The sequence below is a fragment of the Onychostoma macrolepis genome, chromosome 22, assembly GCF_012432095.1.
Source record: "Onychostoma macrolepis isolate SWU-2019 chromosome 22, ASM1243209v1, whole genome shotgun sequence".
Classification (NCBI taxonomy): Eukaryota; Metazoa; Chordata; class Actinopteri; order Cypriniformes; family Cyprinidae; genus Onychostoma; species Onychostoma macrolepis.
In genome coordinates, this window is record NC_081176.1 from 31,215,622 (window position 1) to 31,287,710 (window position 72,089).

Consider the following 72,089-nt stretch of genomic DNA (forward strand, 5'->3'; position numbering starts at 1 on the left):
TTTTATTTTATTTTATTTTTTTATTTAGATTGCCACTGAGATTGTCACAGAGGATTCTGGGATTGTTGTCTGCATAAAATATTATTTATTTATTTAATATTTACTATTTTCACCTGCATGCCATTTGTCATTCATTAAAATCAGAGAACCATAAATATGTCAATTTGGCATTTAAAAAAGCTTTTAAATCCCAGTTGCAAAAAAAACCCTTTGAATTACTGTACGAAATTCTTTAGTAATAGTTAGAATTTCTCAAAAGGAAAGTACTTCCAAAAAAGTGAAATAGCATGTGTGATTGCTTATGATAATAATAGTGAGGCTTGCTTTAGCAAATAAACTATTGAAACGATGCAAATGCAAAGCAATACTGCTCTGTAAGCACATAAATCTGTGCAAACGTTATCTCTGTCAAAAGAAGCTTTCACGTCTGCTGTTGGCAAAACATTTTGCCGTATAGGATGTGCGGTTGCCCCGTCTGGAAACACCTCTGTTTCCCTTTACAATCTGACAACAGCTCTTGTGTGCGCCAGCCACTGTAATGTCACGGCTCTCACCACAGAGACTGACAGCGACTGGTTGCCATTGCAAATCAAGAGATAGCACACAATACAAGCACTGTGTCATCACATTCCTGCCCCATAATATCTGTCAGGGCTTGCTTAACTGAATCTATTATCTGGCACGGCCAAGGAACGGTTGCAGACGGGGTTTGGTGTGGTAACATTTCCTTTGTATTCTCTCTCTCCCGCTCTCCATTCTGTGCAGGCAACAGACAAATAATCCTCCTTTTAAGGACCTCTGAGCGTATCGCTGCAGTCTTGAAGGAAGCATGCAACAGCACACGGATCCTTGACAACAAGAAAAGGAGAGAAAGGCTGGTGCACAGGCCTAGGTATGCAAACAAAAATTGTTTGTATATTTTCCTAATTTTCTTTTTCCCAAGAGCTAGAATCAAACTTGCACTATCATTAGTCTGCATACACCACTTATTTTCATAATTTGTTATTTAATGTCATAATTGTTATAATAATTGTTTTAATAATATTGTAATATTTGTTATCTAAATCAATGGCATTACATTTCTTTTTTTTCTGTCTCAATCAATTAAAAAATAAACCAAAATGCATTTATTTCGGGTATTTTAACTTTTGCTTAATGCTTATCAATAGGGCCTTTCACACCGCAAGAACCTTATACCCGCATAGTACCCGAACTAATTGTGAAACTACCCACTTGTTCGCACCGCAGGAACAAGGAAAGGTTTTAGTTCCATGAACTCCGTTTGGAGGAACTAAATTAGCTCTGACTTCAGAGTAGGGTCTAATGCTGCATTCATGTGCTATCGGAATTATTGTAAATACGAGCTTCCTAGTTGGAAATTGGACATGAGAGGCCTTATATGGCCAATTTCCGAGTAGGAAACTCGTATTTACGATAATTCCGATAGCATGTGAATGCAGCATTAAACAGTTCTACAGGAACTATCAGTGACGTAAGTGTACGCCGATTGGCCAACCGCAAGCGAAACACCAGCTACCCGGCATTTTTAAAAAGCCATGTAAACATATTTACTCCACGAACATGGAAAACAGCGGTAACAGCATTTACCTTTTGTCTGCAGTGTTGTGTTCTTCTCTCAGCTTCGATGATATGTAACACTGCAAGTTGTCATAAAGAATTTAGTCTTTTAGCCCAACTTTTTTTTATGCGTTTACATTCCATCTCCATTATCATGAAATCCACGACACACAACAAATACAGCTCTGATCACAGCGTCCTCCATTCACCAGTTTTTGATGTTTGTTAATGCCACACAAAAAGATTGCTGTTGGCCGCTTCAGAGTTCCTGTTGCCAGTGCGAATGCAACCAGGAAAACGGCCCGAAGGAGAAATTGGTTCTCTAAGAACTACCCTGCTGGCTAGTTCCTAGAACTACGCGGTGCGAAAGCCCCTAATGTTTTACAGTCACATTTGTATCTGTTAAATTGTCTGGTTCAACCAACAGGTAGAAATACAAAAGAAAATAAAACAAAAAAACTGAAAACACACAAAACCAACATGCAGCAATAAAAAAAACACAAAACAAAACAAAAATCACAAAACAATATGCAGAGATATAAATAGATAAAAAAAGAAACAACAACAAAAAAACAACACCAACATGCATAACTATAAACAAAATGAAAAAAATAAAATAAAATAAAATAAAAATAAAATCAACTTGCAAAAATATAAACAAAACATAAAACCAACATGCAGAAATATAAAAACTAAAAATTAAACAAAACAAAAATTACAAGCATCAAATTAAATACATAAATGAAACACAAACAAACAAAAAAACAAAAGAAAAAAATATATAAAAAAAATAAAAATAAAATGCATGCACAAAACATATATAAAACAGAACACAAAAATACAAAACAAGCAATGATATCCTAGAGGACCCCTGGAGACCCCAATAGCCATGCGTTAAAAACCAATTAGTCCATTGAATTATAAAATATCATGTGATGCAACTTCCCAAAAACTTGATTTACAGAAATGATATTTGATGTTTGGGAAAGGAAAAAAAAAAAAAAAAAAAAACTTTGCCAGTGTTATATTTTTACTTGGTGGTTGTATATATATATATATATATATATATATATATATATATATATTTAAAAAAAAATATATATATATATATATATATATATATATATATATATATATATATATATATATATATATTATTACATTAAAACTTTTAAGTGTATGAATACCTGGAGGCCATTATAAATTGTTTATAATATACCCCCCTCTATTTACTAGTGGTACGCATATGAAGATTGTAAAACCACATATTGCATAGATAAACAATGAAAACTTCAGTAATAAAACATCAAGGCCAATATCTCTGCAGTTACGCCTGACCATGAAGATCCTCCATTTTGTAAAGTCCAGATCAGTCTGAACAGCACATGAACTCCACATACTTTCACACAGTCCGTATCTGCAAGGCAGGTGCCCTGACCTGTAAAGATCAAAGCTTTCCCTACTCAAATACAGGCCAGAATGTTTTATAGAGGAGGAGGACGGTCTTAAAAATCCTCAGGCTTTTCAATTAAGCAAGAATTTGTGGCCCCAACATGCCTGAGAATGGACAACAATTGAACATGTCGATACACAATAACTTTCAACAGCGGTTGTAAAAAAATCAGACAGCAAACGCAGGTATTTCTTAAATAATTTAATTGCAAAAGGGTTTTTTAAAAATATTTCTACAAGAATGCATTATTTAATTGCTGTTTTTTTTTTTTTTTTTGTCTTCACCATTAAATACATCTCAATGCTTTCCAAAACAAAACAAAACAAAAAGAACAAGAAGAAAAAAAAGCCTTGAAATGTGTTTTGCTTCTCTCAATATAAGTACAGCACTCTGCAGACATTTCGCTTTTGCACGTCAGTGATTTGTGATGTGATGAGAAGACTGCTTGGAAAGAAAAAAAACAAACAATTTTTGCTTGATTCTTACTATAAAAAGAGTAACTTCAAAACTCAGGAAAACTATCACAGAGAGGAGTGGAGGAAAGAGAAAGAGTCCGAGATGGAGAGCGACCATTGGCACAAGTTATTGAACCAAAATCATGCAGGTTATGTTCCAAAACGGCTTCGATTAAAAAACAATGACAATAGCACCAAATACAGTCATACGTACAAACATACACACACTCAGATCCAATTATGTGAGAATATACCATCAGACAAGTTGAATGTCTCAAAAGCAGCTACGTTTAGTTCCCGAACGGCTCTGTAAGTTAGGAACTTTAAGGAACAGGGTTCATATACATCAAGATCTGTCATATAAGAAAAAGGATAAATCGCTTTAGCGCGTTATATTACATGGAGCTCTTGTAATTGTCAAATTAGGAATGAAACAAAACCACAAACAGAGGAGTACTGTGCAGAATATATGCAGTACCGTTTCCCATAGTGCAGTATATAAGCACTGAAACTAGTCTAGATACAGAGTTTGGTTAACAGAACATCCTGTACTGGCTTCTTAACCCATCAAACATGCTATCGTTTTGCATATTTTACGTCTTTCTTGTTTGGCAAGGGGAAAACTAATCAGAGCAGACCAGAACAGAAGACAAGAGCCATTCAAAACCTGAAGGCAAACAATCATGGGTCGGTCATCTGTTTATGCCAGGCTGTAAACATTTGCCCGCAAGATCAGCCTAGTGTTAATCAGACTGGCAGGCTGTGATGACGGGCCCAAGCACATGGAGTCTGCGGTGCGGTGTTTCATCAAGCCTACGCGCAAGAAAAAGAGGTGAAGGCTAAAAAATGTGGAAGACAACCCGACAGTTTCAGGAAGTACAACATATCCTGCCTACCGCATAGCATTATCGTGAATTACCATTGTGGTTCAAGATCTCATTTGAAAACGCCCCCGAAAATCCTGTAATTCCGAAATATGATTGCGAGAAATGAACAAAACACTTGGTGAGTGAGCTTTACAACTGGTACTAACAGTTTCTCTTTGTGGTGGTGACGGAAAGGCTTAGCTTTAATATTGAAAAGATTAACTAGGGATCTGCCCAACATTGATGAGATGTTCAACACTTCTATTCATTTCTCTTAAACCAATTACAATACACTTCCTCTGCATTTATTTTTTTTCATCATGACGGCATTCCAAACATTTCTTCACCATCTATTTGAATGTCAGCATTCGAATTTATATCAGATCTTTAAATAAATGAATCGTTCCTTTTGGCCTCTAGGGATATGTTAAAATAAAATCATAAAATAAACAATAAATTGTTATCTCTCCGCATTATATTGATTCACATATAACTGGAGCTCCTTGTCACAATTTTTTTCATGCATTGGTGCTCCACTGGGGAACACAACTGAAACGTTCATGTACAGAATGTGGTGCATAATCCTTATACTCTTCCTTTGCTTTATACACATACACACACAGAAGCACACACACTACAACATAGTCATACTGACATTACACACACTCACTCATTAAAGAGATGGCCAGTGATTTTTACACTGGAAAAAAAATATAGTTTTTAAATCAATATTTTGTCAACATTCTCAAAACAAGATGAAGATGTATTAAACACAAATTATTTTTTATGTCTAAAGCATAAAACTTTGTGAATTTAATTAGATTTATGCTTAAGAATTTGACAGAAAAAAATGTTTAAAGATATATTCTCTGAAAACAAGTCTTAATATATTTCGCAATTTTACTTCTCAAATTGATCTTGTTTCAAGAATGTTATGATATTTGTCCTGGTAAAAGACAAATTTACTGATTAAAAAAAAAAAAAAAAGATTTCTTGCAGTGTAGTACAGGTTATCACAGTCCTTCTCTTTTCTAACTGCTAAAGAATCCTGATATAATGACTGATGAACAGCTAAATGTCAACTCATCATGGAACAGAAACTAAACAGGGTGAGGGAAAACAACAGAAGAGAATAAAAGAAAACATCGATTGAAATTGTGAAAACGCAGCTGAGAATCCATTATTTGAAACTATGAAAGCATCCTGAGTTCACCAGGTATATTCTAAGAAGTCCTTTTGTCAGTTTAAACCTGGTGGACAAATGCAACTTCCTCAAATCCGGTCCTGCGACATCCGTGATCTTTCGCCCTCGGCTGTGCCTCTCCCTGCTGTCCGTTTGAGGCATGTGCCCTTAAATAAAACACCTTCAATATGAAGATGGGGAATAAGCACAAAATCACACGCACAATAGAACATCTGCTAGCATTGGAGGGATTTCTGCGCAATCGTGTCCACACGCTTTGTGAATTTATATTCACATCTAGTTTTTTTGTCTTTTTATATTCAAGTTATGGGTACTATTAGAGGAGTATCTCTTCCATAAGCAATGTCCATCTGGGAGAGTCTGTCCCTCAGAGTCAGTTTCAGGGAGAAATGCATTATGGGAGGCTTCCCAGCCAGCCTCACGAAAGAAAATACCACACGCACGCATGCAATCGCCAACCCCACACCGGAGCCTCGTGAGGCATGCATGGGATATAGGCTTTCCTGTCCGTTCTTAAAAATAAGTACAAAATAATCTTATCTAATCCTGTTGGGTGTAAAATAATGCAGTCGTTACAGGAAAACAGGAAAATGGAAAAGAAAAAGTTGTCCGAGGCACTGCGAGCCAGTTTCATCTGATTAGTGGAGATGATCTGGGGTCGTCTGTTAGTTTGCTTTAGAACAGTTCCGCCCCCATCTCAGACCTGGACGGGCAGCGTTTGGTTCATTTGCAGTCTCATGTCTTGAATGCTGCCGAGAATCTTCTTTTGGTGGCCGGCTAATGTTACACCTATCCGTAACAGGTCTCTGTAGAAAACAAGAAGAGGAAAAATCTTATTGCCACTGTTATACAATAAATAAGGCAGTTGTTTCTAAAAGAGAGGACATAATTGATGTTATTAAAGCGATAAAATCCCGTGGGAATGTAGCCAGGTGAGCAAATCCGTCAGCAAATTGTCGCTAGGTTGAGTAAATAGAACAACCCCACCCTTTGGCTACTGAACTGAGACAAGTTTGTGGTGCAAAGCCAGTTCTCAAACTGGAGATAGGTCAAGCGCTGGTCAATGATTTGCAAGGTTTTGCACCTAAGGCTACCAGATGTCAGATTTCACGTGAAGAAAGTGCTATTAGTGTAACCACAGACGTGACTTGGAATAATATTTCACTGCACAACAGACAGTCATTACACTTTAGAATGAGTGTGGTGTAAAGGTTACCATAGGCTTTATGATAAAAATGCTTCCTGTTGTTTCATTGGCTGAGGTAATCTAATCCCTTCATGAGGTTTTAGTTTACACAGCAACACGTGTGGCTAAAAGCTAGCGCAGACTCATGTCGTTTACTCTTTTTTTTTTTTTTTTTCACCTTCCGATAAGCAATAGGACGTTGTCTGGGAGCAAGCGCCCCGTGGCGGCCCCCAGTCTGTCTGCCCTGCTCATCTCTACAATCGCACGACATTAGCAGAGTAATTTCACACAATGTAAAAGTGTTTTCTCTCTTTTTCCTCTGTTGGTCCCATCAAGCCAAAAATGTTGGATAAAATGATAATAAATGGAGACCATTAGGAGAATTACTAGTCATTAAGAGCGCGAGAAAACCACCGACTGGTCCACCTGTCAAGTTGCCAAATTGAAACAAATTACCCCTGCCTCCATCCTTTATTACACTTTAATGGGCGTGATGAATTTATAATTTTTTTCTTTATTAGTTTATTTGATCCCAACCACTCTCTTCACATCTGCCTAGACATTTAACATAGCGACAAATCATGGATTTCTTTTCTGGAATGTGACCTTTGTAAGATACTTTGTTCGTGACATTTTCTGAGGATGAAATGTTGCAATAAATTAAAGCGAGATGAGGGGAATAATCACATGCTTAAAAGCTCTATCACTAACCCTGTTCTTATCACTATAATATTGAATTTCCTTATTGTCTCTTTAATTCCCTATCAAAGTTCTGTTTTAGGTTGCTTGGTCCGAACCAGAGTTCGATTCTACACAGCTGGTCCACACCACAAGCATCATTATGAAACTACCCTTACTTAATATTTTCTTCGGAAAAATTAGAAGTTGCACAAGTGCACAGTGCCTTGAATTCGAACTTAACGAGCAATCCAAAAAAAGAACCGGACACTCACTCTGCAGTCATCTGGGCCACCAAGTCAAAAGAAGCAAAGCCAGCATTAAGGAAGTTGTCTCGGTAGCGACTCATCTTGATGGCATCCAGCCAGTCGCCCACAGTGGTGAAGGTGGTGTAGTCAGGCACACAGCGGTCGAGGAGCGGCTGGGAGGCCCTACAGAGAAAGAGAGGAGTGGAGATAAAAAGAGAGAGAGAGAGAGAGGGTTAGGTCACGCCAGGCCTCCACCACCGAAACCTCACCCCCAAACCCCCCACCACCACCACCTCTCCTGGCCTGTAGGGCCTGAACCTGCCACTGTGGCTTACTGGCTGGAGACGTGCAGGGGCCCGCCAGATGCTGTGGGTGTGGGTCCGCATGAAGCAGCACATGTCTGGACTTAAGATGTATTGATATTTGGCATGCTCCAATTCTGCATTAAGTCTATGAAAATCACTTGCTTATGCATGACTTGATTTATCCAAGTATGACAATAGGTTGACCACCTCCTTTATTGGTCCAAAAGGAACATTTATTTTAGTTAAATCGCGTTTGCCTGCATACACCCAAAAAGATCCTTCTTCCACTATAGCGCAACTAAATTTAAAGTCATGCATAAAAGCAGCCAGTTTAAATTAGATCAGACAAAACCAACAGAGACCAGACTTGATCTATGAGCAGATTGGGGTCTTAATAACTAACAGTGAGGTCTGGGCAGTGGGGATAAGGAGGTAAAGTTTTAGAGCAAAGACACTTCTGTCTGCGAGCTCTCTGCTCTGCTGAACCTAGCTGTCTTTTGATGGCATTAGATTAATTAACAATTAAAAGCATAAGAAAAAAGTTAATAAGAATGGAACAGAGGCTCTATTGAGGACGAGGTCTGTAGATGGATGGGAAGAGTGATTTTTTAATAAGCTCCTGCCTTTAGGGCTGAAGGGTTTGTGGTCATTAACCTGGAAGGCAGCTTTTCTTAATGGGGCATTGTTAGAGCTGGTCTGGCTCTCACATCTTAGGGACGTTGACTTTAAGTGCGAGACAGGGAAACTATATGAGGAAACTAAAAGAACAAATTTAAAACTAAACTACCCTTAACTCAGCATTGAGCAAAACTATTAACTAATTATACTCTCCTCGGTTTAGTTAAGGAATTGATCACTGAAGATAGTACACAGAGCATCAAATGTTGCAACAACAGGAGCCTCATCTCTGAGTCTTTCATTACACTCAGCAGGCAGGCCACCTCTCCATTGGCCCTTTTAAAATCTCGTTACTTGCTAATTAAAACCATTCCCATCTCTGAATTACATTAACTAATGATTCTTCCTTTATCCTCTGATCATTGCAGAGTAGACAAAGTGTCTCCCACTGTTTCCTGGTTGTTAGAGGCCCTCCCCCAGGACCCAGAGCCTAGAGGCAGGCACCCCGAGGTGGGTCAAAATCTTCCTGAAGCTTTTGGCTAACAATCACCGTGTATCTAAGTGAAACAATCAAATCTGTGCAAAAATGCTGATCAATGAGCAAAATTCTGTTATATAGTGACTTCATCTGGAAGGCAGCTGATGTAATTAAATATCTCAAACAGAAAAGGCTGTAGTAAGTGTAGACCAGAACAAGCATCTTAGGCAAAACAATCGATAGCCCTGTGATGGTGCAATTAAACCGAATGTTTTATTGACTGAAGGTCATCTTAATTTCCATAACGTCAGAGTTTCTCAGCTTACAATATTGCTTGTCAATTGAAAATGATCTGGAATCAATAGGCTCTTAATTCAAATGCCTCTGTAACTTTGGCCTAATTCTGAATTTAAAATGAGTGAACAAGTTTGCTTGGTTAGTTGAGGAGATGCAAACATGTTAACTAACACGCTAATATGTCCGGATATGCCCTTACCCAGAATGTGTGCTGGTGACCACCTTAAGGCTGGCGGCATTGCGAATAAGTTTGTCCAAGGTATTGACGATCTGGGAGAACTTGGGTCTCAAATTTCTTTCTTTCACCCAGCAGTCTAGCATGAGTTGATGCAAGGCAGTAGGGCAGTCCATAGGTGGGGGCAGTCGGTAGTCCTGCTCGACTGCATTGATCACCTGTTGATGAAAAAATAATTATTGTTTGGTGTTAGTTTACCCTCAAAATAAGTTGAACAGAGGCAAAGTAGAGAGTAAACTTACATCTTGGTTGCTCATGTCCCAGTATGGGCGCTCGCCATACGACATCACCTCCCACATCACAATGCCGTAGCTCCAGACATCACTGGCTGAGGTGAACTTCCTATAAGCAATAGCCTCTGGTGCTGTCCAGCGAATAGGGATCTTTCCTCCCTACAGATGCAAGAGAATACAATGTTTTTTTATTTTTATTTTATATTTTATCTCAAATGGGAGCTGGATATTGTTCTGTAAATATTAAAGGATCAAGACTTGATTGCTGACCAATGAGCTGGTGTAGGTGGGGTCAGTGGGATCATCCTCCAAGAAACGAGAAAGGCCAAAATCGGACACCTTACACACCAGGTTGCTGTTGACCAGAATATTACGGGCAGCCAAATCACGATGCACGTAGTTCATGTCGGAGAGATATTTCATGCCAGCTGCAATTCCTCTCAACATACCAACGAGCTGGATGACTGTGAACTGTCCATCATTTAGCTGTTGGAGAGAGTGGGAAAAATCACAGACCCATTCATAACAGAAATGTCCAATGTCTAAGTGTTTTTAACTTTCCAGGATGTGACTCATCAGCCAGATGATTCATCTCTCAAAGTCACAGCTAGCAGCTAGGCTATTTGTCATCGCTGTTTAGAAAGTTTAGGATGTTTTTTCAAGGGGACAGGTGAAAACATCTCTTTTTAGAAAGAACATCTATTTTAGAAAACTGATGGGGGCTAAAACTTATGCTAGACTGCAACAATGATGGTATTTGTTTCATGAAGTATATCACTTTAAGTATTACTTGCATTTCCATACATATCCCACAAAAAGAATCCAGGCATCAAACTTAAAAAAAAAAAAAACAACAAAACAAAAAAAAAAACATAAATTTTATAGTGGTAAGCATCTCTAACCCGGAGAAAGGAATCCAGAGCTCCGTTCTCCATGAACTCAGTAACAATCATGACTGGTCGACTCTTTGTCACCACCCCTTCCAGGCGGATAATATTAGGATGATCGAACTGGCCCATGATGCTGGCCTCACTCAGGAAGTCTCTTCTTTGACGCTCTGTGTAGCCTGCCTTCAGAGTCTTGATGGCCACAATGATCTCACGCCGTCCAGGGAGTTTCAGACGGCCACGGCACACCTCTCCAAACTCTCCTACATAGGTAGTGGACAGACGAGAGAGAAAGGGTGGAGTGGAGAGAGGAGAGGGAAGAGTGGAGGAGTGTGGGAGAGAAAGGGGAGAGGGACAGTTACTGGTTAGAATCAAGGAGCAAGGGGGAAGCGGGGGAGACAGCAAGAGAAGCCAGGGCTAAAGGTGATGCTATTGGAGTGTATCCAGGGGGCGAGGGAAGGGGTAGGGTGAGATCAGCAATGCTTCAATGGGAAAAGGTCTTGGAGGATTGTTGGGGGTTGGGGTACCAAAGAGGAAATGGGAAAAGTAAGACAAAAAAGGTAGGGGTAAAGGGTACAATCAGAGAATGCTAGGGTCTGGAGGGAGTGAGGGTAGAAATGTGGGAAGTAGGTGGGGACAGAAGCTTGGGAGGATTGGACGGCTTGCGTCTGCAGTCTAGGCCAATGTGTAAGCAAGTGCAAGAGAAACAAAGGGGTCAGAGGAGGACATGGTAGGGTTTCATCACTTTAGACAAAGCTAGGAAACAACAGGTAGCAGCGTTAGATGTTAAAAGCCTTGTTTTTTTGGAGTCTGAGATGGGGCTCTTCAACTCATTACAACATAGCTACAAGTCATACTAAACTAGAATCCTACTTCTTTTTATTTTAGCTTTTAGAAGTTAAACTGCTAATGTTAAGATTTAGAACATTTGCAAAACAAAGGGGAGTGGTCTCAAGGGCAGGAAGGAGCACCATGTATGGAGAAGTTAACAGGTCACAGGGTCAAGAGGACATTTAATTGTCCGAGAGGTATCATCAGGCTCAGGACAGGCTTGGTAAGTTAGCAGGAATGGTAGCTTTATAGTTAGCTCTGAAGATAACCTCAGAAGCTCCATTTTGTAAGTAAAGCTGTTAGAGACGTTGGTAAGGTGCTAAGGGTTTGGATTTTGGAGCGGGATGAGTTGATTGAAGTACCGCTTGGTGTGAAGTCCTCTAAAGGTATGGCCTGGGTGTGCCTAGCTGTCTTCCCCCTGTTGCTCAGGAGCTTGTGTTGTTGGTTACCTGCGCCAATGACTTCCTCGATTTTCACACAGGAAACGTCAATCTCTTTGGCAAACTCGCGGATGGCCTCATTAGGGTCCTCGTAGGTGAATGGGTCAATGTAGACCTTCATCCCCGGAGTGACTATAGGGGATTCAATAGTGCGAATAGCCATATGAATCACACTGCTATAATAGACAATATTTATAGCACTGTTAGTCATCAGATGACAAAGTAAACTCTGTAGAGACTTACTGTATTGTTGCAGTTTTTCTGTGTACTCTGATTCTGAGCCATTGCGTTGTTTCCTGTGAACGAAAGACAATACAGTCAGTTACAAAAGGTTGATGATTTTCCTATCTTAATGTAGGAAAATATGCATTTTGAAAAGGACCTGTTTTTTCCCTGCCAGCCCCTTTAGGGATATAAATTGAGGTCGATTAAAGAACGAGAATAATATGAAAATTAAGAGAACAACAGAATCAGCCTCAAGAGACCCTTGTCACTTCACGACAGAAGTCAAATCTGCATAAAGACAGCTAAGAACAACAGTAGCAGCATTGGTTGTCTTGCTTCGGTTACATACTAAGGAATCTTTACTGCCACATTGTTTAATTCTCTCCTGTCTCTTAATTCCTTCCTTCACACTTTTTCCACTATCAGTCCATAAAATGCAATGCAATTTCAACAAACCCAACCCCCCCTCTAGTACATGTTAATGCAATCCCTTTGTTGTCTAACTAGTAACCGGGCCAATAATACCCGCTGGTGATTTGTATCTCATTTCCAATTCAAATTCAGATCCGGAATATGCCAAGGCCTACATTTTTTCAATCGTAGACAAGTTAAGATACTAAGACACACTGTGCTGATTAAAACGAAAAAGAGTGCAAATTTTGAATTTTTGCTTGATAAGGCTTTAAATACACAGCTGCCTTGCCCTCGACTGTGGAAATGGGAAGGTGGCCACAAGATGGAAAGTGCCAGTGCCAACGATCATCGGGACACTGTGGAATTCCAATGTAGGGCACATGCACATTTGAGACCACTGGCTACAATTTACCAAGTACAAGATCCAAAATAACTGACAACCCAGAATGAATCTGCTTCTCAAACTGCTTTCATTAATTGTCAGATAGGTTCTAAGGAAGCATTATGAGCAACTAAATTGCATATGCACTCAAAACATTCTGATGTTTCATAGGTATACTTTGACTTCTAATTCTTTATTCTATTCTTTGTGAATGTCGTTAAGGTAAGTGAAAAATTGAACCATTTACCTGAGGCAGACAATGGCAATAACCACAACAACAATGATGAAGACCAGCCCTGCTGTCAGAGAACCCACAATGAGAGGTAACTGCTCCTGTAGAGTCTTGTCTGCATCGGCTGTGTGAGAGGCACAAAGAAAGATATCATGGGATGCATTCAAGAGAATTGTATTTCTCAGATCTATTTATAGCTTTTCTTTTTCTATGAGAGGTATTTATACTCTTAGATTTGCACAATTGCTTGATAGGCTTTGAAAGAAAATTGTTTTTATGTGATAACATAGGTTGTTTTACATACCCTGGTGGTTGGTACTAAAGTCAGTAGGGCTGCTGTAGCGGCCATACCCTGCCACCGTTCGGGCTCGAACCTGCACAACATACGGCGTGCCTGGCTTCAAACCCTCAATGCGTGCCGAGCTACGCTGGGCTGTCATGGTGTGGGCAATAGCTTCTCCCTGGTCCTGTGGGAACAGTGATAAAACAAGCCATATAAAACCAGCCAGCACCCAAAAGCAAGCGTCTGGCAGTTCTGGTTTAATCTGTCAGTACAACACATCAAACACGAAGCAGATATGCCTGGCCCTTTCTTCTCCTCTATGCAAATCCTCCTGCCTCCATCCCTGCCAAGCTCCAACTGCCTTGCGGTATCAGCGTTCAAAAGAAGGGGATGAATCAAGGAAGGAGTTAGGGAGGAGTGTTAGGGTATGAGAGAGAGAGAGAGAGAGAGAGAGAGAGGGAGGAAGGGTTGATGCTGTTGTCAGGATGAACGATTATGTATAGAGCAGAGGATGACAGTGGTGGAATTGTGATTGAATGCCCTTCGCTTCATTGACTTACACTGGCTCTTACCTTCTCATGGTATTTAATCTCGTAATCCAAGATGATGCCATTTGGTTTTTCAGGGGGGAGCCAGGAAAGACTCATGGTGTTGGCTGAGGCCCCCATCAGGTGGACGGTAGGAACTGCAGAGGGAGCTGTGTAGGGAAAATGAGAGAAATCCTATCTTAATGAAAGCTGAATGTGTATTTTTTTTTTTTTTTTTTTTTCACATTTAGAGCATGCTCACATTCAGGATTACCAAAAAGCTGCTTTGATGTGTAAGCATCAGACAGCTCTTAGTCTTGGGCCCTTTCGGGGCCCTAGCCTCTCAAACTGCACAGACAGAATGGATTCTAAAGTCTCTTGTGAAAAGTACCATGACAGACAAACCGGAAGGCTTAGTATCTGGCAAATCCAGTCCACACAACCTATAAACACATGCAAATATATGTATAGCTGCACACACCCTCTGTCCACTCCCTATGCTCTTTATGACCCATGATGACTTCTTACTGTCTGTCTTCCATAATCTCATATTTTTGGACAATTAATGCACTTTCTTTCCAAATTACTGTTATGTGAAAAATATGTATTTAAATTGTAAAGTATTTATACATCATGCTACTTTAAATTGTATTCTCTTTAATGTATGCATATTTTAATATTTGTACTGTAATACTGTAAAAACCACTAATGAGAATCACACCTGAGAAAAGAATGGAAGTTACAAAATTAAAATGACTAATGACATGAAAATTAGAATTTTGGGGTAATTATCATATACTTTAACACTGCCTTCATGCAAGATATAATGCATTGTTTGTTTTTAGGATTAAACGTAACCTGGGCTTTTTTTACCCATATATTCGTGTTAACACAACTTCTTCCATAGCTCCTTACTTATCTTCGCACCTAGCTTTACATAATCTGTACCGTCCCCATTTGTCCTCAGACCTGATGTTGCTGTCTCCGGTTTCTGATGTTATCAAGTTCTGTTCACAGACTACAGTAGCTCTCAACATCCCCTACTTTCTTGCCTCTGTCTTTTTCTCCCTCACTCATTCTTTGTTAAAAGCGTTTTAATCCCCAGGTCCGGTTCTTTGATCCTTTCCCTAGTAGCTCTTTATTATTCTGTCTGTCTCTTTGTCCGCCTCCCCCAAAAGCTCACTCTCCCCTAACCCAACACCATCAACCTCCTAACCCAGGCCTTGCTCAGAAAAGCCTCACCCTGAAGACAATGCTCCCTGGGCAGCCCGCTTGCTTACTCTCACCCCAGGATTAAGGGGCCTCATCTTGAGGAGACAGTGGAAGTAACCATGACGTCCCTTGAGCTGATGGCCCATATTTATTTTTTGTCTTAAAAGGCAGATGAATATTCAAGCACAGTCCTGGGAGATAATCTGATCATAGACCCTCCTGAATTTTTGGAACCATGGGGGTGGGCTGTTGTGTGGGTGTGCATATCACCCCAGGATTGACTCCTGTGCAACAACTGCCCGGGTTGTATGACAATGCCTGTGGTCAATCCCTGATAGCAAACAGAGGCATTCTTGGACCTGGGTGCTAGCATAGAGTGCTAAAGAGAGGGTTATGCATATGAATAACTCTCCTGAGATGTCCAGTGTCAATTCAAAACTTGAAATCACACAATAAGTGGCTTTTTTCACAAGGTTAATGCATCTCCACATCTCACTAACTCAGCACACTCTAGCCTAGAGTAGCTTAGCTTTGCTACCGAGCCTCATAGCACAGCTCTCTGGCATCGATGCATTCTGTGGGCTGAGCTCTTTGGGTAGAGTGCCGTGGGTTGGAAATACCTTAAGAGAGGCCATTACACTTCATTATTTTAAACTAGAGCATGTGAAGAAAAACATTTTGGTCACACTTTATATTAGGTGGCCTTAACTACTATGTACTTACATTTAAATTAATCATTTGGTACAATGCAGTTATTGTGTACATACATGTGTTTACATTGTACTTATATTTTTAAAAATACCTATATGTAATTACATCTGTAATTAATTTATGTTATTACATTTAGAATTACACTGTTGACCCATCCCTTACACCTTAACCAACCCTTAAACCTACCCATATCACCAAACCTGTCCCTAACCTTACCCGTATCCCACCTCAATAGCAGCAAAAGTGTTTTGTAATACAATATGAACACAATAAGTACATTGTACTTACATCAAAAAATAAGTACACAGTAGTTAAGGCCACTTAATATAAAGTGTGAGCAACATTTTTTTTGTAACCTTTAATGACACACATGGAAGAGAATATTTGTAACCTATTGGAACATGGTAGCTGGTCAAGGCTGGTTATTAGAGTCTCTAGAACTAAAACAGTTTAGGTAGTTTTTGGACCATGACGGATGGTAACAGCTTTAAATCAAAAGAAATCACTGAACTCACCAGCCTGGTTGGTGGTGATGTTAACAGAGGCAAACTGGGGTGCGTAAGGACTCTTGTTGGAGACTCCATTGACTGCCTGAATCTCAAAGCTGTATTGGGTGTGAGCCTGAAGGTTTCTGACCGTAACATGTCTCTCAGTAAGCCCAAGGTGGCGGGGAGAGATATCCACATTGTCATCACATCGTGTGCAGGTACCACGTTCAGGCAGACATTTCTTACAGATGACATTGTAGAGAAGGTCCTCCCTTCCACCTTGGTCACGTGGGTCACTCCACTCAAGTATAAGAGACGTCTCATTTACACTGGAGATGACGCTGCGTGGAGCTGAGGGCACGGCTGCAAAAATAAAATATTTTTGTTGTGTTAGCAGGTTTAACCTTGGTTAGTTGCTTTCCCAGCAGGTCCCTTAGCAAAGCTGGTTTGGCTGAATAATTGACAAGTTCCCTAAACCCCAACAAAACTTCCAAACTAAGCAGCGCCTGAGCAGAGGAAACCAACCTGGCAAGCAGCTAAGAACAACAGACCAAATTAGGCTAGTTTAAAATGTTTTTTTTAAGCAGGAAATTTAAATAAAATTGGTCAAATGGGGTTTCACATACACTTAATGCGGATTAAGTGCTTTCATGTAACTAAAATTAAGCAAAACCTTGTTTTTCCCACTTGTGCTGTTCATTTTAACATCAAAAATGGCTAGAAATAGCTATGGTGTTCACTTGGGAAAACATTTTTTATTTTTTTGCATGTATCTGTTCAGAGTACTGACAATGAACACAAGCAGAAAAGAGCTAATATAAAACAGGAGAAAGGAAATGTTTCGAAACAATCCCAGTAGTCTTCTGTGTGCTGGATGAAGGGATTGCTTTACATATGGATGAACATATGAACGTACATATGGTGTTTGGATCAATGTGGCTTTTGAGCGCAGAGTACATGGCAAATACACAACACTCCTTATGTTTAGATAAGTTCATGGTGGGTGAAATGGCAGTTTATTCGAGGGCATTACTCACTGGTGCATCCTGAGTCAGGCGAGTCGTTGTCCGCCCGATAGTAGCCGGTTCTGCAGGAACAGATGCTGGCGGCTCCAGAACTTGTCCGACTGTTGGGCGGACACGGGGAACAGAACCCTTCACCCTGCTTGGACTTGAAGGTGCCTGGACTGCAAGCTAAAGAGAGAAAGACGTGTTTACTTTGTCTGTCAGAGATAGAAACTCGTAGCTATAACAGCATATTTACTTTTTTGCTACTCATTTTTGGTGTATGCTTTCATCTAGGTATCTTTTCATTGCATTCAGCAGCAAAATCAATAGCAATTTCCTTTTTGCAATTTGCATTTTGTGAGCTCTGCTTGCCTTAATTTAGTTTCTTACTTTTGTTTTCCTCGCCCACAGTATGCGGTCTAATCCTTTCCATCTTGGCATTGTAAAATACGAAGGCGCACAGGTTCTTGCTTACGTATTTGTTTGGCACCGTTAATTTGCTGTTGTTTTCCTCCAGGGAAATAACCCCCTCATGACTAGACGAGTTCCAACAACATACCCTGGCCTTGCATAAACCCCGTGTGCATATGCTAACCGTCAACTTCAATTACAAACACATGCCTGTTAGTTCCAAACAAGAGCACTTTTGGAAATGAACTTCTTCAATCAATACTCAAACACAGGGAATGTCAATTTTGTACTGCAGGAAGTGTCCCTCTAAGATAAACAAAGCATATTAAAGACTACAAGGGAAAGTGTGAGCTGTTATCTTATGAATACAAAGATTAGTGTGTCATTCACAGGTCGTTGGCCTTTGTGGAGCTCTGACACCATTTACGGAGGTTGTGTACACATTGTATCGCATCTATGATAAAAGCAGAGGTGCTCTCCTGGCACACAATGCCAGTGTGATATTTCTGCTCAGAATGTCACTCAACTGTCTAAGTGATCAAGTAGTCAGTTTTATGTTTATTACAAACAAAGAAAGGAGTATGATGACAGTTCCCAACCTACCGAGCTGTTTTATCAGTCTCTATGCTTTTTTAGAAAAAAATAAATAAATGAATTGAACATCTTGTTTCTGGACAACACCGATGATGTTCCTGAGGTCACCTTCCAAGTTCCCTATCTCAGAATGTGCAATATTGACACAAGGCTTCATTGGAGCAGGGATACTGTTAACTTGGGAGCTTATTTGTTTAACCATTAATCAGGGGAGGCCAGAGATAGGTAGTGAAGAAGGAACATAGAAAACAGTTCACATAGAGATAAAAATGAAAGAGTGTAGGCCTTGTGAGTTTGGGTTTATCGCACATAACGTATCACTTTGGAGATTAATGAGTCTTCAGTGTTTTGCCTCGCATTTCAGATGTACATAAATCAACCAAAATCTTGAGGAGACAAATGAGACCATCTAGTTCTAGCCCCCATGAAAGACTGCTTGAAATTCCCCTTCAAAAAACTCAGGCTGTTTTCTGAAGGGTTGAAAGTGCTGATTAATCGCTTCCAAGAAGGTAAGAAGTCAGCCCTTTCCTTTCATCCTCATCCTTCCTCTAGCAGCTCTCCTGACAGAGTGAGAGAGAGGAGAGGTGAAAGAAAGCAAAGGAAATGCAAATCCTGTGGCTTTTTTCTCTTACTTGTACACTCTCTCCAGTACAGTCAATTGCTCACACTCTATTGCCCAAACCTTCTTCGCTCTCTCCCTCTCTCATTGAGAGCAGAACATAGGACTTAAGGGAGTGATTAGAATTTGTGGTGAAATTGGAAGCGAGGAGAAAGAACGAATAGGGGAAATATGGAGCGCTAAGGGAAAGAAAAGGGTCTTGTCGATTAATATTCATGTGAATGTCCTAACTGTGCTCTGGCAGGGTATTAATGAGACCAACGGCCTTCAGATGAAGGCGGGCAAGAGAGAGGTGACAGAGAGATTTATCCCTCCTTTAGTTTCCGGTTGGCTTGATTAGAGAACATTTTATCAGGGCACAGCTGCTGGGGCTTTCACCTTGAGCCACCACAAGCAAACAAATGAGTTTTTAACTGTACACCAGGCAGCAGATTTCCAAAGGACTGCCCACTTTCTCCTACAGGTATACGCACATTTGATATCAACATGGCAGTAGTATAAAAAGTTCTTCATTACTTTGACTACATATATTTTCTGAAAAAAATAAAATAAAAAATGATGTAATGCAAAGCTTGCTTTCATTATGCTAAGGTGTTTTAAATGGTTGGTATTGCGTTGCTATGCGATTCCTAACTTTTCAGGGTATCATGAGGTTACTAGGATTTTGTGGTAGATTGCCAAGGAGATGCAATGCTATTTATAAGGCATTCTTTCTTGTTCTTTTTGCATACTATGTGGTTTCCAGCTGGTTTCTTACCATCTCAAGTTAAAATGTGCCTACCCTAAGTCATATTCAAGATATTTTATCATCCCTAACCCTAGCCCATAATTAACCCTAACCTTAACCCTAACAGCTGAAAATTGTAAGTAAATTGCTTAGTGTGTGTGTAATATACTGTGTGTATATATATATATATATATATATTAGTAGTATATAGTTTAAAGCAGCATTTATGTATGTGCTATGCACAAACAATGTAGGGCAAAATACACACTACAGTTTAATACTCAGGGTTAAGTGTTTGTGTAAATCTCCAACCCTCTGTTGGAACAATCATAACAGTTATGATTACCTCATACACCACAAATAATCCTATTTTCTCTATACACAAACGATTTGATGTTCAGTTTAGTTCTTTACCCCAGAGGTTCACTGCTCAGTGGCTCTGTCTTTGTAGTTCTTTTAATGTGCTGGAACCAACTGTCTCTTTGCGACCTTTCACTTCTGGTGCCTTGACTGTCAGGGTTACTTTTCTTTCTCCATCTCGTGCTCTTCATTAATGTTTCACTGCAGCCCTTGCCCTTGGTCCGCAAATCGATTCCGGTCTCCTCTCACTCCCAGCTCTCCATTTGACCCTTGACCTCCTGCTGTCTGCTCTGCTCACTTTCACCGCGGCTATGTTACACGCTGGCTTAATTCACCTCAGCCTGAACCTGATATGTTTTTCATCAAGACCGCTCCTTTCTCTCAGCAAAATGTTCCACTCTGATAGACATACAGACTTATACATTGCTTTGCTCTGCTTAAATTGAGGTCGAATAACCAAATTTGCTGTTAGGCCAAACACCTCAATAAAAAAACAGGATGATTTGTCCATTTGGCTTAATGTGATACCGAGAGATAAGATCAATTGCACAATGAGAAAAACAGCACTCACCTTGACACTGCGTCTCCTTAACTGCAGGCTCGAACCCAGCCATGCAAGTGCAGGAACCTACAGGAACCATCCACTCTCCATCTCCATTGCAGTAGAGTTTAAGAGGGACAGACACCTCCAGAGCGTTCGGCACACAAGTGCCAGGGGCAATGACTAGTGATGTAGCCTCGGCTCCTGTGGCCGTCTCTGGGAAGACGGCAAAATTGGCAATGGTCGTGGAACACTTCTTGTAGAAAACTCGGACGGAGATTAAAGACATGCAGGCGCCCAGGTCCTGAAAGCCAGGTAGAAGCCAGCCTTGGAAAGTGGACCAAAGCTGCGAATCTTGGTGTTGACCCGGCCAGACTCCAACATAGAGAAGCTCTCGTCCGGAGCAATGGTGTCCACCTTAACATAAGGGTTCTCCATCCAAAAAGGACTGGTGGCGGTGGCAGAATCCGAGTCGGACTCGTAGTAGAATAGATTGAAGGTCTCTTTACATGATCCTGGAATGTTGGGAATACTGTTGCAATCTCGTACGGTGAACTTCATCTCCACATATACACGGAGAACGTCCTTTCGAGGGATGAAGTCGCTGCGAAGCCAGTTGTTCTGGTTAAGCTCGCGAACGTTGCACACTTGGTACGTTCGGATGGGGTTCATGGCATCGTCATAACCACTAACTTCCTCCCACTGAGAAAAAAAAAGGGAAAATAGAGAACACTAAGTCACACAAGTTCACCTTCAGAATGAGCTAGCACTTTATATATACTGCATTGGAGGATTCTCTTAGCAATAACAAATGCTTTATCTAAAGTACGGTACAATACGCTTTATTGTCAGTATTACAAATGAAACCATTCTCATTTTGATGTTATCCAGGGCTTTAGAACTCTGAGGTGTTACGCTACAGAGGTACGGCAGGCAATAAATTGCTGCTTCTCAGCTCCAGCCCCACACACCGGAGCTAAGAAACAATATAACGGAGGGAGCAAGCCGAGAAAAGAGTGAATGGGGTGGATGAAAGAGAGGGGAAATTAAATTTTGTGCTTTTTGGTTTGTGCCTTTTCAATTACACATTGTGCGTGGTGTCATTAAGTGGGGATCTGCATGCTGGTCTTTCATCTGCGTTCGCCAGTTCAATGAGGAAAACTGCCTGGCAAATTCATCAAAATTACCGTGGAGTGTCAGAACTCCATCGAATAAAAACGACGAGTGGATGTTTACCGTATACCTCGAGTGTGGAGTACTCTCTGCATCACTTCACAATCAATTACCTTTCAATTAAACCATCATGATTACATTGTACTCATGCAGATCAACATGCTACGTTCAATGCTCTACCAAAATCATTTCTTTTGTTATCTACCAAAATTAAGAGCACACATCTTTTTGGAAAGATAGGTGAGAGGTTGATTGCATTTGAGTTAAAACCATGTGACACGACAACTACGCAGACTGTGGTCGAGTAATAATGCCTACTAGCAATCTTGGCAGCTAATGAAGGTTTTTACATGAACCTAGGCTTGTTTAAACAAACAGCATACTATATCAACAAGGAATGATTCATACTCATTTCAGTAAAGGAACAATTAGATTCATGCTCAACCTTGGGAAACCATCCCACTTTTGATTACAGCGAGTTCAAGAAAAAGCGATCCTAAAGTAGAGAATGAGCTGTAGCCAAAAAGGAAAAAGAAAACTAGCACGGCATCAAGAGATTTGTTGAGAGTGTAGCGTAGTGTTTGTGTAGAGGTGAAGTCTTTAATTAACACAGAGATATGGATGTTGTGCAGACAGGCCATTCATCCCTATGGGCCCCGGGGACTCGAGGCAGACAGGGCTTCCAGAAGTCTCTGCTTTATCACTGCCTTTCTGAGCCAAGGGTGCTGAGATCAATAATAAGCATCAGGTCAATGCGACAGGAGAAAGGATGAGGTGTAAATGGGCATTTAGTTCAGTGGAATAAATTGCTGAGAGAGTGAAGATGGGAACGAAGAAGTGGCCCACACATCGCACTCCTTTAGGGATAGTGGGGCACCAAACATACGTCTTTCCAGGATATAGATGCCCAATCAATTTCTTTTCAACTCAATGTTTTAGGGAAATAAGCCTATGGATGGTTTAAGCTATTTCTGCACATTAAACATTGATATGTGAAAGTACACACTTCAGATTCGATGTGAAAAGTTATGCACATTAATTTTCCCCTGCTGCATCTCTTCGATTTGTTGCAGGAAAAAAAAAAAAGATGAATGCATTTACTTTAGAAGCAGATGCTGCTGTGGAATGATGTGGTTTATTTATAAATATATAAGTGCATTACAGGTTTTTTTTTTTTTTTTTTTTTACTCTGTTTGTTTATCTTGGAAGAATTAGCAGGTCAGGTTTAAGCGACAGCAGGTCGCTATGTTTATTTTTCCTTAATGGTGTTACAGTCTGTATTTATCTGTGTTTATTTCTCGGGTTACAGGTGTCAGGCTAATGACTAATAGAGCTTTTTCTTTTTTCGTGGCAGATTAAATGAAACGAGAAAAAGAACTGCCGAGTCAGACTGGGATTTATTCCAAATTTTTGCCCCTGTTTTTATTATCTGGGCACAGTTCCCATTTCAGTTTTCTGGGTGCGACATACCATTGAACTTAGTGTCACAGAAAATTAGAAACGAGTGTGCCGTAGGAAAGAGAGATATGGAGGGTGCCAATTAAGCCAGTGGCTGAAAACAAACAAAAAAAAAGTGTCAAAATTACATTTCACCCCAACAGAAATAAGAAATTATATTTTTCTAAAAAATAAATTTTTTAGACAATTAATTATGTCAAGCAGGCAACACACTCCCCCATCTCACCCGAATTCTCATAACTGCCATAAATAAATGAAGAAATAAATATTTTTTAAATTCAACAAAATGTATTGATCATGGTAGTTTTTCATGTACAGCCTTTATCTTTTGCAGATTTAAACAAAATCAAAAATACATAGTGTTTTACAGTCATGAGAATCTAATGAGAAAGTAAAATGTCTGAATGCATTTCAACAATGAAAATTTGGAGGGTAAATATTATTAATTTTTATCCAGTGAAAAACATATAGTATTTTCACAATTGGTCAAATTGGCCAGAACACTGGGAAATTTAAGGCAAGGACTGCTACCACATTTCCCTTGTCTGTCCTAAAATACAGTGGGCTGGTGTGGGTAAAATGTATAGCGGTGTGCATGACAGAGAGCAGAAGGGAAAGCATTGGGCAATGTATGTTCTGAAAAGCGGCATCTGTTGGGGTGTAAAGGGGTTGTTCTTGGGCCCATTGTGCTGGTGAGTTTTAGTGCTTTAATGGGGGCGGGAGGGATATTTACAAGAATAATATATGGACAGAGAAGGTGAAATGCCAGTTGATTTGTGTCTTTGGGGCGGCTCTTGTGCCATTGGTGCTAAGTTACTCGGAAGTAAAGGTTTTGGGGAGGGGTGACTGCAACAGCTGAGATGGTGTGGCTGGGGGCAAGAAGGGGGCGATGGACACATGCAGGACCCCGAAGAACAGGATATAAGGAAGAGAGGTGAAGACCCACAGAATTAGACAAATCTCAACAAAAGTAGTAAGAAAAGGCAGCAGTGTCTGGGTATTGTGAAAGATATACCGAGCGAAGGATACTTCTGCTGTGTCTGCCAAAAGCTTGTGGGCACAGATTTCACTTTTGGAGAATGAATGTAACACAGCTAGGGTGAAATCTGATCTGGGCATTGGCTTTATCTGATGAAACTCAGAGCTTCCTGTGTTTAACACACTGTATTTGAACAAGACTGTAACTGGACCTCTTATAATAAGTCTTGATTTAAAGGTTCGGTAACTACGACATTTATGAGAAAATCTCACGAAACTGGTCATGAACATGTGAAAGTCATTTTTAACCCTCAAATGAAATATTCCATGGAAATAATAAGAAATTAAATTTGTCTTAAAGAAAATAAGGCCTATTTTATAAGTTTGTATTTTTTTATTATTTTAATTACAATTAAACCCTTTTATAAGTGTAATTAAGCATATATTTGTTTTCTATTTTTTATATTCATTTTATAATTTATAATATGGTAAGAAATTACAAAACAAAAAGCTAGCAGCTTTATATTTTACTTTTAACTTATATACTGTATGTATATATAGTGAAATGAAGTAAAAACAAAATTAAGCAAAATAAAAAGGGGAAAAAAACATAAGATGATGAAACAAAATAGTGAAAACAAAAAATGTTGCAACAAAAAGTAAAAACTAAATAAAATGATGAAACAAAATAAATTCAAAATAGAACAAAACAACAAATCAAAACAAAAAGGGGGAACAAACAAAGAAACCAAAATAAAAGTCAAAACAAAGAAATTAAAAAAAAAGAGAATTCCATAATAAATATAATAAAATAATAAAATACTGGTCTTTATTTTATGTTGAGGTCAAATGTGACCTGGAGAGAATTTTTTTGCAGATTCACCCCTGTATATTTTATATTTTTGACTGAAGGAGTGGATCATATAAGCACGATGGCCTCAGGTTAACCAAAGTCAAACACACAAAAGTAATAACTCACCCCAGTTTCAGGATGTGAGGTCCATGCGAGTTCAGTGGTGGCCCATTTGGTGTCCATCAGTGTTTCTGCAGAACAAAAAAATAAAGATCCACTCAGTTTGAGAAACAATATTAGCCTAAACAACCGGCAAACAAACAAAAATAAATAAATAAATAAAAAAAGAGAATTAAATGGAAAACCTAGGGAGGAAGTGATTTCACACTGTGCAGGACGAGCTAAGCGACACATAACTGTCACTGTCCATATTGTTAATAGGTATTAATGCATTGCGGTAAATTCATGGGTGCAGGAACGGAGAAACGCTATCATGCTAATCAACAGTGAAAAGACGGCAGAAAGGCGAAACAGCTTTGTGGGTTATCCAGAAGGCATTGTCAAAGATTTATGACAGCCCTCCTCTAATTAGATTTAATTAGCCGTGTATTTGCTGGGTGGGAAAGAAAAGCTAAGTGTTTTTGAAAGACAACCCGCTCCCCTTCCCACACGTACACACACACACACACACACAACACATCCACTCACTCGCACCCTTAAGCTAGCAGCTGTAAAACTCAAGAGGATATATAACAGAGCAAAGGAGTTCTTGAATAGCACCATAAAACTCACAAAAGGAAGATCTTCACAATTTCCTCAATACCCAATATGCTCTGCCTGTCTGTTTTTTTCTGTTTTTATCCCACCAGCCATATGTGCAGCTCTCTGTTTTTATTATAATGAAAGAACACTCACTCAGCCTAGACTACCAACATATTGAGTCAACCATTTTACCTTCCACCACCTGCTTCGGCTGTTTATACGTCGCGGCTGCAGTTACAATGCATGTTGAGACTGTGTTTACTGAATTAGATGAATGGGTGCATTTAAAATAAATATCAGAGGATGTTTCTTTTCCTCTAAAGTGAGCAATAAAAACACTGTTACACCTGGTATTAACATTCATTGAGGGTGTAAAAAGTTGAAATGGTTGTGACCACATGTAGGACTTTCTGGGGAAATGAAATAAATAAAAATAAATAAATGCATTTATTGCCAGAAATGTGATTATTATTATTATTATTATTATTATTATTAAATAATAATACAAAATACAAAAATATAACAGCTCCAAGTTAGCTGATAATAATAGTAATAATAATAATAATAATATTAATAATGCTATAATTTTTATTATGATATTTCATTATCATTCCAAAATCAATCCATATATATATATATATATATTATTTTTTTCTTTTTTTTCTTTCTGCTTTCGGGTTAATTTTAGTTAAAGTTTTAGTAATTTTATTGTGTGTCTTTGTAATTTTTATTACGTTTTGTTGTTGTTGTTTTTAAATATGTAAATATTGTTTTTAATAAATGTTTATTTCAGTTTAAGTTTCAGGTTTTTAGTAGCCTACATCAAGTTAATTAAATAAACGTGGGAAATGTTGCCTTGAAACTAACTGAAATAAAATAATTAATAAATAAAACAAATAAAATCATATTTTGTTTCAATTGACATTCACTGTTTTTCATTTCTATTTTAGTTTTAGTTAACTATAATAACCCTGCCACAGGTTTTTTTTAATATATATATATATATATATTTTTTTTTTTTTTTTTTTTGATTGTTTGTTAAAATGTAAAATGTGTACTTGAGTAATTTTATTCCAATGACTCAACAACATTAATAATAATAATAATAATAATAATGCATATTATTTTTATTATAATTACGATTGTTGCTATAAAAAAAATACTACTTTTATAATAAATAAAAAATAGCATTTAAGAAAAAAAACAAAAAAACAAATTATCACCCAACTGTAAAATTACAACATGAATGTATATGACGGTCTGATTTTCAAACATTAAACAAACAAGCTTTCATTTTGGCGGGAAAATAAAATGAGCACTTAAATTAAACTGCAGTCATTGCGACCACAATATTGCAATTTTTATTTGATTTATTGCGCAGACCAATTTACATTGTTAGCACAATGCCAATGCATCCTGATGCGTCCCAGATGACAGCGAAGGACCTGTCAGTCACCTGTCAATCAAAATCACACATATCACTCAGTCTAATTTGACTGAGATCATAGCTCAAGATGGATGTTAATACCAAGTTTACATTATTTGTATCTTCTCTATTCATCTTGTTTACTCGTGTGGTGTACCACACAAAAAAAAAAAAAATCCCCACCACAGGAAATATCAAGCTGAAGTTGAGAAGTTTCTAACATGTAGGTGTTTGTACGATAAGTAGAAACTGAATCTGAGGCAGCTGTTTATTCTTCAGACAGAATCGGCCATTGATTTCCTGTCGGGATGTTATGCGGTGCGTCCGGACCGTCATATTGTGTCACTGACTGACAGGTCCGCCTATATTCAAACCCCTTTAAAAGAAACCCACAAGTCAGCTGCCAGATGAGAAAACGCTAGCGCAAATAAAACGCAAGACAAACCCAGAGAAAAGCAGTGTAGTGCAAGCAACGTGAACGTTCTGTTTTGTTTGCGTTTTGTAAGCTGTGCTGAAAAACAGCAAAGCCGAGCATTGTGTCAGCTGAGCGCACGTTTAGATGAGGAGGCAAGTCCCGGCTCAATGAGAGAGCGAATGCACCCCATCCCGCCGCAGTCAGGGGGGTGAGAGGCCATGCCCTCAATGCAACGATTCATTCACACTCCAGCAGCGGCACCGAGCCTCCATTACGCCTCGCTACTGTTAAAATGGCTCCACACAGGGAAAGTTTTGTTTGGCCGGCTGGGAGACGACAGTTTATTTCCTGTTCCTCTCGGTTCTGATGAAAAACCTAAGAATATGGGTCTTTTCTGGCAGGACGGCGAACCTGATTGACGAGTACGGAGACAAAAACTCGCCCTTGCAAAACCTGAATGTTTCAGTGTGAAGCTTGGGCAAACTTTAGGCTATAAACTCAATGACATAAAACACACGCCATAAACTTTAGTCAGTGAGGCAGAACATTTATGAAAATTGAGAAAACAGGCCTGACACATAAATTAACTGCCACAAAATGAAACGCAGGTTTGCTTATTCACCTCATGTGTTGACTTAACGGTCATAAAAAATTATTAAATTGTTTTTATTTTAACTATAAAAAAAACTGAAGTATAAGAAAATAGTAACAATGTACTACATAACCTACTACTAAAAAAAAGCTTTATTAAGTGCAATATGTTTAATAATATAAATATATCTATTTATCTATTTATTCAGTACTATTGTGTAAAATGATAAATAGCACTCACTTTATAATAACTTATTTAAATATCATGAAACTTTAATTAAAAAACATGAATCAGTGTTTTTTTCAGATTTCACTTTTATTTTAGTGAAAGCTTTAATTTTGATGTGTTTTATATTTTATACACTAGCTATTAACTATTTTATACACGCATTCAATTGTTATATTCAGTAATGTTTATTTCAGTATTTTTTCACATATTATAACATACATGTAAATATTTGAATGGTTTATGAATAAGGTTAACATTGTCAGTCTCAGAAATCTCAGCAAATATAAATATGTGACGTTACTACAGCCATATCAAAAGATGTTAAAATTAAAAGTCATTGTTATTGGTCCAAACACTACACTTCTTAAAAAAAATAAATAAATAAATAAAATACTAATTCATAAGAAAAAAAATATATAAACTACATTGAAATATATAAACTACTTAAAAACTAACTAAATAAATGATAATATATTTAGTTCATTTAAAATTATGATATATATATGTAATTTGTTTGTTTTTTTGTTTTTGTTTTTTATATGCTTTTTAAATTTTTTTATTTATTTATTTTTTTTTTGCTAATTAAGCGGGTCCCATATAAACTCAAAAATCCCAGGAAATTTACATATTTGAGGTTACTAAAGTCCATATCAAAACACCATCACTGAAAGAACACGAATGTGTAGCCGGATGTTTAGAAGTAAACATGGAAATCTGTGTAAATTATAAAATGATAAGTCAGTGTTTTTGGTTTAAACACTAAACATACATGTTGCATGACATATACACATTCAAAGGCAAATTCACATTCTCAGAGTTGCACATTAAAACACACACACACACACACACACACATATTGATATAAGAAAGGTCAGCTCTTCCATTCTAATCCTCTAATGACAGAGCAGTGCTAATAACAGAGGAAGACAGAAAAATACTTGAATCAACACACACACTCACACACATTCTGTGGGTTTACGAGTGCCTTCAAATATTTCTTTGTTCCAGTAAGCAATGGTTTTGAAGAGGGGTATGTGAACAAAACCACCTCTATTGATACAAAGAATGTTCGGTGGATTTAGAAACTGAGTCAGTGGCGTGTGGGCAGACAGGTGAGAGATTACTGCACAATTTATGCTTCAGCTTCACCCGGTCTTTTTACCCGGTTAGAAGATGTGAAAAGTAAGAAAAACTGGACCAGGAGAGTGCAGACTGAGGGCTAAAAAGAACTAAATTTACATATAATTTTGCATTTCATAAAAATTAAAGGCCAAGTGTATACTTTCTGCACCATTACCATCACCAAATGGAGCTACAAAAATAACCAAAAAAAAAAAAGTTGTTAAACTGGTTTTCTCCTCTGTGCCATTGGTCAGGCGAACAAAAAGCCCTGCCCCCAAACTCATGCTATTGGTTGAGCCAATGCTGTTGTGATAAGCTTGTCGAGATAATGGAAAAAAAAAAATAAATGAAAAAAAAAAAATAATAATATATATATATATATATATATATATATATATATATATATATATATACATATATATACTGTCACATTACTTTTTGTAGTAGTATTTCATTTATTTATTAATTTATTCAATTATTTATTTATTTAGAGAAATAAATAAAAAGTTTGTGAATTTGCAGTAAAACGTGTACTTGAGAAATTTTATTTTAATTTATATATAATATATATATAACATTGTATTCATTGCATTCTCATGTAAACAACTTCTCATTAATTTTAAGGAATAATTAATTAACTCTCTGGGATTCTCAGATCTGTGCATTCCATCTTGCGTCTAAAGGTTCGCCAGTTTTGTCTCCTGCTGCGCCGTTGTGAAATCGTACCGAATGACAGGCCCCACGACCAAAAAAGAATGTCACTCTCTGTCTCCAAACACTTGAGCTCTGTTTTGCCACCCAACACTGAGATGTGTCAACAGCGTGGGGAAAACACTGCATTAAACGTATTAAAGCTATTAGACTGATTGCTTTGTGTGTGCTTTTGTTGCTGCTTTTATTAGCTCTTGGGGGTTTAGGTGAAGCAGCAGAAAGTGGGGGAGAGAGTATGGGAGAGAGGGGGAAAGTCGTTGAAAGAGGATGGAGGGGGAAAGGGGGGATCCTATTTAAATTGAAATGTGGTGAGCGGCCCGGGCTTTTGTGCCATGCTGGAGTGTGGTGATTAGAGGAGAAGGCTGCTTTTGGCGAGCTGGCGTGCAACCTCTAATTGGTCGACGCTTCTTGATGTAGGTGGCTGGATCTCCAACACCCTGAATCCTCCATGGGAAACCCATGAAAGGAGCCTCCTCATCCCCATCCGTCCACTTGCCGTCAGTCACGGCACAATGCTTGTCACTCTCCCAGCCATTTACCTACTAACAAGGCTCACTGTCAATGCTGCAGATGTAGCGTTCATTTCATGATGGATTTACCATCATTTTTAACTAGTAAAATTGCCTGAAAAGTCTTTACTGAATTCGTAATTGTACAGTGGAAACTCTTAATTTTAGGAAATCACAGCTTTCTGCCACTTGACTATCGTTATGTCATGTAAAATAATCAAAAGTTGTGCTAGATTTACATCTTTTACTACTCAAAGTTACTTGGATTCGAGCTATCAATTTCTTCAAGGATTCGAGATAATTTACTTGGGAAAAAGTGTGCTTAATTTTATTGAATGTGCACTTGTAGTGTACTTCAATTCTTAAAAGTATTTTTTTCTTGTTCACTTGTCGATAACAAATATTAATTAAATAAAAGGTCAAATAAGTGTACTTAAAGAGAATACTTAAGTACACTTAAAATTACATTTTAAGTCATTGTTTGAATAATATTTTGCAGTGCTTTAAAGAAGTACATTTATTTTGATGTTGACTAGCATAATATTTTAAGTTTGTGTTATTTGATATTACATTTAAAGTTAAAATAGTTAAGTGTACTAAATTTAAATGCACTACATGATTATAAATGTGTAATTACAAATATATTTAAATACATGACAAATACTTGTTCCAATAGGAATTACATTAAATTATATTTTAGTTTACCAAAAATGCTTAACAGTATATTCAATAGTAAATTTTAACCACATTTTAAAGACGGAAGTACATTTAAAGTCCTACTTAAGTGGGTCAGAAAAGAGAAAGAGAAAAAAAAAAAAACTCTAAAATTCAGTCAATTGCATTTTAAATCAATTTACACTGTAATAATTTTGCAATAAACATGCAATTAAGTGTCCAAAAAATGACATTCCATTTGCACTTAAGTGTATTCTTTTAAAGCATATTATTTCCCATAATAAGTACTATTTTTTTTTTTTAAATACGCTAATGTGTACTTTTTCACAGATAATTAATCTGACCGATTTCATAATTTTGTGGAATACATGTGGTCGTTGCGCAAATCTCAAAGACTCTTTCAACAGTCTTGACATCGATTAAAATGACAGCATTTGACAGGAAGGTGGCAAAGAGCATAAGTGCGTCTGCTACATTTTTGTTTGTTGTGTTAATTAGTTCTTCAGCTGACATTAGAAGACGTCGGGATTGGCGCTAGGTATTAGGGGGTCTGATTTTGAAGTTGACATCAAGGGAATGGGGTTGGGGAAAATGAGCCCATTTGCTTTGATCAAACAGAGTCAGACATGCCGTTCATGCTCACAGACAGCACAAAGACGAGCACGCCGGGTTCATATGGCGAGCAAAAGATGTGCCACGAGCGAGATGAATATTCAAGCCCTGTTCGTGTTTGCATGAACCCCGTAGTGCGTTCCAGTTCCAGCTTCAGCTCTAGAAATGGGCATTGCACCCCTCCTTACGCACATTCGTTCTCGTTTCTTTCCTTTTCCAAGGCCTTTAATTACAGAGCGCAGTCAATCTGATAAACAGGCAGCCCCTGGGGTGACTGTCTGCTAACCAGGTGTGCTCACAACTATGTGTTCCCAGTGTCTAAATGCATGTCCTTATTACTAGCATGTCCAGAGCTCTTGAAGAAGTATTGTGATCGTGTCGTCTGTTAAACCCAGTGAGACCTTCCCAATGTCCCTCTCTCCCTTTGAATAACTCGAGAGATGTAATGCATTTTCACATGGGACTGATATTTATTCATATTAATACCTTAAAAGTAGTATTACGTACCCTTAAGGTGCTACTATGAATGTTTTGGGGGTAGATATGGTATAAAATGTCCCTTTAAGGATACTATGACAAGGGATAAGCTGTGTGTAGGTATTACAATATTATAATAATTGACATATGCAACATTTGATATTCTAATATATTTTGTATTAATATATATATTTGGCATTAAAATATCTAGTGGAAAATGACTATACACTCAGAAAAAAAGCTGCCATGGGGTGCAAATTTTTCAAAATATGTATTTGTGTACCTTATTTATGCATGACATTTGCATATTAGTACTTTAAATGGTACTACTATGAACCTTTTATGGGTAAATAAGGTAAAATAATCACTATACACAAATGCTGTCACCAGGGCAGTGCCTTTTTAAAAGGTAACTTTTGTAATTAGTATCCCCTAAAGATGCATATTAGTACCTTAAATGTATATATTAATAACTAAAGAGTACATATTAGTACATATTATATAAAGAGTACATATTAGTACCTTTGGAAATGCTACAGCCCCAATGACAGCTTTTCTGAAAGTGTATATACACCGTAAGTCATGGTATAGAATGACTCAAACTATTTTGCCCCGACCACCTACGCCCATTGTGGTCAATCGCCATGAATTCGGCATGTGTCCCCTAAAGCACTTAGTGAAAGAGTTACAATACTGCACATCAGTTACTCTGTTGTGGCTAGACAGGACACAAGATGCGTTGAGATGGAGATAAAGCACGATCAGCTATTAATGAGCACTTAAGCTAACACGCTGGCGTATTCTGATACCGAACGTTGATCCGATTACAGATTTCACACTAAACGGGAGCCGTCTGTTAGACTCACATTGCTGCAGGAGTACAACCAATTAATGCGTTCGTGTTTCTTCTTGTAGAGGCGAGTTATTGTATGGCCTCAAGGCAAACAAGAATACGTAGGCCTCATCTGTGTTTATAATTTTAGTTTGTTTTTTGTTTTGTTTTTTGGTTAGAAATGACTCAAATGTGTTCCCCACTAATCAATATCTACCAAGGGTTTCATTCAAAAGCTTGTGTACTTTTTGGTTCTCCAGTTCTTTCTTAAAAATGTTACAGTATGAAGTCTTCGCTACCGCTGAATCTTCAGACATCGTTACACAACTGTAATGACAGTGTTTGCTGATCAGAGAGAACAACAGCTGGACTTTTATGATGTATGATGTGTTTCATGTGGATTCCTCGTCTGAAACACTTGCATAACGTAATTTATGCGTCAGAGCATGTGATTCTCAACACACAGTCATGTTTCGGTATCGTATTAATGGTCACATGTTTATGACATCTAAGTAAGAGTTTCTGTTTGGGGTTTTGTACATAATTATAAAGGAAAACTCTAGAATAAGAGTTTAGACACACAAGGGACGTGGTGATGGAAAAAATAGGAGATGGCGGGACAAAGTATATTTCAATGTTTTTGTATTATGTCGCAAATGTTGTGCGTTTACCCCAGAAACTTAGTTGTCACTTGCAAAATGTTTGTGCTTCAGAGAAACTTTGCGTTTGCCTGCAAAACTTTGCGATTATGTAAAGTCTCTTGTGGGAACGCAAACGTTTTGCAAGTTTCTCAGGGAAACGCTAATTTTTTTTTTCAGGTGAACGCAAAGTTTCTTTATTGAACACAAATATTTTGTGACTACGCAAAATTTCTTGAAAAAAAAAAAAAAACACTTTGTACACCAATGCAAAGTTTCTCTGGGAAACACAAACTTTGCTCAGACAATGCAAAAGCATTGACATATATGTTTCCATATATTTCCAAATTTAAAAAATCCTTTTATTTGAATCCTTTTCGGCATTGTAGAACGTTAGCAAGAACTAGTGCTGTCAAATGATTAATCGCATCCAAAATAAAAGTTTATGTTTACATAATATGTGTGTGTACTGTGTATATTTATTATGCATATATAAATACACACACGTACAGTATATATTTCAAAAATATTTACATGTATATATTTATATTCATATAATTTATATTAATATAACTATATTTAAAATATAAATATAACTTATTTTTCTTAAATATATACATGCATGGGATTATTTATATATACATAATAAACATACACAGTACACACACACACATATATTAAGTAAACAAAATTGTTTATTTTAGATTCGATTAATCGCGATTAATCGTTTGACAGCACTAGTAAGAACATAAAAGACAGATGGAAATGTGGTGAAGGAGTGACATAGCAACCATAAAAATGTTAAACCAGCCTAAAATATCTTACATTTTTAGGTTCTTCAAAGTAGCCATCCTTTGCTGGGGTCTCAACTGCTCTTTCTTTCTGCCTTTTTAATGTTTCATTCACACCTCTTCTATCTCTGTCTTCTTTTCCCTAGCGTCTGAGGGTGTATCAGTCAACAGGAAGTGTTTTGACAGGCCGACGCTGATCACAGCCATCCTTTCCATCCACTTCATTCTCTCTCATTCCCCCATATCTCTGAAACCCCTTCTCTCTTTTACCTCCTGTCCATCATGCTCTCCGGGTCTCCATTACTGTCAGTGGGGAGCAGGGCCAGCTAGAATAAATACAGATGACTCAACTAGCCAGTTGAAAACTGCAAGCTGGTGAGAGCTAACAGGTTTACGGAAGGGTTGGAAGAGGAGGAGGCACACTTTGACTCCTCAAGCATTTTGTAAATGGCACTGAGAAAATAATAAAACATATGTTTAGGTCACAAAAGGTCACAGTGATGCGACCCAAGCAAAGGGTTCAGAAGAAGTGCCAATTTGCTTCATTGTGTTCCACATACAGAAATACTTTCTATTCAGTCCAAAAACACCTCCCGAGCAACATAAAAACTTCGTCTGAATATGCTTTTATGTTTCTGGTGTCACCATGGTGTCATCTCTCTATTATTTAAAATAAATAAATAAATAAACACTGAGTCAGAAATATAAAAAACAAGTAACTTTTAGAGACCTTTGCATTTAATAACATTGCATTTAGACGTTCCAGTTAAATGTAAAATAGAGCTTTCTAAAGAGACACAAATTTTCAATAAATAATTAAATTAAATAATTGTAAATGAATAAATAAAAAGGATTAAACTATTACAATGGCATTGAACACTTCTCATCAGAATTGGAAGAGTTGGAAATAGTTTAAACAGTAATGTAGCTTTAGTTCAGCATAAAAACAAACCCAAAGCCTCCAAGATGTGTAAAAACTTATTTACAAAATGAGTGGAGAAAATTGCAATCCGTCGAGCATGATGAATCCTGCCATTGGCTGAGACTAGCACAAGCACATTTTAACAAACAGTCAAACACCTCTCCCTCTCCTCAAGCGAAAAGTATAAAAGGACTATAATCACGATAACTATGTTTTGATTGATTTTCTCGTTCTGGTTGAAATTCAACTCTGGCTGTAATAAACTGCCAGGAATGCAAGTCTGCCAATACTGCAGGAAATTTTTTTTTTTTTTTTGAAACTCTAAAATATGCCTCCACGCTCAATAGAGAGCTCAATGCATCATTACCCACAACTCATATTATCAGTCAAGCTATGTCCCAAAATCTGGCAGACGGTACTGACGGAAATGTTTTTACATAAATCAAAAACAACCTGAGTGCACTGGCATTATTCATATAGTGCTATTGAAGCATGTTTCCATGAAAAGTCAACACATCTTTGTTTACTGGGCAATAACAGTAAAAAAGACAGAAATGCCCAACTAGAAATTGCAAAAGAAACCAACCCGGAGAAATTTTCACTGGAGAAATGAATGTGACAACTAGCCCCGGTCTCCAGAGAGCCCTGTGCCCTTCCTCAAAATCCTGAATATGTTGGTTTTGGAGATATCTTTGTATTCCCCTCCTGTGTTTTGTAATCCAAGCCAAAGAACGAGGCAGGAGGCATGTCTGACTTCCCCATACCTCCATTCCAGGTTCATTATGGAGGTATTTTGGCACCGCGCTGCCCACTGGCCTTGCCTGTCAGCCGAGGAGAGGAGCTGTCTGTTGTAGCTGATGTCCAGGGACTCATCTGCATCCTCCAATAGCCTGTTTGCCATACTCACCTCCCTTTGACACGTTCATTATGCCACTGCAGAGGCAGCCAACAGACATCTAGGCTAAATATATGGTAATGGCACAATCCCTCAGGACCACCAGAAGGCATTTGCCATGCTATAACACTAAGGAGGTACTTCAGATTTGGGCGGATGTTGAAATGCCCCCAAACCCTCATTTTCTCCAACCACTTTTACCTTGAGACAAGATGTTTGTGAAAGGACGCTGTGGATGACGTCAATGCTGACATCTCGGTTTCTGATCAATAATGGTGTGCACACAATCTGAAAGTGTGAATGGGGATCACAAAATCACAGTGTTTCTATACCAATGACCATTTTTTAAGATGCAAAAAGTTGGAAGCAAATATTTTCCATACTTGAAGATTGGAATTAGACTAGGCTAGACTAGGTGTGTGGAGAGTGTAAAGCTATAAAACATACAAATATAGCCTACATAAAAGACATTTGAAATGGGGTGGACCAATATCTGTTTTTCAGGGTCGAAACTGATTATTACAGATCAAGTAGACAGATAACCGATATTTTGAAATATATATGTCTGGTGTAAAAATGAAAATGAAAAATTTGGCACTGACGGCGAATTGGTTTTGAAAATGAAATAATCAGCCAGGACAATAATCAATTGGTCGACCCCTAATTTAAAACAACAGCAAAAAAAACAAAAAAAAAACATTAAAAATGTAGCAAAAATAGTGACAGTCTAGCAAAAAGATAAGTTATGTGAACATTATGTAATAAAGTTTTATATATATATATATATATATATATATTTCCATATTTTAAGACTGGAAATCTAGGTGTGTGACAAGTGTAAAACTATCAAATATAGGCTTTATAAAATGCATGTGAAACATTAAAGATGTAGCAAACGTAATTTGTGACATTCTAGCAAAAAGATGAATACTGTTTTTTTGGGGGTTTTTTTTTTAATAAAACCATACAATAAATACAAATCTAGCATGCCCATAGTTGAAGAAACCTTAAAAATCTTGGGTTCATCCTTGCAGTCTCTCAGAAGGATCTAAAAATGCAGTTTGTATAAACATAAAGGCTTTGGTTAGAATTTTTTATGGCTCTGCTTCAAATTATGTAATGAGATATATGTCTGGGTAAAATTACTCCTGATATAGTCATCAGCCAAATATACAGTCTCATATTACTATGCAAACATACAAATAACCTCTAATGGCTGTCAGATATGAGATTTCTGTTTTGCATCACGGAACAGCTGTTTGTTAGCAGCTACTGGACTGATGTGGTCCACATTTCCAGCGTTCCAGTGGCTTTTGATCACTTCGTAATGTTTCAAATATACCGTCTGGGGCAGCCAGTGAGGTTGCGATTCCTTTTCATTTCTTGAGAAGAAAACCCAAGCTGTGAGGGCAAGAACCCTGCTAACTTCCCAGTGCCGTCACATATTAGCATTGGCAGCTACTGCTGAAGACATGGGAACAAATCCGTAGCTCAGTTTCGGCTGTCATGCTGCATGCTAATTATCAGGATATGTTGTGGTTTACCTGCTAGAACAAAGAAAACATGTCTAATGGCTTCAACTACACCACAGCGTAATAGGAGTTATTATGTTAAGTTCTTTGGACTTCTTTTTTTTTTTACATTTCTTGCTACATATGACACATTAGCCTGAGGCAGCGCAGGCTTCTTTCGACTAGCTCTTCTCACGTTAGCTCATTAAGCCCAGAGCCACTCGTTAATGTTTACCTGACCACTTATTATCTGATTCAGGTCAGAACTGCAACAACAAAGAAAGGTTAGGCAGTTACCGACAAGAATGTGGATGGGTAGGGCCTTTGTGACTGTTGAGCCGACAAATACTCGCACAAAAACAAATACACACCCACACTGAGTTTCTGAATATGCTCAATGACTAAAGCATGGTTTGGAACTGTCCTGAGTGAAAGGGACACTATCATTCATGCTATATTTGAGAACAGTCTTTTTGGAAATTTCTACCAAGCTCTGGCACTTTGGACATATGTCAATAAAGGAAAGTAGGGCGCAGAGATATGCAAATTTCAGAAGCTCCCACAGCTGAATATACATGTACTGTATATACAAGCACAAGGTGATGTTACCCCATATGCATGTTCCTTGATCAACACTGTACAGCTCAACCCAGGGAACTGTTCATTTGATGGGAATTGTGTTCAGGGACCGGTAAAGTTGGCTGATTCAGGTACGTCCTAACTAGGTGAATCATAATAATGTACCAATAATTGTATAATTTGCTAATTTGGCAACATAAGCTCACTGGAAAAACATGCCTCTAACTACAAAAATGTACTTATACATACAAATCACTGAAGTTTCCAGTTGAAATTAACTCTAATGATAGAAAAACACCAACAATATTTATTCCAACACTGTGTGTATGGCTTTTATGATGTAGTAGAAGTGCTCGGATACGTCCTGTGAAACACAAGTCATAATAAAAGAGCTCAATGACTTGTAGAACCAAACAAAAATGGCACTCTTGCTTTTGTAAACACTATCGGTTAGATTTAGTGTCAGGTTCAGAATAGGTGAGGCGTTATATATCCAAAATGCAATGAAGCATTAACGTTTAAGCACCACTTACCGGATATCACCTGTTTCAGCACAAACTGAACACACTTTTAGCGCTACCAACTGGACATTTCACTTTGAATGTGCCGTGAAACTAACACAAAGAAGCGTAATATAACTTTCAAGAAATGTCACCACAGGCATGTTTTTCCAATGTGACTGGGTTCTAATTGAAGGTTATAGCTTGTTATTTCTGTTTACTCCTTGTACCCTCCCTGTTGGCTAAAGCAAAAAATTAAAATGTTGGTTGCGATTCTCCCCATGCTTATCTGTTAGATCTTTTCAGCCATGTTCTTAATTGCTGCTCAGTTAATTAATCTCACACTTGGCTGCAGTAATAACTTGACTCGTTAGACCTTTCTAAATGGTTGTCGGCTCTTTAACGCACAGATACAGGCTGGCAGAGTGTATGGAAGATGGTCATTGGAGTAATTTATTCATGGACTCCACCCCCGAGACTGTTGATTAAAAAAGAAACAACTGCCTGATTAGGACACATGGGCGTCTAGGTCATTGGCGATCACACAATCATGCACTTAAGTGTTTCACTTACTGCAAATTGACTCACAGATTGTGACAGAAGGTATTAGCAATGGAAGTTCATTTCTGGGCAATTATGCTGGAGAAGGTTGATAGAACGGTTGACATCCAATTCTAGGGTGCCCCATATGGCCAGGGGTTTAGATGTCTCCAAACAATTAAATAAAAGCCTTGATACATGTGAATGTTTTTTTATAAATGTGCGTGCAAGGAAGGGCCACTTGAAAATCTCCAGAAATAAATCAGTACAGAGTGCAACTGTGCTGAGTAGGCTACAGTTCTGGGACCATTTATTCCACAACAATCCGTCTCCAGAGTCTTTGCTGGCCGACCTGGGTCAGTCGCAATACTTCCTACCCGCTTCAAATCATTAACCTAGACTTTATGGGTGTCACTTGCAGCTCCTGGCATCAATGAAAGGAATGGTGCAATTTATTTGCATTTATTACCTTACATACACTGCCATCTGCACTCCATATTCTATAGAGATACAGTTCATCCTAAAAACTATTTGGACTGGATGAACATGACGATGAACAACAGATGACCGAGTTTTTATTTTAGAGAGAACTGTCCCTTTAACCCCCAGAGCGGGTGTTTAAACATCATGATATTTGCATACACAGTAAGTAAATCAGGTGGAAGAGTGATAGGCCAAAGCTAAGAGGTATATCTCCAGAGGCTGATTATGGCACAGATGCGCTGATAAAGGGCCAGGGGAGGCTCCGTCTGCCTGCCCACCTAGAACTGTACTGTCAGGGGCTGACTAATGTATTATTCACCCTTCATTGATGTGTAACTAAAGCCAGCGGCTGGGGAGCCTGGGCCACCAATACCCCCCACAGACGGTAAAGCCCCGACAGGCTACTGAGCTCCATTGATTTATGGGTCTCAGTAGAGGGGCCTGGTGAGAAGGCTGAGGGAGGGAGAGAAAGATGGAGGGAGGTCTGAGTTAGACATAAGATGGGTCTCATTTTTTATTCCAATATATGCTTTCACTATGTGGTTATGTAATATCTAAAACACTTTTAGGCCCATATTGGGTTATGAAACACTTCCCACTCATAATCTGAATAATAATCAAATCTATAAAGTCCAAATGTGGGTGTATCTGGAGCCATCACACTAAAATGGCATAGTGAAGACAATGGCATAGTGAAGGCACTGATGGAAGAAATAAGGCAAGTGGACACATGAGATAACAGACTTGAATAAACAGGAACAGTGTACCAGAGATGAGAAATGCAGGGCTGCTGCTGGGCGTCTGTTTGTAGTGCAGGTGACATGGAAGGTTATCACAATCTAGAGTCAATCATTGACTGATAAATCAAACACAGTGGCTTTAACGGTGTCTACACTGAACCAATAAAGTCTCTATATTGTGGTATAAATGTACAAGGCTGGATTGTTGCGGTAATGTGAAGTACCTGAGAAGCACAGAAGGCAAAGACGATGACTGGGAAAGAGAATTTTATGTGAGAACGCCCTTCAATTTAGGAAGTACAGGTGCTAAGAGATGCAATTGACAGGTAGCGAGATAATGAGAAGTCTGGGAATTTTCTGCTGTTGTTCTCATTCACACACTTGAACACACACACATAGATCCACTAAATCCAGCACACACACAAAGATAGACATGCCGTCACGAAGACTCGGTGGCCTCAACTGTAATTACAGACCCGCTAACCACACCTTGACTGCCTGGAACCTACATGTGAACTTCTGCATTTCAGGTACCTTACATCTCTTGGTGGTCTCAAAGCAGGATGAGTTCGACATGGAAGCGCTCATCAAAAGAACCACAGGGTGTGTACTGAATCTTGGCATAGATTACTCATTGGAACAAGTCAGCTGTACAGGAGCTCCATCACTGGAGGACTGACCATATTTACTGGTGACAACCCTGTACTTACGTGTGGTGCATGAATGGACATGCTTCCCTGAGTCTGAACTTCATAACCTGAGGACAGGCGAGTACAATGATGCAAACGGATGACACAAAGAACAGAGAGATAAGAAAACAGACAGCTCATCCTTTAATGATAAACATGTATATAGTGTGCTGACGGCAAATTTGGTTTTCAGAAATCAAATGTGGTAGGATATGTATTTTCCAACCTTTTCTGCAATTCCGGAACACTCAAACTTTTAAACAAACAAGTTGCTCGCTCTGTGACTGACCATCTGTCCAGGGTGGTGCCCTGCCTTTGGCCCGAGACACTGGGATAGGCTCCAGCATCCCCGCTCCCTACATTGTATAAGCGGTTTGGAGAATGGATGGATGGATGATTGGACATTTCTAGTTGCTGCGGTGACATAGCAGTTAGAAAACATTGTACAACACATTAAATCATGGCTCATTTCCTCTTCTGAATCAATAAAAGTGGCAAAAACGCTTAAGGCTAAAAGAAAAATCTCTAGATATTACCTCCTTGATATACGTAAGTGTCTTCGTGTTTATGACACCACTGCAGTGTCTTGATTAATTAACCAGGCACAAAGCTGTGCCCAGTGTTGAACTCTATAGATTACTCTTAAGTGCTTTCCTACTTAGCTAGCTTCTTCAGACCAAGCTGTCTCAAATTGAAGGAAAGATTTATGAATAAGTAAGAACAGTGACAAACTGCTTGCTTAATTAACCAAGGAAGGGAAATCTAGTCCCTAGACATTTCGATCGCCACCTATTTCGATGGCAAGGCAGCATCAACAACCATCTCCTCTCAGCCTGCCATATTGACCGACGGCTGGCTAAATTGAATCGCTAATCATCACCATCCTTTTAGGTCATTTCCCAGAGGACACAACGGGGCAAAAGTGGCAATGAAGCTGTTTCACTGTGGTGCGTCTCACACCCATGATACAAATATGGCCCCTCAGTTCACCATCCCCATCTGGCCATGGGATATTTTAATTTGTTTCTAGTGCCAGCTCCATTTCACGTCAATATGCTTGCTTTCACACCCCATGAGACTTTGCGTCACGTCAGCATGCTGATTTTACTCCTGTTCTTAGTTAGAGACCTCTGCTTGACTCTCCTCCAAGCCGTGCATGAGATGACGATGGTTTGAGGCTTTCGCACCTTCATTATTTCACATAAGATGTCAAGAGTGAGAACCTGCGCTGAGATTTTCTTAAAAGCCATGGGCAATGAATTATCAAGAGACTGAACTTGTCAAATCTATCCCGCAAGAGCTTGACTTACATTGCTTATAGACATACCACTTAGCTCCCATTGGATACTGTGACAGGATAGAGTTGTAAGAACACACACACATAGTCACAAATCTTATCATTGACTGGATACAACAAAGGTGGGTAAATAGGCCCTGTCCCCAAGCTTCTAGACCTGTTCTGCGATTCTGATATCACTGAAGGGGTGAGATAACAGATAGGGAAAATAATGCCACAATTAGAATTATCTCCCTGATAAGAAATGGCCACATAAGGTGCCCAGGGAGAGCAGGGAAGAGGGAGGGCTGTAAAAAGATGGTGGGAAAGTGTAGAAAAGAAGTGACAGGGATGTGGAACAGGGAACAGTAAACAGAGAGGTGCATTGTCTTTAGCCTCTCTGGCTGGATAAAGCCCACCTGTTGGGGGGAGAGGCCTCTGGACTTCCCACACTTGTCCTGTGGGTTTTCACCAGGTTGTCATCCCTTTTACAGTCGACATGCATCTAGATGGTGTTGCAGCTTTACAAATGAGTATACCAATGAAAAGAGTGACAGTTTCAAGCCCCCAACTGTTGCGACATAAGTGATAACATCTGTCTGTTACACTGGAAAGCTATTTTTCCTGCCTCGAGAGTTTCTTCATTCTGTATGCAGCTTGTAACCTTCTTTTCTACTTTCCCGCTGTCAGGTGGACCCGATCTCATGTGCAGGCTCAAGGCCGTCATTGATTGATGCTCGCCGGCTTTTCAGATTCATTAAAAACCGTTGCATATCCCTTGCCCATCAAGAATTTCTTAGGCTAGCTCAGAAAAAGAGAGTGATAGGTAGAAAGACGGACAGAGAAAAGGCAGAAACAATGATCTGCTCTCAGGCATAGCTAGGCCGAGCAAGTCAAATTTAAGATGCAGAGATAGATCCGTGGCAGCTGTCCAAGACCGAAGATGAAAACTCTCTGCTCTCGCTGTCCTGAGCTCTGCCTCAATTCCCACTGCATTCATAACCCCATCTGACCAGCTCCCGTGTATTTCCATTGTCTCTCCTCTCAGCACCTTTTCAGATGAACTGCTCAACCAATACTGTACCAAGTGCCTTTTGGATACCGGACAATTCTCTCAGTCTTTCTCTGTCCCTTTGTTCGCCTATGTCCTCATCTCTCCCGTTCAGGTTGAGGGCACTTTAATAACAGATAAGCCACTCGTCGTGGCTCGCAAGTGACTTGGGGGGGGGCTCGGCATACCTTATATCAAGGGGTATTCAGTACTCCTCTTGGAGATCTACCTTTAGTGCTGTAACACAACTGTATTTTTTTTTAATCAACACCCAAAACTTTGATTATCTAGTTCAGGTGCTGGGTGTATAGTTAAGGGTTCAATTGAAAAGTTGATCGCCAGAAGCACGACTGCCTGCCTTATATCTAATGCCTCTAATGTTCTCTAGACTTGGGATACAACTGGAAAAGGGCAGTTCTGAGGTCGCTGCAGAAACATGTCATTTCATCTCCAGGGTTGCTCTTGAGACATGACGAGCGCCCTTTTTCCATGGCAGTTCTGGCCTATGCCAGCTACACAGGAAGTTGACGGGAAGATCACTGGACAGATACTATATTCTAACTCATTGGATCTTCTATCCTGTCACTCTTAAAAAGCTGGTAATGAGAGGCTCTAGAAGACTTGGCACATTTCGAAAGGGCAGTTGCCAGAAAGGCTAAGTGAGAAGGAAGTGTGATCGATCAAGCCTGACAACAAGCCATAAATGAATCAGTCACAAAATATTCATTCAGAATCCCTGATTGGATGAGGATGGTGACCCTGCTGAAACTGGATGTGGTGTTAGAGCAACAGAGAGAGAAAAAGCATGTCTGCTTATACGTCCAGAAGCAAATTCATTCATAAATTACATAGAACACTGTGCAGTATCTTAAGTTCATACTCGAACAAAAATGTTATCTGCACAGTGAGATTGCCATCAACGTCTTGAAGGAATTCACCAAATAAAAGTGTGGCACATGCATACGTGGCACTTGCTTTGTATTTACATGAATCGTCTGATCCACTTCCAGCAAGCTGAATTTCAAAACACTCGAAGTACAGCTAAAACAGACAGACTTGCAATGCCTTCAGGGACTTTTACAACACATACTTTTTCACAAGTACCTGCATTTGCACTGTGCCGAAGTGCCATTGGTCTCACCTCGAACACCAAATGGAGAGGTGTCAGATCACATAAGCATTAAAAGAGTTCCTGTCTAACACCAGTTCATTTTGTGTTGTCGGCTAAAACAAATTATGCTTACACAAGCATACCACAGTAAAAAATAGTTGGTAACGCTTTATTTTCCTGTTTCCTTGTTACATTTACATTTACATTTATGCATTTATCAGACGCTTTTATCCAAAGCGACTTACATTGCATTCAAGTTACAGTTTCTACATTTTATCAGCTCTTACATGCACTTACTATAGAAATAACAATAAACCTAAACCAAAACCTCATCCTAATCCTAACCAGATAGTAAGTACGTAGTTAATTAATATTACTTAAATGTGTAATTACACTGTAACAAGGACACCATATAAGAAAGTATAAGCACCAATATAGTTATTGCAGATGTTGTTGTAAAAATAAAACTGAAAAAAATAAAGACTCTAATTAAAGACTGACAAATATCCAAAAAGCTTTTTGTACAATATTTAAAGAATGTACCATTTTAGTTTACAATAATTTTACAGTAAGAACAGTAAGTGTAGTATTTTTACAGATTCATGAAATCTATAAATCACAACACTAAAATAATCCAGCCTTTTCCTCTTCCTCAAATATTCCCAAATGCAAAAATGAAATCAGTCAGAACTCATTTCTGTAGATACATGCATTAACAAAATGAATGGCTGAGAAAGTCTACAGATGTGTAATTGAACAGCATGGCTCAAAAGTGCAAATTTGAGTCTAGATTGAACAGAGAGGGTAAAGGGCCAGCGTGCTTTTGGGCCCCTGCCTGGGGCTCTCGGTGTTTGATGTGGAGATTAGGAGCATGTTTTAACCATCTAGAGGCCTGGTCTGATTGGTAGCGTGGAGTTTAGAAGCCATCATTAGCCCTAACACCCCCACCCTGTTCACACATGTCCATATTGCTAATCAAAGCAGACATTTGCACCTAGCGTTAGCATTAGCCATTTCCTGCAGGGCTTCTAACATCACACATTCCCCCAAACTAGGGTTGAGAACTAGCACAGTAACAGTTTGTCAGTTCACTATCACTTAATACAAGCTTTTGGTTTGTTTTTGGGTTTAAAAGCTGCATTTCTTTCATTATTATCAAAGATCTCTTCTGCTTTATCAGCAGAGCAGGCCAGACTGGTTTAAAGCTCATAAACAGCAAAGGATCAAACACGCTGCAGCAAAAAGTCTGAAAGCTTTTCCAAACTCCTACTTGCTGAACGGCTTCACTATAGAGTAATGGCTATGGCATTCTTGTAAAAATGTGTTAGTCATTTCTCAGGAGTATAGCAGACTACATGTGTGTGTCCGATCATATGTCATCTGCATGGTCAGAGCTCACATTGTGTGCTACTTCTAGGTGCTTTGTATACTACACGCATATAGAAAGATGGAGCTGCTTTTATCTGGTGGTTTGAAACTGAAGCAAATCGTTTTACACAGCCACCATGTCACAAAACGCTGCTAGTTTTATATTTTACATAGGTACGATCCTCAGGTGTCCATAAAACACATCTTATAACAGTCATAGAAGGTGTACGAATGTGACAAATTTCAAAAGCATTAAAAAAGTAGTTTCTGGGCACTGAAAAACTCTCCGCTGTGTTTTTTCTAATCGAATTGGCTCTGACTGTAAATTCACTGAACCAATGCACGCAAGCAGTCCGACTCCAAATTTTAAAACTTTTAAAAATCCCTGTGGCTGAGTTGGAGAGGGAAAATCATTCAGATGGAAAGAAAAATTTATTGTTCCTGTCATCATGTGACTTTGTTTGGGTACTCTGCGCTGCCGCCCCCCTTTTCAATGGGCGTTTTGGTAGCAGATATATTCCCTGCCAGCGCCACCCATCTCGCTCCTGACCAACCGAAGACAGAAACCAAGCTCCGATGTCTCTTTTTCTCTCAATCCCTCTTTCTTTCGGCCTCTCTTTTGCTCTCGATTTCTCTCTCTCATTCCGCTTCAGTAGCTGCAGACAGCACCGGGGGGATTTTGGCAGTGTTCGGGCCCAGACACATTCTCTCCTCACACTGTCGTGAGTGTCAAAGACCTATTTTTCTGTAAAGGCCTTTGCGTCAGCTGCCAGGATGGCCCTTTTGAGTGGACACTCCAAAAGGAGCGAATTCTACATTCCAGTCAGCGTCCAGTCCACTTCTTCAACAATTAACAGAGCACTTGGTTAAATATTGGCCTTCAGCACACGTTATTGTTCCACGCTGGGCTCAGAATGCCGTTGAATTTAACAGCCAAAGCATTCCTGCGTTCAAAAGGTTATCAGCGCTAATGTTTATAGGCTAGCGGTGCGAGCTTACGCGGACCACCACAGTAAGCCACTCGTGATTCTGCCTGGTTTTCATAGCATCTTTAAGCCCGAGTCTGAGACCCCTTTGAGCTCCTTATGAGAGTCTGAAACAAAGCCAGCGGACATCTGTTCACCCTATCCTCTGTTTAACGTATGACCTTTCCATGGCTCTCGCTCAAGACTAATATTTAAAAACAAAAATATTTATTTCATAAAAACAACATTATTAAAATAAATGAATAAGCAATTAAATACACTACACAAAGGAAATGAATACAAGGCCGCACACTCAAGTTCTGTGGCGCATACATTAAATGCAGGCCCACCATCAGAAACAGGGAAACATGTCCCACCCAATAATCAGAAGGGGGTTTTCTTAAACTTATACATTTGGGCGTCTCCAATTTTGTATATTTGGTTACATTTATGGATACAGTAGATAGACCAGGTCAAAAAAAAAAATGTTTTTAAGTATTTTAGATCAACTGATAGATGCATATGAATAAATATTACACAAACTCAAAACTGTACAATTCACGTTTTTATTTTAAATTAGAGGTGAACACAGTTTAGCAAAACAGTTTATGTATTACTTAGTTTGTTTACTTTACTAGACAGACTTACTGTGCTCATGTAAGTTTAAAACGGCTTTTCTGTAATTGAATAAGTTGAGAAAAGAGCCTCTCAGCGGAGTGTAGGCCGTGTGTATGGTGTGAAGAACAGATCAATGCTTTGACCTCTTTTTAAACCTTTTGACCGCAGATTTTACAGATCGATGAAGTCGCATCGATTGCAAAATTCGGGTGTTGCGCTCAACAGCTGTCATAATAGCCTACTAATACTAATAGGCTACTACTATTAATAACAATATTAATTATTATTATTACTTTATGTCATATTTACAGGCTATTAAAACAATAGCAGCGGAAAATGGCTTATAGCGGTACCTAGTCTATAAATTAAAATTGTCGTTGACGCGAAACTTGTCAAAATCAAAAACAATAAGATTTTAGTCTAAATTGTATATGGTTTTTAATTAAAGTAGGCTACAATGCATGCGATGTGACTGTCACTATTTCTTTTACGTTTTTCATAATTTATTATTTGTCATCAGCAGTTCCATTTTAAACGGGCCTGTCCTGCGCTTTGATAAATGGTTCTGAAAAGTGCAAACATTCTCAGTCAATGCAAAATGGCTTAAATAAAATGAACCCATCCTGACCTATAACGTGTCGACTTCCCAAAACCTCACATGTGAGAGTGAATTGAATCTTTTTCTAAAAATACAAATAAATGTTTTGCTTGCACTGCGCGTTCAGGCCTTTCTTCAAGCTCACGTTACGGCTCTTCTGCAGTGAATGTGCCCTGTAATTATTCTCTTTTTTCTCATGTTAATCCTGTCCCCCCCCCAAAATGAATCTGTTATTTCGTCAGTAAGGGCTCTGTCTGAGTTAACTGCGTTTACCTTTGAATTAGGCTACCACTTCAATGGGACATGAAGAGATACGCTCCGAAAAAGCAGAAAATGATCCTACAGGCGCAAGACGCTTGCTTTTAACGACTAAAATATTGTAAATACAGTGTATGTGCAGGAAAAGATAAACAAGAGTAAAGCCAGTATTTTAGCACGCTGATTTATGAGGTCAAATGGTCTACATCGTTCTCGCGTTATACTGCGAAGGCCTGTTTTACCACAGCTCCGATGAGATATGCCTTAAATTACTGTATTTACCTCAGAATAAGTAGACCTATACAGGACAAAATATGTTTCTCACGCACTTATGTGCTAAATAATAAGTATAATACAGTAGGGAAGTGGGAATTAAAACCAGGCCTTTGACTGATTGGACAAGAAGAGAGAGAGACTTGGATAGCCTACTAAAACGCGTGTGATTTCAGAATCAAACAGTGAGTGACGCGTAACTAATTCTATAGGCTACAGGAGAAATCAGAAATGCATTAAAAATCACATTTTAAGGCATGTTGGACAGCTTTGATCCTTTTTTTTTTTTTTTTTTTTTTAATTCAGTGGGCTCTTGCGCTGGGAAAATCTCCAGGGACCAAGAATATGGCATGCATGTTGTCAGCTAGAACATTAGAATATAAATTAAATTCGTACACACTCGTAAAATCTATTAGTATAACCTGCCACATAAGATGAGTCGTACTTTCAACCCTAAACAATGTATTGAGTCATTTGAGTCGCTGATTAAGTCATTTATTGTTATCACGTACAACTTGTTAAATTATGATTTTCATTAAACAATATAATACTTGAAAACAATTAACGGCAGTTCATATTCTGCTTGATTTTCGAACTAAACTAGTAGAACAATATATCAGACAATACAGGCTAGTAATCGAGGCCCGTGTGCCTTTCATATAAACATTCACTCGTTTTGTTCTGATATGTTATCGGACAAAATTATAATTCACATAGCGAAGTTTATTTAAATAACTTTTACAAAGTTAATATAAAAATACTTGGGACAAGGCGGTGGGGGGAAACTAATAAATAAAATTAACTAAACAACCCGTATGAACTCCAAACAACTTCCCGCATTCAACATCCGTCCACTTCAATCATTAAAACATTCAAATAATAATAAGATAAATAAGGAAGCCAATATATCCTCTCATTTAGTTAGTAATAATAGCGTGTAGATAGTACTAATCTGAGTACTAATTTTACACTGAGCAGTAAAATGTAAGGCAAGCCTTTTCATCTTAAAAAAAAAAAAAAAGAAAAAAAAAAGTGATTAACTGTGGCTGAAGGGGTTAGTTATATCTCGACATTAATACTATCAAAATACGAGTTTTATTAAATAATAAGTGTTGTTTAAAAGAATTTCACTAGTAGACTCACAATAGACAAGTCTGAGCAGCAATACAATAAGCAAGTGTCCACGATTTCATGCTTGTCGCCAATTGTATGGTTAAAAATACCAATAAAGAAATAAATAAATCGACACTGTTGTTCTCCCTGAAAATCTATTAAGCGCCCACTCATTTTCATCTTTATTGGTGTCAAAAGGTCCCCCAGTCTAATGGGGGTCCAGACTTCGAAGAATTAATTGAATCAAAAGCCAACTAAACTACCGATCTGAGTCATTATGAAATAAACGAATCATAATTGTGATTAAAAGGAACATGTACGCCAAAAGGGACATAATTGATTCACAACACGGGAGCAACCTCCAGATACAAAGGAACTAATAAAATGCCAATTTTGGTCAATTTATGGGTTGCCCAAACGTCGTTGTATTTGTTCAGAAAAATAAAAAGCTCAAAATTCACCATGTGTCTTTTGAGGAGACCTGGATTTGCATCTTGACTGACAGAGAGACTGTTGAAGTGGGACTCCCTGTAGAGACATTTCCTTTACGAAAGACGGAAACTATTGTCTTGGTGAAAGAAAATAAACAACAATTAGGAGGGAGAAGTTCTGCAGTGTAATTGCATGTGTATTGGTGTCATTCAATGGCCAGATCAATTCCCCAAGAAAGCATCGGTCCTGGCTCGTGTTTCTGCTTTAATTAAAATGCATAAAACTAAAACCTTAAAACCCGGTTATTATTTACGGAGTCCGAAGCGCAACTCCTGTAGACGCGCATCAATAGTATCGACCCGTGACTTGCCTCCCAGGCTCTAGTTTGGGTTGATAAGCATTGCGAGAAAAAAAAAAAAAAGAAAGAAAGAAAAAAAAGAAAAAAAATCTTACCTTCAACAGCCGAGGACAGAGGCAGCAAAAAGCCGCATAAAAACAGCAAATAATCCATTGTCATAAACCAGAGACTTCGGACATGAAAGTGGAGCTCCAGGAGGAGATTGTAAAATCCTTCAGACCCTCAGTCCAGCTTCAGAGACCCTCTTCTCCAACTTCAGCTGTCTTCTTCTCAGCTCTGTTTCCATAAACCGCAATTGCAGCAGTGTTTATGTAATCCAATGTGCAAAAAATATCTAAAGCAGCGCTGAAAGAGCTTTAAAATTCATCCACTGGGTAAAGGCTCCTTCCAGCTTATTTTTCATCAGTGGATAACATGTGTGTCCGTTTATAGATGTTGCACAGTGAAATCCCTACACGGAGAACAGTTGTTTAAATGTCCATTCCTCCTCAAATAGCATTCTGTTGTAGTCCAATAATAAAGCGCGTCCCGTATAAAAATCACCTAGCGGCTTTACGCATAAAATCCCTGAGCTCGTTTCACCTTCCGAGCGCTGACCGTTCCTGCTCCTCTGCCTTTCCATGTGCACTGGAATGAAGATCGGCTGCTCTGAAATCAAGGAAAGAGTGAAAGAGGGAGAGCGAAAGGCGGTGGGGGGAGGAGTTTACGCTCAGAATCAGCTGTCAGTCATTCTGCTGGTCACGCCCCCTGACGATCTGGCGCTGTTGGCAGGGTGAGAGCGCCGCTCTGCGGGTTTGAGAGCTTGCATGTCTTCAGACTCCTGTGGAAACGAACAAACCTAATGTATATGCTGTTTGGGAAACATTTTATGTTACAATGTGCACACGGGTATTATTTTAATAATTATTAGAGTTGTACCTTGTACGTACAGTAAAAATGCGTAGCTAGCTTTATAGCGAGATTTATTACAAAGTAGGCTATTGTACATTATAAGCAAAACTTGCTCATTTGTATTGCTTAATACTTACATGCATAACTATATGACAGTAAATAATCACTGTGATCTTGTTTTATTATTAATAACAGTGCAGTTCCTGAATTTGAATTACGGACGCTGCTTTTTGAGCCCAAAGCAGGAGGGAATTATTAAAGATTTGGCGAAACGCTTCAGATGTGCCACGTTGACCTGTCTGATCTTTTTTTTTTTTTTTTTTTGTCGTGTTATGACATTAAAAATAGTGTTAAAATGTGTTTTACATGAAAATACTATATGCTGTACTTTTGTAAGCGGACCTATACTCATCAAAGTTATTTTCATCTTGCTTTTGCTCTCTTTTACATACTCAAATCCCACCGCTTTTTCTATCTGCCTTTTCTAACTTATGGTAAAAGTAGTAGATAATAATTTCGAGGCCTCCTTTAAATATTGAAACAGTATCCAAACTAAATGGGTTCTTTCTTAAAAGCATTGTTTTCCTTATTTCACTTTATAAAAATGTAGAATGCAATAGTATTTTAAATTATTAGTATTAGTATTATTATTATTATTACTTCTGCTACTACTACTGCTGAATGTGTATTTACTTTCTTTGTTACTGTGGGTTTTAAGTTCTAGGCATTAAATTTGATACATTTTAAAATAATGTATCATTCCATTGAATTTTTTTTTTTGAAATGTTATTCATTTATCTTCAGTGTTAGTTTAGCAACCAATTTTGAATCACATGCCTCAATTTCATAAATGTAAGTTGTACATACAGTAGCTGCTTGTATGTTGTGTAAAAGAAAACACACCTTTTCCAACTTCCAGAAAAATGATTTGGATGAAAAAATAAGTTAAACAAAAAGAAGACAATAAAGGAGACTATAGATTTAGTTTGCATACAGACTTTTGAAGATGTATATATTTATATTTATATAGGGGGAAAGGGATTCTATAATTTCTCTTAAGTCAATGAAGTAATGGTGAAATGATAATGAATGATCTCGTTCATTTGCGCTGCAGCAGTTTGTATAATTCGTAGTCTAGTCTTTTTTTGGGAAGACTGTACGGGGGAGCACTGCCGTTCAGTCTGCTAGTAATGAAGGCATGCTTCGAAATCTGTGTGTTTGTGAGAGGAACTGAGACAATGCACTATGAGAGCGATTTTAAAATAATAAAAAGCTTTTCTGATGTAATTCTCACAATACATTGTTTTTGAAATGAGTGTGGTAAGATGTTTCAGTTTCTCTTTCTGGACTTCTTTTATTCCCCTGTTTTGCTAAATATTTTGTGACATTTATGATTAATACTCTTGATACATTGAAACATATACAGTGTATGCCTAAAATAGAGAATTATCTCGAAATTTGCAGCAGCATGTTTTAAGTGTAACTACAGTATAATATGCACTTCTCATGAGAATATTAGAAGATGATATTGTTTTGAGGTATAAATAAAGGCTAAATATAAAAGGACCCAGTACAGAGCCTTGATTCACACCAAATGTTCAATTTAGTTTTAGCTGAATGTTGATTGCCAATAAAAGCAAAAGTACTTCAGATCAAATTTAGATATTTTAACTGCTTGAGAGGCCAAGTGCTTCAGGAGTTTGGCGCAATGTTGTGTTTATATAGCTGCATCCATATCCATTATCGTTTTGTCTTCAAAGTTATACTGGAATCATAAATTACTTAACCTAGAGCTGCATCATTTTTATTTTATTTGCTAAACCAAATTATTTAAAAATAGAATGTTGCACTAGATTTCAACTTTCTAAAATTAAAACAACATATTTATCTATTTTCAAATTTCCGTTCCTATTTTTACAATAAAGGACCAGTTAATTTCTGCAACAAAGCACAAAATACACAAGTGAGTGAGTCTAAGTGTAATCAAGAGCGTATCACTTGTAATTCCACATTTCTGTCATATATTTATTATTTATAGAGCTGCTTTTGTATAAAGACACAAGTGAGATTTGATTTATTGTGTGGGTAGTCTTGTGTTTTAATGAAATCATGTGTGCGATCTGCAAGAGGGTTGGGTCATGAGAACAGGGATCAGCCACACACTGAGGAAGTCTTCTAATACGAATGTTTGTTAAAGTAAAAAAAGTATGTGTGTGAAGCCATAAATATGAGGTCGAGCTAAAACTCTGACCAAAACTCTGGGGTCTATTTTGCATGAATGGAAAATTCAAGTTAATAGAGCGATTGGCTCATTGCCTTTAGGTTCTGTGTTGTTTTGCAAAACTTTTATTGCTTGGTTATTTGTCATTATATGTGAACTGTTTTTAAAGGTTAAATGTTATTTGAATTCTAGATTCCATTGAGAACTCTTTTTTTCTGTTTTATTGTCCCTATGAATTGTAATAAGCATTCTGTATATTTTATAATAGCTGAAAAGTCTCTTTTTGGTCTAACAGTGAGATTTCTTTAAACATTCTTTTAGTTGCATGTCCATGGAGTGCCTTGAAAAAAACAGACTACACACCTGGCATTCATTACAAACTCAATAAGGAAAGTGGCAGACATTTTATTGCCATGTGGACATATGGAAATTTCTCAAACTTACACCCGATCCCCTTCCACTACTGGCCTGCCTGCCCAACGCCGCCATTAACTTTGATGCTGGACTAACACTAGCGCTAAAGCAATATGGGTATGAGCATATTGTTTTCTTCTGGGTGTATTCAGTGAAAATGTGTAGATGAACTGCAGGCTGTGAGAAATACAGACCTTGTCCACCATCGGGACAATTGTACTGAAGTTAGTGCCTGCTTTTGGCAGAATTTTGCAAGGTTCAAAAGAAGACAAGATGGTTCTGGGCTGGAAAATTTGGCTTTGCATCGGCTCCTTAAACATGTTGGACTTCAACCAGTAATGAGTAATGCCAGTGGCCTGGGATGTAAGATAAAAAAAAATCACCTCAAAAAATTAAAAACTATAATTTTACATTTTAAGTAAAATCAAAGTTGTGCAGAAGTTACAACTTGAAATGTTTTGCAGATTGTTAACACACACACACAAAAAAAGAAGCTGTAAAAATATTATTTAATCTATCATTATTAATAAATTATTATGTAAATAATGCTTTTATACACAAAGTATTTTATTAATATTAAGAAAAAAATGAAATAATTATTGTGAACAAAAAAAACAAACAAACAAAAAAAATGATTTGCTCTATGCATGATGTTCTTATTTCCATTTGCATGAAATTGCTGAAATAAATTGCTTTGGTTGCTAAAATATTTTCTCAGGATAAATGGAAGGATAAAAATATAGCGTAAATAAATAAATAAATAAAACTAGATTTTAAAGTTTAAAGTATACTTAAACTTATTATTTTGTAAACAGATGTCTTAAAATTATTAGATACAAATATTTTATTAATATGACAATGACAGAAATAGATGGTGTTTGTATATTCAATGCACTGTAAAGCAGCTCTGGCCACTTTATTTTCGCCCATTTGCATGAACTCACATAAATGAGTTTGGATGCTGAAATGTCTTCTCAAATCTAGAAGTAGTAGTTTTAAACAAGACTGTGATGTGTGAGGTACTTGTTTGTGGGTAAGACTGTATGCAGAAATGCAATTTATGGTGTCGTAGGAGGGGAACTGTTAATTGATGTCCTGGCACCTCCAGAAAGCCTCCCCCTCTCTTTATCTCTGCCTTCAGTTACTTTTTTCCCCATCGCTCTGCACTTCAAACAACATAATCTTGTACTGTACTGATCCCCCCCCCCCTTTCCACACACACACATGCACACATATATTGGTGTTTTTAGATGGATCTGTCCATAGGCATAATGGTTTTTACTACTGTACAAACTGTATTTTCTATTGCCCTACACCTAAACCTACCCTTTACAGAAAATTTGTGCATTTTAATTTTTTTTTTTTTTTAAACACCATAAAGTATATATTTAAGCCTTTTAAATTATAGGGACATATGCAGTGTCCTCATGAACCACATTCACATTGTAATACCTCTGACATACCCATGTCATTATACAAATTTGTGTCCTTATAAACCATCCAAAACAGTGCGCACACACACACACACACACACACCTGACGTGTATGGGCTCATGTGTGTAAGGGCATGAGCGTGAAATGCTGGCTGACAGGTTTCACCCACTTTAAGTACAGGGTTTTGGAAATGTATTGTCTCACTTAACAAAACATAATTGCTGTGCCACAGAGAGGCGAGTGTGCCAACAGACAACACTGATACAGTTCCCAGAACTGAACGCCTGCATTCGGGTTTCTAATCAGTGCCAAAGGTCTTACAGAAAGTCATGTCTGACTCATAATAGAATTCTAAAAAAAAAAAAGAAGATTATAATATGTATTCATAATAACATACACAGTGGACAAGAATATATATACAACTATAGACAAATAAATGTGCCAGATATATACTTTAAAGTACATTACTTATTTATTTATTTATATAATAATAATAATAATAATAATAATAATATGTACATGGACAAAACACTATTACTATCTATTACTATTACTAATTACTTGTCTTATATATTTGTTTAAAATATATTATGTATAATAAATAAATATATTACAAATATAATGTAACATTTAATATGACAAAAATAATACACTTGAGAACTATATATTTGTAATAACTATAATAATAACAAATGTGTAACAAATTCTTATAATTAAGAAAATATTATATTCTACCTGGTCTCATGGCATTTACGTACCTGGGTGCACTTTTTAGCATGACACGAAATGTGTACCAAAAGAAATGAACACTAGAGGCAGCAAAGCTCCTACACCTTTTATTCCTTTTCACACAAATTTACAGAGTTTCAATTAATAAAGTGTAATTTTTGCACAATTACTTGAAGAATATCATGCTATGACTTCAAAACAATACTAATATGTTGGGAGATTTCAAAACTGATGCTTTTGAACGTTAGTATTGCACACACCCAGCTTCATATCTATGGGTTTTCATAGATGATAAGTTTGTTCGGTAGCTCACGGAGTATGGAGACGGACTTAGGAGGCGAGAAGCACCGGCTCGAATCCTGTGTAACTACGGTTTGACAAAGCAGTTAAAATTCAGTTTTGCACTGCATTAACCTTTAGCGACAGTCCCCGGATATTTGAATTCTGAACCGCCGCAATACGTATCTGAAGCAACGTAATAAAAAAACAGCAATACGTACGAATATCTACGTAATAAAAACGTGCCAGGGTTCACATATTGAACCTGTGTTTTAGCGCCACTCAGTGGATATTTCTATTTGAAACTGCGGCGAAACGTGCAGCAAGGTATGTGAAACGGTGTCGCACAAAAAGTGCGCAGAGGTACGTATTTTTATGAGACCAGGTTGATTATATTATATATTATTTTATAGTAAATCTATAATAAAAAAAATGTAATTATCCACAACATATATGAGTATATACATACACAAACACACACACACACACACGCATAAATAAATGTGCGAGATATGTACGTATAAAGTACATTTACTTATTTATTTTAATAATAACAATCAAGTTTTACTCCCCCAACAATAGAAAAAACACTATGCAAATATATTTATTTATATGTATTTATTTAATTATTTACTTGTATATACTTGTTATAAAATATTAAAGAATAATATAAATGTATATTATATAATATATACTGTATATATTGGCCTTTATCATGTGATGGTAAATGTCTCTCAGCCTATAACCACGCTGACAAATAACCACTCAGACGCCACCAATATTGCATAAAGAGTCTAATCCAAATTTAAATACAAAGTGACGTCCCTTCAATCTCATTCCCCCTCTCCTATTTGACCTCTGACCTCTCGTACACATTCCTCTAAATGAGTCCCGTCTTGCCGTATTACCGCTGCGATACCCGTACAGCGGCAGCGGCTATTAAGAGTCGATCACAATAGGTCAATGTCAACACAGCCTCTAAAGCCTGAGAGGAAGCGGGACGTTCAGGGGCAAGAGGGAATTCACTTTCATTTCCAAATGCACTGCGGATACCATCACTGGGTTATTACGGGATTGAGGTGATCCCAAGGTCAAGGAAGTTGATAAGTTCTTCATCCAGAAAAGTCCATTACGTATATACGGGCATTAAAAGCCCATCTGTCATCTCATTTCATTCGTTTTATGTTTTATAATGTTTTCAGCGTAATGGCGGGCAAAGTCATTCTTGCACCTTTATGGAAAGCTCTCTTTAGTGTTTACTGTAATGCACCTTCCCACAAGTGTGTCTGGTTCAAATTAGAGCCATGCTACTTCTAACATGCTCCCCTATGGCTGTGCGGCGTGTGATCAAACCACCCGTATTTCTCGGTTCAAGAGCTCATGGGTAATGGGAACCAGAGTTGTTGGCGATGTTTTGGCCGAGCAGAAAGGCCCAAATGCCCTGTGTCTGACTGATGTTCGCTGGAATCTGTTGACTGATGCACGCGTTCAGGAAGGAGAAATCCCGACATGACAAAACATCCACACACTTGATCATTGTTCTTTGTCTCCAAGTGTCGGATTGTTTTGGGGCCTCATTAATCTTATTGTAGTTCGCTTCATAGCAAACACCTGGAGATATTGAGCAACGTTTATGAACGCAGCCCAAATGCAGATAAAGTTCATCGCAGATGCAGGAAACTACAAACGGAGAGAAATCCAGCTCAATAAATATGCCACACTCAGGAAGATATATTGAGTTAATCAAATCTCAAGCTAAATACACTAAACCAATGCCTTAAAATGTTTTGGATGCTGGTTGATGTATTTTACTGGTTACCAGTAAAATACATATATGGTTTTCATATTTTCATTTCACTTAGATGTAGGGTAAAAATTTTGATTTAATAGAAGTCAAATAAAATAAAATAAAAATGTGTTTGCATAATATTTTTGTGTGTTCTGTGTATATTTATTATGTTTATATAAATACACACACATACAGTATATATTTTGAAAATATGTACATGTCTTTACATGTCTATATTCATATAATTTATATTATAAATAAATATATATTTAATATATAATTTAAATAAATATAAAATTAAATATTAGCATATTTTTCTGAAATATATACATGCATGTGTGTGTGTTTATATATACATAATAAATATACACAGTACACATACATATATTACGTAAACAAAAACTTTTATTCTGGATATATATATATATATATATATATATATATATCTTAAATATACATCTATGTTGAAGTATAGCCTTCAACAACGCAAGCCCTGAAAATACAATAAAATCCAAGCACAGTTTCCCTTTTTTGTTTCGATTATTGCAGTCCAGCGTTTCTTATTTTATTTAAGATATATGTCATTTCCCATGGCAAACAAAATAATAATTAAATGATTAAATAATGATTAAAGTCTGACAGAATTTTCATTAATTTTAACATCTTAAGTTTTAGTCTTGGGTAAAGTGATGAAATCCTTCGAAACAAGTCATACGTGACAAGAATACGGCAGCAGAAATCACACAGAACAGAATCAAACTGTTTTAATGCCAACTGTTATGTATTTAATACAATAAAACCAACCAATGATTGAACTTAAAATGCTTCATAAACACCCATGTCTCAGACTGATCGTATGTATTTATAGATTGGATGAAGTCTGTGTGTTAATAATGTACATTTTAGTTTGCATTTAAAACATACAAAAATGTATGTGTGCTAGAACCACACTTTATATATCTTGTTGAATTGTAAAAGTTTAAAAAACACCAAACCAGAACATTATCATTAACATATTATCTTAAACACTACAATTTGCCTGAAAAATGATGTGCCACTCCATCCTGGATGTATATTTTGTGAGTTACCTACATATACATGTTAATGGCAGGCTTTTGGCTCTCATATTCAGGGATTAGCATGGAAACTATGGTTCATATCAGTTGTAGAATGTGTGGCCTGTAAATCTCACCGGAGCGTGTTGTGACACACAACTCCAACCCAAGAAAAAGGGTGAGATTCCTGCGAGAGAATGTAATCCACACATACCCCCACCCATATATACTCACACCCGCCCCGACACTGCCAGGATGGCAATCATAGAGCTGTCCTGTTCTGTGCATCTTACAGGTGCTGGAAATGAGACTGACAGATAGCAATCCATCAAACGCTGAAGATTAACTGCTCGCAGCTGATGGAGAACTATGAAATAATAAATCTGATAGAAAACCGCCCTTAAGCAACGTTTGTTGGTGCACAAGTCCGGAATTGCTGCGGAAAACAACTTCAATTAAAGTTTCATGTCACTACAGTTTGTTTCACCTCTGAAGTTCCAGGCACATTTAAGGTTGCTTGGCAAATTTTCATGGGCGAATTGCAGTCATTTCAATAATAATCCTCACAATCGTATGGAAGTTTATGAAAAAAATAAAATAAAATAAAAAAAATAGATTAACTTTATTGTTCATTCTGTTTTGTCACAGAGCTGAAATATATGTTTGGCACTGGTATCATACATATATCCATAAATATCAGAATTTCACAATTCTTCTTTCACAAGACTTTTTTTTCCCTTTTTTTTTTAGAATTCTACGTGTGCATGCGATCAAGTCAAGACACTACAAATTTGTGGGGAAAAGAATTGTGAAACTGAGGATTTGGAGGGAAAATAAGTCAGAATTGCAAGATGTAAACTAGAAATTGCGAGACAAGTCAGAATTACGAAATATAAACTCTCAAATTTGAGAAAAATGTCACAATTGTGAAAGGGAAATTCAGAATTCTGAGGAACAAAGTGAGAATGGCAAGATGTAAACTTGTAATTCTGAGTAAAAAGTTGCAATTCTGGGAAAAAGTTGCAGAAATAAACTCTCAATTGTGAGAAAAAAGTGAGAATTGTGACATGTAAGCTTGAATTTGTGTAAAAAGTCACAATTGCAAAAATAAAGCCAGAATTGCGAGATATAAACTTTGCAAGAAAAATGTCAGAATTGAGAAATATGAATTTTCAGTCATGAGAAAAACTACAGAATTGCAAGATGTAAACTAAATTGCTAGAAAAAGTTCAAATGACAAGATCTAAACTCATATTTGAGGAAAAAGTCGCAAATGCAAGAAGTAAACTCAATTAGTGAGAAAAAAAAGTTAGAATTGTGAGATATAACCTTAATTTGCAAGAAAAAATTCAGAATTGCTAAATATAAACTTTCAGTTATGTGAAAAAAGACAAAATTCTGAGATGTAAACTAAATTTCTTGAAAAAGTCAGAATTACAAGATGTAAACCCATATTTTAGTAGTCGCAATTGCAAAAATAGAATTGTGAGATATAAACTTCATTTGCAATAAAAATGTCAGAATTGATAAATATAAACTTTCAGTTATGTGAAAAAAGATATAATTCTGAGATATAAACTAAATTACAAAAAAGTCGTAATTGCAAGAAAAAAAGTCAGAATTGCGAGACAAACTCAATTTGCGAGAGAAAAGTCAGAATTCCAAGATGTAAACTTACGTATATTTGAGAACAAAGTCGCAATTGCAGAAAAGAGTTCAAACTGCAAGATGTAACCTCAATTTACAAAAAAAAAGTCAGAATTGGGAGATAAAAACTCCATTTCTGAGGGGGAAGTCAGAATTGAAAGATGTAAACTTGCATTTAAATAAAAAGTCGCAATTGCAAGACAAATGCCAGAATTGCAAGATATAAACTCAATTTGCAAGAGAAAAGTCAGAATTGCTGGATATAAACTTTTAGTTATGAGACAATTGCGAGATGCAAACTTGAAATTGCATGCTAACGTCAGAATTATGATATGTAGAAAAAAGGTGAGAATTGCGAGACAGAACTGGGAGAAAAAGGGAGAATTGCAAGATATAAACTCATAATTGCAAGACATAAACTAAAAATGTTAGAATTGTGAGATAATTACCTTTTAATTACCAATTATGAATTACTGAGTCACTTAATTTTTTTTTTTTTTTATGTATTTTTTTTATTCTGTGGCAGTAGCACTCTTACATACATTGGGAATTTTGCATGAGTGTGACATTTTTCCAAATGCAGATTTCTTAACGAGTTCAGTTTTGTCACGCAGGTCAAGTGGTTGAAAATGGGAACGTTTGTGGTCATTGACAGAATGCTGGGAAAGACGTCAGACTAACTTTTTGGCCATCGTGGCCTTTTTGTCTTCAGCCATCTCCGCCGCAGTACCTTAGGGAAGGTGTAGCATTGCTGCAGGTCTCTCAGTCGACAGAACAAGGGTGTCTGGAGTTTCTCTTGGCTCCTATGCTGAAATGTAAACATGCAAGACGCCTGGCGTCACCAAGCGAGCACCTGGTATTTCAAAGTGGACCCTGGCTGTGACAGTCCACAGGCGGGCTGCACCGCTTTATATGTGCTTTTTCCCTTCCCTGGTGTTTTAAACATCACCTGGTACCTTGTTTAGTCTAAATTCTCTGTAATATACACCATTAGATTGCCACAGACTTCCTGGAATCGGACTCAGGACAGATGCTGTCCCTGTCGCCTCAAAGAGGACAGGCTTGTAATCAGAAGTGATATGGTCATTAATAATGAGTATTTCTCTCAGATTTTTTGGAATTAATGAATTTGCTGCATTCGAAATTCACTTCAAAATATGTAAATAATATTTAAATGTTTTATTTAAATTATTGCTATATAAATGTTAAGTACAGCGTATATTGTGTATATGGCACCATTTATTCTGCCAAGGACATGTATGAATCAACTCAAGAAAGCCAGTTAAAAATTAAACTCAACCTGCAATACTTTACAGTGTCAGACGGAAAGAGGAAACCAGACGCCCTCAAATTAAATTTTATTTGTCAAAATTTACATCATCCTCCCTGAAGATTGGGTGTATTTGTTTCCTGAATTAAGCTGGTACACTTTTGGCCCAGTTCAGCCGTATGATGTCACATGACAGATTGAATGGTTCAGTGTATGGCATTCCTCACTGTTGACACGCAGCACGTAAATACTGGGTTTCTTTCAGCGCCACTCCGACACTTTCCACGCCCACCCACAGCTAAATAAGCCCGGGTTGAAGCCAACCTCAAGATACAAGCCCTGCTATCTTTCTAATGCCTAAACGTGCAGAGTTATTCATGAGAGTGTCTGAGTGCTGCCAACATATCATTCCTGATTTCCAATCTATTTTTCTTCACTTGAATACTGCTATTGTGTTCTGTTGTACACCGATTCAGCCAAGCGCTGGCTGCCCAACTGTCTCCACCACGATTTTAAAAAGTAGACAGGAAACAGAAAGTATTGGCACTTACCTATTTTAGATTACAATTAACTTCATTTTGTGCAGCACAAATGCAGAAATAATGGGAGCAAACTGCATACCATTTGTAAATGTAAATTGGCAAATCTACGGCAAAAGGTACTGTTGTATAAAACAACCTTGAAGAGCAGAAAAATGTCACTAATTTGCAAAACCTGGGCCTTATGTTGTGTATGTGCCTCATCTTGGCACAGATGTTTGTTTGAAATATTTGTTTTCCAATAGTCTCTGTCAGGGTGGGTTTTACACTTTAGTGCATTTTGTGTGCAAAAAATAAAATTAAGGCCAGTTGCAGTGTGAACCACATTTTGTGGACAAAAAGGCATTTCACAATCCAGAGAACCCTTTAGTGGATGAAATTTCATTTGAAGATTGATAATTTTGTGATATACTGTGTGCATTTTCAAAAGATATAATCTGTTTTGTGTATTTTTTTTATTTTTTATTTTTTAGACATACACCTTACATGCACAAAATGAAAGGAAACTTGTATTTTGAATTTAGTGCAACTGCCTTTGTATCTCTATGTATGAAACAGTATTGTTCTCTATAAATTAAACTAAAATAATTTGGAAATATTTATGTTATTTTAAATACACATAAACTCAAATTAATCAAATATATAACACTTAAACCTGTTTTATTTAAGATTCTTGCTAATATTTATAATGGTCATTTGAAGTTGTTTTACTACGAATACCAAAACTGAAATAAATATTAATAAAAATAAAATAGACATATTTTAGAAATCATTAAAAAAAATAATAATAATATATATATAGTAAAGCAGTTTTGTAGTAAATTACAAAACTGCTTTACTAAATATTTGTTATTATTTGAAACACTATTATTGTTAATAACTGTTAATTTTGCCCCTCCAAATTAAAGTCATGTGGTGCAACCCTCAAAGTCAAGTGATCCAAACAAAATGCAGAAAACACAATACAAGAAACTATATCACAGTGAGGACCTTTTATGACTAGTCAAAGTTACAAAGATTTTAACTGGAATTAAAATGAAAACACACACACACACACACACACACACACATATATATATATATATATATATATATATATATATATATATATATATATATATATATATATATATATATATATATATATATATATATATATATATATTTTTTTTTTTTTTTTTTTTTTTTATGTGGCTACACTTTATTTTAAGTTACCCTTGTTACACTGTAATTATACATTTAAGTACTTGGTTAATATTAATTATGTACTTACTATATGGTTAGGGTTAGGATTACGGTTTGGTTTACTTGCATATAATTATGCAGAATTCATTGTTATTATAATAGTAAGTACATGTAATATGTGTAACAAGAACACCTTAAAATAAAGTGCTACCCAAAAATATTAATATTATAAAATATTAATAAATACTATAATAGCGGATTAATGATCCTTAAATAACACTGGTATGAAATGGAAAGTGTAATTTCATTTCATGTCATGCAATTCATTCAATTTACAATATTAGCCAGGTTACATAACAGCCACACAGTTACATGGAAATATAAAACAAAACTGTTAAAATGACCATTTATTGAAGAAAGAAAGAAAGAAAGAGAGAGAGAGAGAGAGAGAGAGAAAGAAAGAAATCTGCAGAACTAGTGAAACCAAATGAATTGTGAAAATAAATAATTTCCACACAGGTTCCTGGATCACTCCTGTCTGTCATTGGTCAGCCAAACAGACAGTCCCATCTCAGACTGAGCCAGTGTTGCTATGCTGGACTGATTGGTGTGCTCAAACAAACAAAACGATTTTGACAGTACAGAAACACACGAGAAAACAAGTTTTCTCTCCATATTAAGTTGGGATAGAAGTTACACACACACACACAAAAAAAATGTACCACCCTCCCCCTTAACGACTTTTCTTCTTTGAATTTAAATGTGTACATGTGAGAAAAGTTTAGGAGAAGACAAGCTTGAACAGTTTGGAGTTATCAAGGTCACTGGTCCTCCCTCACGGTGTCTATTTTCATTTGATCAAATTAGAAAAGGACAACCCCGTCCTCTGCGCTGGGGGCAAAGGTGTATCTGTATTAAAACACACAGCAAATTGAATTCACAGTTGATGAAACAAATAGATTTTTTCATATTGAGTGAACCCAAATGAAACGAGATGGCCAGCTCGGGGCAAGAATCTGTCCCATCTTTTAACACTGTGCTCAGCGAGATAATTAATGAATGTTTAGAACACGATCTTTGAAAGAGAAATGCTTTAAAACCTCTCACCCCCGCAGGGCCAGATTCTTACCTATTACACGCCAATAAGAAGCTATTTTACATCAGAATGAATCGCAGCGTTAGGCTGAAATGACCCAGTAAAAATAAATATCTGAGCATTGGCCTGTTAAACTCAGAGATTTATCGCGAATCAAACGGCAGTCTACATTAAAGAGACTTTCAGCCATTTTCTACCCGTTTCCAGGGAGCTAAATATATTGAAATATTTACAGTAGTTTGTAACCCTACAGCTGGTTAACTAAAAAACTGGACAGTAACTGTTCTGTCTTTTTGGAATCAAGATGGAATAATATATATTTTTGGAATCAACGTTTTGGAATCAGGAAGGAATAAGATATATTTTGGAATCAACTTTTTGGAATCAAGATAGATTTTTAAATAAATATAAATATTGTATAATATGTACTTAAATATTCTTAAATATTGAAATAAACAAGTTCCACTAGCCAAATGTTCTATTTTCAGAATTTAAAAAAAATAAATATTACATTTGGATTAAAAGAAATGCCCACATTCTCCACCACTTATTTCCGCCTTTTTATCATATTATAGATTTACCCACTTCTAAACAACAAGTTAAAGCAAAACAAACATTGATTGGCTGCTTTACATGTCAATCAAGCAACCTCTTCTGTGGGCAGATCTTATGCTGATCGAAAGTCTATTACATTAAAGGCTATAACTTCATAAATGCATGCTTTCTATCCTGCAAATGACGGCTGTTTTTCAAGGTCCATTAATGAACCATACTTTCTCATGTTGCTCTAACTGATCTCAGATTTAACGTTCAAATCAACAAGCTGCTCCAAGTCACCCAGAAAGCAGCTTGGCTCTTAACTAAGTGCCCTACGGCCGGGCACTCGTCCTGTTCACGGATGTCATGGTTTTGATTCCATGACAGGATGGGCACCAGATAAACCTTCAGGCTTCACTCGGGGGAGGAACACCCACATGGCGGGTGTGGGCAAATGCACTGACGCGTCTCCCACCATCAGCCAGATGGAAGTCTCTGTCAGAATTTCACACCCTATTGACAGTGTCTTTCTGTCTTTTCTTCTTGTCTGTTTGTACTCCTGTCTTCTCAGTTCTGACTAATTGGAAAAAGAGGTCTATATTCATGGCTAAATCTGATGTTTTGAGTGGATTTCTCTGTGTTTAGGGTTTAGATAAAGATGAGATGGTGAAAACAATAATATACTGGTGTATGGCTGTGGTTATTACAGCAGATTCAAGTACCATCTAAGTCGGCGAGTGAATCTCCAATCAGTTTTTAACTATGGGATTTTTTTGTAAAGCTTGTAGAGATGCTCAGTTTTTGTCCCATCTTTTAATTTATTCAAACAAACATACAGCATTAATTTCATGCATGCATTGACTTAGATACATCTCTTCTGTGATTAGCATTTTTTTTTCTCTTTTTTTTTCTTTTTCTATGTATTAAAGTACAAAATAAAGTCAGACTGATATAACTATCCTGATATCACAAAATAATTACAACAATCACATTTTGGTTGAGAAATGTAGAATAATATTATATATAAAAACTATGATTATTAATACAATTATATATATAATACATGAAATTCAAGTTTGCCTACAAAACCACCACTGGCTCTGCACCCCTTTATTTAAATTCACTACTTCAGACTCATGTAGCCTCTAGAAGCTTGCGTTCTGTGAACGACACATTATTGTGCCATCCCAAAGAGGCACAACATTGCTTTTACATTAAATGTTCACTCCTCATGGAAAGACCTGCCCAACTCAATCCGAGCAGCCATCTTCAAGAATCGGCTAAAACATATCTCTTGCATCTTTATTTGACCCTCTAACTCTAGCACTCTCTATTCAAATTTTATATTATCTATTTGTTGACTTGACCCACTTGCACTCTCTATTTGTTTTCTAACTGCTTGTTTTCTTAAATAAAAGGTGTCTAACACTAGCTTTCTCTTTTATTCTTCTATTCTGTCTACTTGTGTTTTCGTATTATTGCTCTTTTGTTGGTTTTGATTGCTTCTATTGTCATCATTTTTAAGTTGCTTTGGATAAAAGCGTCTCCTAAATGTCTAAATGCATATATAATAACAAAAACAAAATAGTGCTTATTTAGTACTAAATTAGTACTTAACACATACTAAATATTCATTAATATTTAATTACTATAAATTTTGCCTGCCAGGTAAAAAGTCATGTGGTGCAACCCACAAAGAAATGTGATCCAATCAACATGTAGAAAAAAAACACCTGCAAATTAAGAAAACAACTTCATCGATTTGACAACATACGCGCTGCAAAAGCTCATAACACAACCAAATAAAGAAAAATTATTTATTTGGTTATGTTGTGAGCATTTGCAGTGCGTTTCTTTATTTGGTTGTGTTGCGAACATTTGCAGTATCTGCTGTCAAATTGATGAAGATGTTTTCTTGATTTGCTCGTGCTTTTTCTATTTGCATGTGTTTTCTTAAGTTGCAGCATGCTGAGCTCTCTCGGCCACCATAGTATACACTAAATGTGTTCAAGATGTAAGGGAAATATGTTATTCATTTTTACTTCATAGTTACACCACATGACAAATTGAAACAAATTTTTTTCTCAACTTTTCTTGAGAATACTACACTGTAAATTTAACTTTTTTTTTTTTCTTCTAAATAAAACCAACACAAATACAAAGACAACAATTTTAAGTACTCAACACATGCATTTTACACTAGATGTTTGTTTTTTTCTTCTATTCTTTTCTTTGTTGTGGACGCTCTTATTTGTCATTGGCCAATCAAAGCACAACCTAATAAACAGACACTCTCTAGTCTTCCAGGGTGGCCAACCAGGAAAGCCCATGTTTGAAGCATGACTGGGTGGGCGGCATGATAAGATGAAATTGGTGGAGAGGATCTGAGTTAATTAGCTTAATCAGATCGGTTAGAGGGGGAGGGGCCATTAGGTGCATTGGGTGTCCCGTCCTTCAGCTCTGAGATCATCAGATGCCCATGGCGTTAATCCCCCAAATTGAAAGGTGCCCGCTCATAGGGGTTAAAATGGCACCCGCTTCCGATCCTCAGGACGAGACAGCGAAATTGAATTTTGTTGCCAAGACTCCCTACGCCCAGTGCTGATTGAATTTGCGCCCACAAATGCGATCTGGCGTAACTGGCAGGAGGAGGAAACACAGCGATGCTGCCGACTTTCCACTTCTGAATTCGTAATTACGAGATTGTTGCGTTCAAGTGCTTCGTTGTTGGAAAGAATAAGAATCACGGAGGACACCAGGTTCAATCTTGCCTATTTCTTGGCAAAATCTTATTAAAGCCAAAATGTATTTAATCAGTATCCAAAGGATTTTGAATAAAATGTAACATTTGTTGACAACCATATAAACATTACATGATGTGCTATTGTAGCTATACTTTCACTGCAATATATAGTCAGCTTGCTGATGATTCTGGAATTTCAGTCAAATAAATACTGTTTCTCTGGTGTTAAATACATGACTATAACAGCAAGAGAAAGCAATCTAGATGATGCTGTGAGAACAATTACTAAAAACTTAACAGTCACTACTGCAATGTTTAAGGTTTATGGCCCATTCAGCTCAGAAACGCAGGAATTAAAATTATATTAGTTTTCCAGTCATATATATGATTTGAAAGGCTGTCCATGTCCAATTTCTGACTAAAACAACTTGTATTTACAATCATTCTGATGAAGGCCGAATTCAAATTACAACTATAGTATATATTGACAGTTACTAGTTACTGTGTTGTATTTGCTTTTCTAAACAGTCCCAAAGACTGTTCTCGACTGCAAATGATAGGTGTTTGCTGCAACTGCCTGAAGTAGGCCTACTTCTAGAAAAGTACACCAGACTTTAAGAAATAAAACGTCAAATGTATCAATTATAATTTACAAAATGGAAGGCAAATTAACTGGATTCACAAAAAGCTAAAGTTAGCCATTAGCTTAGTAAATGATTGAGGGTTATCTTACATGAGGATGTCAACTTGAAGCTGATGTAATAATCTTCTGAAATACCCTTTTTGCAATTTTAGCAGACAGGATGGAATGTTTTGAAGCGAGACAAACCAACTAATACCACAAAACGTCCCAAAATTCATCAAATCCATTGCTAAAACATATGTTGTTAAAACATGTCCAACTAAAATGATGTCACTTCCTGGAGGATGATTTCACTGAGGAAATAGCTTTTGACATTTAAATAAATATAACAAGATAGAAAGTTATTTCAAAATTGATTACTACAACTACATTTTATTTCCAGAAATATGTTTTATTTGAAACAGTTGATGAGATAAAGGGGGAAAATGGAAACAATGTAGAAAAAAAAAGAAAATAAAAACACCTGAAATATTTCTTAATATTCAGTTTTTCAATGAAAACTAATGACAGCAATTCAATTTACAGTAGTTAAAATATTTTAAATTCTGTTTAATACTTGTAAAAGTAATATTTATAAAATAAAACTATTTCTGTTAAGAAAACATAACCGATCTAATATATTAAGACATATATGATGGGGCATGAAAAATACTATATAATGTGAATTCAAAAGTGCTCTTTTTGATATTCTGGTCTATCGATGACCAGGTGGAAATCTGTGATTTATTCAATTCTAATGAGATTGAAGCCAGATATGTCAGATGTTAATGTCACAAATAATAATAATAATAATAATAATAATAATAAAAAATCTGATTATTTCTCTGGTATTTCTTTGGTATTTGGTGGAGGCACCTTCCAGCAGCTAGAAGATCAGATGGTCTGTTTTAACTCTCTCACAAAGTTTAAAGCAAATCTGGCCTAATTCCATAAGTGTTATTGCCCTCTAATCCTAATGTTATTCCCAGATCACATCTCCAGGGTACGAAACGGGGTTTATTCTGATGGCCTGCCATTTTGTCTGTAAGTAATTGTAGCAGTACCTTGGGGGGATTCTATTAAACCACTCTTATACACCACTGTGCGGTAAAACGATTACCTGCAGTTCAGTCAAGCTAATCAACACGCAATCTTTCTGATGTATATGCAGGCGCTAAAGTGATATTATAATATCCTTTTGACTTAACTATGAGAAATCACACCCACTTATTTGATCGACCTCACTCAAGCTCAGAGTTTCAACCAAATGCAATAAGCCTTTGCATACTGAAACACTTCATGCCATCCTTGTTCCTCAAAAGTTGATTTACACAGACTGGAGTTAAAGGCGAAATTATGTTCTTGTCTTCAAGGCAGCATTTGCATATCAATCATGAATATGCAGCTACAGCATTTCACGCTTTATTCTTCAACTTACTTAAAAGCCATTTAAAAACAAGTATGTTTCATACATTTAAAGGAATAGTTCACACAATTTGCTGAAAATGTACCCTCAGGCCATCCAAGATGTAGATGAGTTTATTTCTTCATCAGACTTGGAGAAATGTAGCATTCCATCACTTATTCACCAATGGATGCTCTGCAGTGAATGGGTGCCGTCAGAATGAGAGTCCAAACAGCTGATAAAAACATTACAATATTCCTCAAGTAATCCACACCACTCCAGTCCATCAATTAACATCACCATTAAGATTTTTTTTTTTTTTAACTTCAAACTGTTGCTTCTTGCTAAAATACGAGTCCATAATCTATAATAACGCTTCCTCCAGTTAAAAAAAGTACATCTCCTGTTGTACTCTCACATAAAAATCCACCCACATATTTGTTTAGAGCTGTTTTGGACTGTAAGCAGTGCTTAATCAGTGCATATTTCTCTCCTGTTTCAGATGAGATGAATTTTCACAGGATAAATCCATATTATGGCTAAAAAACGCAAAGGTTTGAAAAAAAAAAAAAAAAGAAAAATAGTCTTAATGATGGATTTGTTTCTTACAAACATGCCACTTTTCACTTCTCAAGATATTAACTGATGGACTGGAGTTGTGTGGACTATTATGATGCTTTTATCAGCTGTTTGGACTCTCATTCTGACGGCACCCATTCACATCCATTGATGAGCAAGTGATGGAATGCTACATTTCTCCAAATCTGATGAAGAAACAAGCTTATCTACATCTTGGATGGCCTGAGGGTGAATACATTTTCAGCAAGTTTTAATTTCTAAAATAATTAAATGAGTTGTTTTTGTCCATTTCCGCTGTGCGCACTACAGTCTTTTTTTTTTAGATAATGTACATAGTCTATATATAACTTATATAATTTGATACAGCCCCCCCCCCACCATCCCATCCACAAGTAAGTAGGTCTGTTAAGAGGTCACTTTCCTCATCAAATTGAATTTTTATTCAGGCTATTATTTA

The 72,089-nt window shown here is 37.3% G+C and overlaps 1 protein-coding gene across 1 annotated transcript; it reads right to left on the minus strand.

Moving 5' to 3' along the window:
- Positions 1 to 4,603: 4,603 nt before the first annotated feature.
- LOC131530209 (ephrin type-B receptor 3-like) lies at positions 4,604 to 51,824 on the minus strand. Its single transcript, XM_058760364.1, is given in 17 exon segments — positions 4,604 to 6,362; positions 7,696 to 7,851; positions 9,566 to 9,759; positions 9,844 to 9,993; positions 10,105 to 10,320; positions 10,737 to 10,984; positions 12,002 to 12,124; positions 12,236 to 12,288; positions 13,261 to 13,369; positions 13,550 to 13,712; positions 14,101 to 14,225; positions 16,494 to 16,829; positions 17,504 to 17,659; positions 20,756 to 21,037; positions 21,040 to 21,427; positions 25,314 to 25,378; positions 51,293 to 51,824. Coding segments are annotated over 17 exon segments (2,937 nt in total). The 5' UTR covers positions 51,357 to 51,824; the 3' UTR covers positions 4,604 to 6,253.
- Between the last annotated feature and the right edge of the window lie 20,265 nt (positions 51,825 to 72,089).